Raw genomic sequence first — 71,695 nt, 5'->3', positions numbered from 1 at the left:
CAGGATACTAATTTAAGGATAAAGGCTCTTGGGACCTGTACTTCATAGTCTGATTTTAAAATATTGAACAGAAACATTTTAGTTTAAAATTGTCTTCTTTCATGTCAAAACTTCCCACAGTGTTTTCTATACCTTCCAGCTGGCTCTACCAGAATTGTTTCATTCTTTCCCAGTAGAGACATATATTATGGAAAGCAATTTGTAATGGTGTATGTTCAATACAAAGTATAATGTGAGATAAATTCTTGGTGCTTTGTGGAAGACTAAATATCTGAAAACAAGCACTCCCCAAGAACATTCCTGCAGAGGTTCTCCCTCCCAGGCTGACACTTTCGAGGGTCCTCTCACACTTGCCCCCAGTCACCACAGTGCTCAAAAGCCATCACCTCTCTGAGTGATATTTCTCTTTGGTCTATAAAATCATCATTCAGAATACAAAATAATTTTTCAGAATATGTCTGGGTCATTATATATTACATGGGATGTAGAAAAATGGTTTCATTCCAGATGACCTCTTATAAGCTTATAAAGCATTAGGATTTGTCATCTTGAAAAGAGCTTTTTTTCCCATTTTATAAAAAAACATAAAGCATGTAGTTTTGTTATTAGCTGAGAGTACTATGCAATTCTCCATTAAAGCAACTGTTTAAAATTTATTTTCCAGAGAAATACAATTTACACTAGCATTTTACCATTATTAATTAATAATAATAAATAATAATTCCAAAGTAGAAAATGAAGTATTATTCAGCAATGTTTAAAGGAATGTTGTACATTATAGACATACAGTATTTAAAAAATAAGGAAAGAGTCCTTCACTATTTTGGTTTTTGTGTTTGCAGCTGTAGACTACACATTCAAATATAGGTGAAACAAATTGCAAAACATCCTTGGTGACAAGATAACAGGGTAAGATTTTCACCACAGAAACAAATTTTTCAAATGCTCTCAGACCCAGTTTAATCTTTGTTCATGAGACAATGAGGAGGAGGTAGAGGGCGTAAACTCTAGTGTACCATTTCTGTTTTATGTAGCTACATTCAGCTTTAGCAGGCTGAATGTAGCTACATAAAAACATTTATTTCAATCAGCATGAATCTTGGCAGTTGTATTTAGTATATGTGGCTCAGAATAATTTGTTTAAAGGCAAAAATCTTGAAGTGCACTGCAGCCACACTGTACTGTGACCTGATTACCTCAAGAACAGAAGGTTGCTCAGACCTTTAAAGACATAGCCACAGAAAACTTATTTCATCAGCATGCTTAGGGGAAGCTGATGACTCAGTACTTGGCTTTCAACAGCTTTCATCTTGCACACCTCTGTGGGCAAATCCTTCACTCTCCCTGTTTAACCAAGCTAGTCTGTATTACCTGCACACAACAACATTGCTGCTGGGTGTCTCAGTCACAGGTTTTCAGAGTTCTGTTGCAACTTGTGTGTAAACAGCTTAAGGTCTGCTGCAACACAAAGTCTCCAGGGCACTTAGCCAGTCACCCTCTTTATGCTTACACACTGCTCAGACTAATGTCAGTAACGGAATAAACACAACTGATACCTTTTGATCAGACACCTTATTTTTCAAAGGCTAAGAAATTAGCTTCTGTGTGTCTGACAAGTGGGAAGTTCTTGCCTTCACATTTACAACCTGGCAAAGAAAGTAAAACAGATCAAGTGTCTTGTCAAGGACGCACCAGAAGAGAGTGAGGTAGCTGGGAAGAGCTATTTTCTGCTATTGAGTCCATGTGCTTTAACCCCAGGATCAGACAAATGAATGCAGGCAGAAGCCTGACCTGAAAATAGCAGACTTTCAGTTAAGTTCACTAATGAGGATTTTAATTAGTTGAGTAAGTTAGCATCAATACAATCAGTAAACCAAGCCCCATGACCTGGCAGCCTACTTCTTTCTGAAGGAAACTGAACAAGTGGATATCAGGCCTTTCTCAGGCACTTTTTACCATTTATTAGCACAAGTCCAGCTTCATTACTTAGTATTTTAATTCATTTTAAATAACATGGCTCTTCCAAGAGTGTAAATCCATTCTGAATGCTCTCATCTGGACTGGGATGGCCACCCATTTCCAACAAGGGCAGGTATGGCTCTGTAGCTCACTTGTGGGGACATGCTAGCCCCATGTCTCCTTCTTCCCTGGCAGTTGGGCTTTTCCCCTCCCACCTCTCCAGGCTATCATTACTTCTCTTTCATCTGGTCCCAGGAGTGGCCCTCCTTGGGTTGCATAGGGAACTTTCCACTCTGTGCCAGTGGTTGTAGGAGAGCTCCCTCCACAGTATTGCAGGACATGGCTGCTCCTTAGGTAAAAACAGCTAAAATAATTTTTTCAGCAGATTTCACTCCTCACTCTGATTCTTATTTTTTTAGCACATTACCCATTGTGAAAAGCTCGACATAGTCTATACTCTCACAGCTTGGAATTAATCTAGACAATGTGTCCATAATATGTCTACGTTCTGTGATAGAACAGGGTCTCTATCCTTTTAAAGCAGCATGATCACCAGTGGAAACAACTTTCTTCATCAAGGTGATTTCTTATGTCCATGGTGTGAATTGATGCTTACAACAACAGTCAGGAATGCTTTTTAGCTGAAGGTTTGTGAATATGCAACAACACAGTGAATTTTCAATTTGCAAATAGCTTAAGAAGACTGCCTGCATTATAAACAATAGGCTTGCAACAATCACAAGTGCAATGCTTTGTGCAAACCCTGAACTTCCACATCCCACAGAGCTTATAAACAGGACTGGGTGAAAGGGGAGAGGAAGGTTGAAATACAGATGGATAGAGAATGATGCCATAGCTGACAGGCATCAGGGCAAGGAGGAATTAGGAAACCAGGACAGGAATAGTAGGACAAACAGGTAGCTTCCTTACAAGTTCCCTAAGAAGGGAGAATAGCTGCACAGAAAAGGAAATGTGGAAGGGGAAGCATAGCACTGCTTTGCTGGGCTCTGCTGGATGAGTTGCAGAATGTCTCTGTTATCATTGCACTGGGAAAGCTGCCCTAGCCTGTGAATAGATCACATAAGACAGCCACAGGGCAGAGTTAGTGCTGGAACCAAGAACTATTTCACCAGCAGGATTAAGTGGCTTGCTCAATAGCAGTGGCAGAAATGCATTTCTACATTTTATTTATATCTCTCTTTTATAGAAACAGTACATATTGGTACTACATATCTGTAGTAGTATAGTTCTCATTCATCTTTTATCATTTTATATATTTTATGTATTGCATTTTAATTTTATGAAAATGGAGCAGTCTGCCAAGGGAGGTGGTGGAGTCACCATCCCTGGAGTTATTTAAAAGATGGAAGACATTGTTCTTAGGGACAGGGTTCAATGGTAATGCTGGATTAACAGTTGGACTTGATGATCTTGATGATGTTTTCCAGCATAAATGATTCTATGATTCTCTCATTCTAAGGAAGAAAAGCCCCATCTGAATCAAATCTGTGCAGAACTAAATAAGAGAAACTTGATGCTGGAAACAATGTGTTGGCAAGGGCAATAGAATGCCTTTGCAGCTGTCTATTCCATTGGCAAATCTGCATCTCCTAAGATTAAATAGAGACAGAAATGTAAAACACCCTCAGGAATAAGAATGCAAAGCAAAATTTTCAGGCTAGGTTTGATAAAGAAAAAAACTTTGAGTTAAATCAGATATGTCAATGAAGTTACCGATACAAAGCCAATAACATTTTAAAACCTTTTAGCTGGTATCTAAGTGCTATTGTGAATGAAATGGTAATGCACAAGAGGTACACCAAGCAAAGACAAAACCAAAAAATGTTGTAAATTAAATCCTTGTGTCTTGGTTTTACATACTATGAGGTGGCAAGAGAATAATATAAATTTGTATTGATTTCTGCCATTTATAGCAGATGAAAATGGGCTCCTATTTTTACCCAGCATCAGTGATGTGCTGGTAATTAAAAAATATCACAACTTAAACTAATTTTCTAGTTCAGTCACTTTTCTTCACCCTTTTACCCAAGTTCAGAGTGAATGAAAGGAAAAAAAATCTTAAATGCTCACCAATTAAAACTGTAGCCAAATTGTGTGAAGATTACTTGATTAATTTTTCATGTCTGACACTTTTTACAGGAACATGAGTTTTATGAAAAAGGAGTGGCACTTTAAAAATGGTGTTTGTCAACCAGCCCATTTTGACTGTTTCAGAGCCTTTCAATTTTCATCCTTTCCTTACTAGACCAAACTCAGATCAATTTGTTTTGATTTTTTCCTGCTTTGCAGGGCATTCCTATAAAATCTTTAACTCAGATCTTGCACAACTCTCTTCATTAAAATGGAAGACTTCAAGGAAGCTAAGTTATGGAAGAAGGCCTGTACCATCCATCACTCATCTTTTTAGTGAAAAGCAACAGCAAGTCAGAACTGCTTTTGAAAAGATATTAGGTCAAGTTTTCAGGTAGCATAGCTCGTTTTGACCCTACAAACATTGGTTTGATTTTTGGTCCATTTCTAATGTGCTCAGAAGTATTTTTTTAATTTCAAATTCCAGTCTAATTCTTACCATACCCAGATAGTACTCAGCAGATTGTCTTTTTAATAGTTAATGATATTATATGAGAGCAATAAGCACTTGAAAAGCAAACATATTATTTTTTTGTATCCTGTTTATTCCTTAAATGTAACTGTCTTAGCTTCCTTGAGTGCAAAGATATAATGAAAGCTAAAAGGGAAGTAGCAGGTACCAATTATAATAATCAGTCTGCATGGGTACCAAATCTTCGATTATAATTTACAGGTTAAGTGATCACACCACAGAAAATCTGGGAACATAAAAAAGAATTTTTTCAAACTTAATTAGGACAAGTAATTAAGCACATCTTGAGGGGGAGGAGGGGAAAAAGGAGGCAATGAGAAGAAATTGCTGTCCTTAATACTTCTGTACAAAGTAAAATCATTCTCATGTGAATTCTAGTTATGGCAGTGAAACGGCAAGGAAAGGAAGAGTAGATGAAAAGCAAGGGAAAGAAAACAAGAAGAAGTAAACTGTTGGCATATGAAAGGAGAAAGGAAAAAACAGGCATATGGCATTCTAAAATTGTTGTGGGCTTTCTGCTGGCATAGCTGTTGCAGAAAGGTTGATGTTATCCTTCCACACCAGTTGCTGATTTCTTCCCTTGTTCCAAATCAGCTCTCTGCATTCTGCGATTGTTAATTGCATTTCTGCTTTTAACTGTTCTGTATTTGTGGTTAAACCTGAACTCGAATCTTTTGATGGTATAGTACTTTCTCTTTTTAAAACCAAAAAGTAACCAATAAAAGAGCAAACCTTCCTGAACAAATGCCCTTTCCATGCCCCATTATTGCAGTGGAAGGTTTGAAATGCAGCTAAAGAATAATCAGTGAAACTAAAAGGCCTGACAGAAAAGAATTCAGCACTGCTCTATTAGATCTCAGGAGTTTTTTAGGTTAATTAATTTGAGAGCCTGAATACTAGCTCTGTCCTCCCTTGTTCCCCACAGGCACTGCCCAGCCATGCTGGCTCTCACAGAGCAGCAGAAGCATATAACTCACACCACCTAAAGGCTGACAGCCTCCAGTCTATCAATGCAGGATTTATTAGGACTTTATTAGGATTATTTATATCCTGGTAGATGTTAGAGTGTGAATATTCCTGTTCTGGCTGAAGGATGCTGAGTGTCTGTTCCCTTTGTGCAGAAAGCTACTTGTAGCCCTCTTCACGTCCTCAGCAATGCTATTGCTCTGTCTACCTGGCTGTCATCTTCAGTTCTGCTCAAGCCATTGTCATTTATCCCCAGGTCTCCCTGGCATCACAGGACTGTTCTGATGCCTGTGCTCAGCCAGAGCACAGCATTTCTCTGACAGTGCCCTACAGTGCACTTAGGGGTGAGAAATATATATTGTGGCTCTACTTCACACAGAAATCATTCCTGGCTGATTATTTCCTAGTGCCCATGTTTGTGTTACAGCCTATTTTGTTCTACCAAAGCAGTGTCGTAGAGCCACAGAGCAGCTGAAAATCAGCATGGCTTGAGCCCAGGGTGTTGAAGCCATGAAGATGATTCACTGTCAAAATCTTTTGCCCTATGTCCTGTTTCCAGGGAACTGATTTTGCAAAAGCACCCTGCTTTGAACCATTAGCAGAAATTGATTGCCTGTTCTGTATTCAGGAAACTGCACTATGCCACCCTGGCCTGTGCTGATACATCTTCCCAGCCACACGGGAGGCTGAGCTGTCAGTCCCCATCCTTTCTCTAACCTGGAACTTAATAATTTATTGCCATAGATGTCAACAGAACAAAAAAAATTACGCTGCAGGAGCTCAGCGCACCCTCTGCTCCACTCAGCAATTTAGCCATAATGAAGAATCATAGACTCAGACTCAAAGAATCATAGAATAATTTGGGTTAGAAAGGACCTTTTAAGAGTCCTACCGCCCTGCCATGGTCAGGGATATCTTCAACTGGATTAGAGCCCCCTGCAAGCTGCTCTTGAATGTTTCCAGGATGAGGCTTTCTTTGAGCTTCTTTTTCTGTCAGACACACCTGCAGCAACCCTTTTATTTCCCTTTGCATCCTTTGCTAAGTTCAGCTTGAGCTGCATCTTGGCCTTCCTGACCCCACCCATACAAAGCTGGCAAGCATCCCCTACCCTTTCCATCTCTTTACCATCTGGATTTGTAGCTAGCAGTACAACTAATGCAGGTATTCTGCCTGAGAGTAAAGTAAGCAAAACGAAGAAAAGAATATGAAATCTGCATACCCTTCCGCTTTTGCTACTTTTTGCTGCCTACCTCTTACAGATATCTTGCCCACTTTGTGCCCATTGTTTACTTGCAGATATTACTAGGAGGAGCTGATTAAGAGTACCTTCATGTGTTGAGAGAATTACTGGCAGCAGATGGATATCATAAGCTGAGATGGAAGGCAAGGATGGCTTGGTATTCCACTAAGTGAGCAGAGCTAGGGGGTTGCTCTAGAAGGCAGTTAAAGTGGAAGTGAATTCAACAGAGTGATATGGAAAAATAACAAATATAGAACAAAGGCCATAGCTGCCCATGTACTGACATCATATTAGCAGTAAGTCAACAGGCATCTGATATCAATATTGTATTTTCCAAAGAGTGTCTTTATAAATATTTCTTCACTACCAAATAGCAGAGAGACTTGGATATTTCACAAGTTTTATCTGACAAAAAGATAGAGAAGAGAAATGGGAGTATAAGGATGGAAAACTACTTACACATTCAAGCAGAACATTTTTTTTCATTTCCATAAAATAGCTAAATTATTATCTATTAGCTATGAGTAGTTCATTTATTATTTATGCTTAATGTGGAAATTCTGAAAAGGCTGTCCTCGATCCTTTTCATTCATGCTGTTACATATTGGAAACAGCCAGAATGAAAACAATCTGTCTGCTGCTACAGACACCAAGGCAATCCTGTAAAGAAAGAGGAATGTTTGAATTTTCATTGGACCTGCAGCAAGTTGTTATACATGCATATCATTCAGAATATGTAGGTGACGCTTTACACTGGAGTTAAGCCTGTACATATCAGGACTTTTGCTGGGGGCAGGAATATACACATAGCTCTGGTTCTACTGTTCCGAGCAGAAGATCTGCAAACAGCAGGCTCTTTTTCCTCAGAGCACTAGGCAGAGGAGTTCTCCCTCTTGTGGAGTCAAATGTGACTCCACTGGCAATTTAAATTCTGCTTCCAAGATGACCCAGTCTCAGAGACAGACAGGACCTAAGTCCTAAGATAGCAAGAGAAAGATGGATATAATTTGCATGATTCCTCATATGATGGCACAGTATGGGCAAGAGGAAGGTCTAATCAGAAATAAGGTGATATCACTATGAAGACTGTATTTTGACCCAAACACACACTGTGCATTGCAATAGTTCTGAAATTCTTTTGCACATCAGGCATCTGGTTCAGCAGCTTGTCCTTTAAGTTATGACCATTACTATCAAATTTGCCTTTCTACTGTTTCTAAATGACTCTTTGCACTTCTACATAGAGGAAGGATTTATTACAGTTTTAAAGCAGTGTATGTTCTTTTCTTTCCCCTCCCCCCCGGTCTCTGCATGTAGGTAGAATGTTCTCAAACATCATCAAGCAGGTTTTCTTCCAGTGTAAACTCTTTTTGCCCTCCCTCCCTCCAGCAGGCGTGGCTAGTAAGAGCTTGAGATAAGAGATGTGGGACTTCAGGTGGCTCTTCAAAATGCTGTTCATTATATACAAGATGTTAAACCAGTCCAGGGTCATGGGTGACAGAGCCTGTGTCTGCAGCTGTCAGCTCCAGCTGTAGACAAGCCTGAAGACCCTTTAGTTTTGGCTGCAATGCATTATATACTTTTATTTGCTGAGCATCTCATACATAAGAACCAATCAATATCTTGACTATTACCTATAGCCTATCATAGCTACTATCATTACCATATTATGGTTAATACTATCCAATCACATGAGTTAGTATGTTACAGTTTAAGCTTAAAGTTGTTTTTCAGTTTTTCTTGCAGTGGAAAATTCTTAGACCTGTTTTCTGTTTGCCTCATCAACATGTCTTGTTTGCCTGTGGTATCTTTCTGCTTGGTAAAAACATCCTTTTGTTTGTGGTCAGCTTATCCTTTGCTCTAAGTCATAAAATCTCTTTCCAACTCGACATAACCTTTGCTTTCTTAGTTAGCCAGTAAGACTGGCTCAGCAGTTGTCAATTTAGACATCTATTGTTCTTCTATATCAAAACTTGCTTCCAGATCTATTCTGTTCTCAGATTCTACATTGAGAGATCTTTCTGCCAAGCATACATATCTGTTAAACTTTCTTGTCAAACTTTCATCCTTCCCAACATCTTCCCTGTTCTGATGAACAACAAAGATGCTAGAAACTGTCTTATTCATCATTCTCTGCACACATTGAAGTGCAGAGGGCACCACTACTATAATCACAATTATTACCACTAAAACAATCAAGCCTACTTTATGAAGTTCCTTCAGCCAAGGTGCAAAGCTCCAACCATCAAACAGTCTAGCCAAGATGTTTCATCTGTTGGAAGTTGGTTAGCTAAATCTCTTAAGTTTTGCAGCTGTTTATGAATAGAAGTAGAATGATCAGACAAGTTCATACAACACAATCCTTCAAAATCTTCACAGCCATGCCCATGTGCTAGTAAAAGAAAGTCAAGAGCAGCTCTGTTTTGTAAAGTGGCATATCTGACTGCCTCCTCATCTGTCAGCAAATCACTAATCATAGCAGGGTGGCATTTACTTCTTTACTGAGCCAACACCCTAATTTGTTTAACTGTTTCAGTGCAATTGAGGAACTTAGCTGAGGCAAAAAAATGCTTCTAATGACCGATTTTCCAGAGTTCCAAGGGTGAAAATCACTGTTGCAATTGCCTTTATAATGAAGCCCCAAGGAAGGTCTTATTTTTCTATTTTTCTTTTTGATTGCTTTTTTGACACTGGGAGCAATTATTTTAAAGTTGTCCCAGGGCACAAGGGCCACCATCTAGTCTTGAAGGAATACCTTGCCAAGCTCTGTCTCCACAGATGAGCCAAATTCCTTTAGGAAATCAAACTGGAAGTTTGTTAAAACAATCTGTGTGAGGTTCATCATATGAAAGAAGCTTAGTTTGATGACACCAAGAAGCCATATTACTATAAACAGTTTGGTAAGGAGTAAATTTAAATGAGGGCCATTTTTCCACAAAATGAAAAAAGTAACAAGTGTCCATAGTTAATAAACCTAAAAATTCTAATTCTTGAAGGTCAGATTCATCAACTTTATAATTATCAATATAAGTTTGGTGTCTTGGGCTGGGAGTTTGGGAAATGTGATGATTGTCATATGGCCAATATTTATCAAAAGTGACATTATCAAAAGTTTCTGGGAAAGGCACTCCATCCAAACAAGTTGAAAAAGATTTATCAGGGGATTGTGTTGGATAAGCAGATGGTGTTGGAGCCTGTGGACTTGGCTAAAGAAACCCAAACATTCGTCTTTGGCTGAGTAACAGGTAAAGCTTCACTGTAAAAAAAAAAAAACAAAAAGATAAAAGCTGCATGCACCCCCACAAATAATAATACAACTCCATTGTTTTCTTGAACTGTTTCTGGCAGACAATTTCCTCTGGGTGATTCTGCAGGTTCACGTTTGGGTGCTGGTTTCTTGGCTTCCACTCGCAGGGTCACTGGCTGATGTGGAAGAATCCACAGGCTTTGATGGGTGGTATGGCTTCATGCTTTTTGCTGGTAGCCACTTGAGTCCTGTATCTGCAGAAATACATGTAAAACCCTTGTCCCATGTTATAAGATCATATGGTCCTTCTATTTGTCCCGATTCTAGATTTTTAGTTAAACCTGGGGCGTACTCTTTAAGTTTTGCTTTTCTGTTGTTCATGAAATGTCTGTAAATGGGAAGATCAGGCTCTTCTGCAGAGCTATTCAAAAAGTTATAAACATACAAAGCCTTATTCAATCTCCTTTGAGGTGTATCCTGGGCTCCCCACCCCCTTTCTGTTGATCTAAAATGTGTTTTAGACTTTGATGTGTTCTTTCTACCATTCCCTGGCTTGTGGCAGAGTAGGGAATACCAAATGTATGGTGAACACCCCAGTCATTTAAAAATGTGGCCAATTCTTGTGAAGCATATGAAGGACCATTATCAGTTCTGATTTCTTGAGGGACACCTAATGAGGAAAATGCTTGTGAAAAATGCTGGCATTTTTACATGCTTAACTGTTTCTCCCATGTGTACAGAAGCGAAAACTGCGTTTGAGAATGTGTCAATAGAGACATGGATATTTTAAATTTCCCAAAAGAAGAGGACTTTGTGACATCTGTTTGTCACTTTTGCAAACTTTCCAACCCTCTCAGGTTGGTGGCTCCTGTAGAAAGGATAGGTTGGACTAGCTGGCTGTCAGGGCAAGCCCTTACACTGGCTTGTGCTTGCTCTAGGGAGATGTGAAAATCTCATCTGAGCGCCTGTGCATTTTGGTAAAAAAAGGCATGACTCAACAATGTTAGGCAAGGTAGCTGCGGGAAGCACCCAAGTGCAGTCTTTACTGTCTCGTGCAGTTCCCTCATCACATGCTGCTGATGCCAATACATCAGCTCATGCATTCCCTTCTGCCATAAATCCTGGGAGACCAGAGTGAGCTCTAATGTGAGAAACAAAATAAGGATTAGTTCTGAGTAACAAAATTTGATAAAGACAGGTGAGCCAAAGACACAATCTGTCATTACAAACATCTTTTAAAACAGACCCTTCAATTCTCTTAACAATGTTAGCGACATATGCTGAATCAGTGACTAGGTTAAAAAGCTCTGGAAAGAGCTGAAATCCTCTTACCACTGCTACCAATTCAACAATCTGAGGAAGACCTTTGACTTTTTGAACATCTTGTTCCCAGGATTTAGTATTTTTATTTTGCCATGTAACTACTGCCTTGTGTGTTTGTCCTGACCCATCAGTGAAGAGCTTCTAAAGGTTCTTCCCTGATAAGGGGTTTCTCTTTGTAGCATAATTTAGCTTTGATCAATTTGTGTGCTGGATAATGTCTGGAGAAAGCACCTGGAAAATCTAACAAGGTGTACAGTAAGTCTTCTGACTTTTGCATGGCCCAATCAAAATAAGATTTAATTATAGGTAAATAGATGATTGTAAATTCACAACCTGCAATAGGAAGAAGCCTTGCTCTGCCTTTGATGATGATGATTTGAGAAATCATCTCTAAAGATTTAAAGATTGTCTTTGGTGACCTGTAAGCAAGAAAAACCTGTTCAGTTATCAACAAAGGATCATTTTGAGAGGAGTCCCATTGAAAGATGAGGCCATACAGTCTCAGCGTTTCTCCTAAAACTGCAAGTAAAAAAGGTTTATCTGGAACATAGTGATGTGCTTGTCTATTTTGCAGAGCATCAATAATTTTCTCTAAAGCCTTGCAAGCTTCAGGTGTAAGAGATCTGGGGGATGATTTGTTGGGCCCTTCAGTGCTTCTTGCTGGCAGCTGCGACCTGGTTAAAAGATCTCCTCCAGTCATGGGGGAAGCCCTGGGAATATTTGGAAACCAATCTGGTTGTTTTTTTGGGGTTTATTTGTGTTGGATTTAAGGGATCCCCCTCATCCTCTGAGGCAGAGTAGCTTTTAGTTTGGTCTGCCTCTCTTACTGCAGCCACAGTTGCTGTTTTCTTCTCCCTCTTCTTCCTCTTCCCTCTCGCGGCTGGAGAGATGGCAAGGAGGAAGCAGCAGGAAGAGTTCAAGTGGAATGGTGGGGGGGAAAGGGCACTGCAGTGGGGGTTTCCCAGCAAAGATTTCTACAAGCACGTGGCAAGTGGGCACTAAATCTGGGGCTGTTTTGTCATGGTGAGAAATAGCATTGAATAATTTGACCCAGCAGGGAGTCCCAAAAGTCTCTGGTAAAGACAACCATAGAATTGGCATTTGGGAAGTTGATCGCAGTCCATGGTAGAAGATTTTTAAGCTCTTGTAATTTACTTGGACTGGATTTAATTAAGGATTTTAAATGCTGATACACATCTCTCTGACTGGCAGACACATTCTGCCCCATTGATTCCCCAGTGCTCACCTGCTGTCCTCCTTGCAGCAGGTGCTGTACGTTGAACTCCAATCCAGGAACTGTCCAGCAGCAATGCCTGTCCGGGCCCCAGTCACTTTCCTTTCAGGTGCCTGTTCCTTCTTCTGAGCACTTCCTTCTGGGTTCACCAGGAGGTCTCTTACTGCTAAAAGCCTGAGTTTGCCTACTAAAATGTGGGCACCGTTAGTAAGAGCCTGAGATGAGAGATGCAGGACTCCAAGCGGCTCTTCAAAATGCTGTTTATTGTATACAAGATTTTAAAGCAGTCTTGGATTGTGGGTGACAGAGCCAAGCCTACAGCTGTAAGCTCCAGCTGTAGACAAGCCTGAAGACCCTTTAGTGTTGGTTACAATGCATTAAATATTTTTCTTTGCTGAGCATCTTAATACATGACCAATCAATGCCTTTACTATTACCTATAGCCTATCATAACTACTATCATTACCATATTATGGTCAATACTATCCAATCACATCAGTTAATATGTTACAGTTTAAGCTTAAAGTTGTTTTTCAGTTTTCTTGCAGCGGAAAATTCTTAGACCTTTTTTCTACTTGCCACATCAGCATGCTTGTTTGCCTGTGGTATCTTTCTGCTTTTCCTAAGACCTATTTCTGCTTGGTAAAAACATCTTTTTGTTTGTGGTCAACATATCCTTTGGTCTAGTTATAAAACCCCCTTCCAACTCAATTTAACCTTTGCTTTCTTAGTCGTCCAGTAACAACTTGCTCAGCAGTTGTCAATTTAGACATCTATTGTTCTTCTATATCAAAACTTGCTTCCATCTCTATTTCATTCTCAGATTCTACATTCAAAGAGCTTTCTGCCAAGCATACATATCTGTGAAACCTTCTTGTCAAACTTTCATCCTTTCCAACAAAGTGCTTTATAGTTTCAACATGTTACATGATAACTCACTATTAACAAACAGAATTTTAAAAAGAAATCCTGGAAAACAGACTGTTTTATAAAACCATCACAACTTAACTGACATCAAACTGATGCACAGTACAGTGGTTAGTGCTCTAGTATGAGTGAACATACGGGGAGAACTTCAGATGATAATCGTTCCAGGTAGGAGATGTCAAGGCACAATTCTCAGTGTTGAGGCAGCTCTATTTAGTCTTAGCTGCTGTGGGTTCCACATCTATGTCCAGGTCTGACAGAGCACAGTAGAAGAGCATCTGAACATACTTCGTTGTTGTAGCTGTACTGGCAAAAATGTGTGACAGAAATTCAAATATATCTTAGACATACATCTGGATTTTGAGGATTTGAAAACACTACACAGATATTAGAAAAATCTTGAAACACTTTAATCAATAGAATTTAGCATAAGTTATAAATAGCTAAAGGCGAAAGAAGCCAATAATGAAACTGAAATTTTTGTTGAATCAGATTTCATCAACAATTTCATTGAACTGATACCTGAATTCAAAGTATAATAAATAAAAATATTAAATATTTGCTTTTCAAGACTGCATGAATTTGAGGACTGGCAACTACCCTTCAAGCCAATAATTAATTATTTCATTGTATCTGAAAATCTGTGGATTCCTCTGATTTAGATTGTTCCATTCCTTGGATGGAAAGTGAAGCAAAGATGTTCTGGTATTTCTGCCTTCCCGGGTATTAAAAAGATTAGGTTTAGTATTCACAATCCTACATGGCTTTTATTGAGCCAAGATAGTTATGGCACCTACGTATTGGACTGTTTTGTACAGGTAAGCATGGTTTTGTTTTCATTACCATGTGATAAAGCAGACAATCTCAGACGTGCCATGTATCAAAGCATAGCAAAACTTCATATAAATAAGGATTTTAGGAAAAATTATTCTTTCCTTCTTCTGACCAAGTTTTTGACATGGTGACTGGGACATGATGTTGCTTACCAGAGAGCCAAAGCAGACATTTAGGTCGTTTTTCAGCTGGCAGATAGACTCCCAAATAATATGCAGGAATGCCTGAGAGGGCAATACCAATGCCAATAAGGGAATTGATTGTGTCACTGTAGAGAGGCACTACAATCAGGAATAGGGAACACAAACAATATACTATAGGGAAGAAGAGGCTAAGCTGTGAAGACAAAAAAAAAAAAATACAGCATTTGTTAAAAGATGCAACACTCTATTGTAAAAATTCAGGCTTTGAAGATTAAAGTTAGACATGCCAATAATAAAAATATGTACTGAATCTTTTTGACTGCTCACAGTCAGCATAATTCATTAACTTCAGTGTATACACTGCTGAGAGCCTCTTATTTGGTACACATCTGAGCATTTATTTTATTTTTTTCAGGCCTGCATAAACTCAGTTCCTTTACAATTAGTAAAATATCAACCTTTGAAAGAAGTTCTTAAAGTAATGGGTAGCTTTCTCTCCAACTTCAACTCAGAATTGTTGCGTGTAGTTTTGGTTGGGAACTACCTCTCTAGACCTTCAATTACCATCTTGATGTTGTAGAACTAATGGACTGATTTACAACCCTTTTTTGTGGGCACTTAACAAATATCATATGACAAGCAAGGAAAGTTGGGCCACGAAGCTGATAAGAAGACTGGAGCACCTTCCCTCTGACAACAGGCTGAGAAAGTTGGGGCAGTTCAGCCAAGAGAAGAAAAGGTTGCATGGACACCTCACAGCAACCCTCCAGTGTCTCAAGGGGGCCTACAGGGAAGCTGGAGAGGGATTCCTCGTCAAGAACTGTAGTGATAGGATAAGGAATAATGGGTACAAACTGAAAGAGGAGAAATTTAGGTTAGGTATTAGGAAGAAATTCTCCACTGTGAAAGTGGTGAGATGCTGGAACAGGTTACCCAGGGAGGTTGTGGATACCCAAACTCTGGCAGTAGTTCAAGGCTAGGTTGGATAAATCCTTGAGCAACCTGGTCTGGTGGAAATTGTCCCTGCCTGTGGCAGGGATGGTTAGGACTAGGTGATCTTTAAGGTCCCTTCCAAACCTTGACATTTTATGATTTTATGATTTTATGAAAGTTTCAACAACCTCTTTATGAATTTATTTTTCATTAATTTTTTTACTGTCTCTAGTAGTGAGCCTTCTCAAAGGTCCAGGAGTTGACATTTGAATTCCAGCTGAAATTGGTGAGAGTTTAGTGGTATGAGTATTATTTTTAACCTTATAAAGGGTAAAAATGTAAGCTGATGAAAACCAACTGCTACATTTCAGAAAAGGAAATGGTGTGTGTGGAGTTGTGGTGTTGACTAAGCTGGCAAATGCTGACAGGAATTAAACAGTCTTTGTGTAAAATCTGACTGTAATCCTTAGTAGAGTCAGAGGCAAAATTGCCAATAAGGCAAGATTTAATCTTTATCTTCCACATATTTTGTGGGAAAGTTTGGAAATTGAGTGTGAACATGCTTCTGGAAAATTTGGTCTGCTGTGGAAATTTTGGAAGGTTTCTAGCAGGAGGTGCTTAGAATATTTTATGCCTTTGTTTGAACTTTTTAAAAATTAATCAGGACATGACACTTAAATGGAAAAAAAATGTGTTTGTAAAAATGATGCAGGAGCTTAGGAAGAGAGATTGACAAAGAAGAAATATTTGGGGGGTGTTAATTTGTAATTCTCTTGATTTTTACTGCATCACTGCAGAACCAAAATGCAGGTCACAGAGCCAACGAACAGGAGCCAGTGCATGGTTTTGTGTGCCTGCTGTGTGTTTCCATCCTTGCTTCCTGGACAATCACTGGATTAAAACTAGAAACAGGCTTTAGGCACACTTTGTTTCTGTGCAGTCTCCCTTGTCTAACTGATAGTCAAATGCTCTTCTAAGTCAATCATTAAACTTGCATTTTACTGTCTATGACCACTACACAGTGGGAGGGGAGCATTCAAAATATATTTGATAATTTAAGCTAACTTCTGTGTGGGCAGAATTGTGGACATTTATGGGCTTTGGAAGGATTTTACTGTGTTTGTCAAATCATATAGGTTTGATCATAGTGTTAACCTCTCTGGAGCCTCCATCACCAGCTTACTGCTGAGGTCTGCTATTCTTCCAGGATGGGCTAAAAACCCCAGACATTTATTTATTCCTTATTTGTTTTGAAACAAAAATTATTGTAAGTCTGAATGAAAGAAGAATAAATGGTGTATATAATTTCAATCTCACAGCAAAACTACCAGAACAGATGTTCTTGTGGACTCTAATGGGTTTTGCTCCTTCATCTTGTATTTTGAAAGAATTTCTATGCCTAATAAATATAATATTAACTGGTACTATTATGGTTGTGATATTAAAGTTAATATAAACACATGCATTAGCTGGCTTTTAGAGCTTTCTTCCTGACTTTTTTACTTACTTTAACAGGTCGTGGTCTTTGTGGCTGAGTATATCTCAGATATATTAATCCTGCAATAGATAGACCCACAAAGAGCCAGTAGTTGAAGCAGTAGTAATTAATAAGGAGGAAAACATCTTCCACAAGGAGATAAAGCAAAGTCATTAAGCCCTAGAGAAAATAAAAACAAAGACTTTTTAATATGAAAATAAAGACAGAGCAAAATGATAAAGTGACCTGTTTCCAACCTATTTGTAGGAGCTTAGGACTTAAATCCACTCATAAATTGAGACCATTAGAGTAAATTCTGTGCCCTGCAGGTGTGCCATACGGCCTGCACAGAAAGACCTAAACCACCAGGAATTCAATGTCTATTTTAACAGATGAGCAGAGAAACTTCCACTTTCCACATGAAAAATGTGAATGGTGGTATACTGGGAGAGCATAAATCAACTTGCTAGTGCAAACAGAGTCCCTGTGAGAAGAGTCTCCATTATGAGATTATAACTTTTAGTAAATTATTGGATGTCAAGCAGGATGAGTATGATAATCTATTCATAAATGATATGTATCACAGGGTAATGGCAGACACCAAATAAAATGCATGCAGAAATACATGGATTATTTATGAAAATAATTTCCAGTAATTCCATAACTTATGGTTCCCCAATTTTGTGTCTCAAGATTTCATTTGTATAGTGACAGCAGAAAAAAAGTCAACAGGGCTATAGGCATCCAAAGGTAGAAATTTAATTTAAAGAGCTTTGTCACTGCTAGTTGTAGAACATCAGCTTACGGCAGGGTCAAAGAGATGTTCCTGCCAGATTCTCCTCCAGTGGCACTTTAACAGCTCACATTAAAGACATAAACAGCTCTTGTCTATATCATTGCATCTTTAGCCATTCTCTGTTTTCTCAGCAATGCTCTTGTACTTCTCACTAATATTATTTGGAGAGCATATGAACAAATCAAACCATTCTCTTTGCACTGAAAAAACCCTCTATCAGACAAAATAACACCACTCCCACCCCCCCAGTGAGGTTTTGAAGTTGTAGGCATATGCAGAGGATGTCTCCATGGCAGGAGAAGTCTGTGGGAAGTCCAGGGCAGAGCGGAGATGCTTTACCCGAGGTGCAAACCCCGACTGCCCAGCCAGGCACGAGGCTGGGGTGTCACTTACGTTGAACAGGAGAGCAGGGACTGGTGTGAAGCACTTCACGTGAATCAAGCTCAGACTGACAGGGAGGTGTCCTTCCCTGGCTCCAACATAGAAGAGCCTAAAAAAAAGACTAAGAGACTCAGCCATAGGAATAGCTTTTTGCTTCCTGACAAAATAAAGAAATAATTATTTTATTACTCTGTTGTAAGTGCTGCTCTCTTCTTAAGTGGCTTTAGTTTATCAAATGGTGCTAATCATGAGAAGACATCTGATTGTGACAATACCTCCATCATAAATGTATGACTTGACATGGCAAAAATTGCCCAACAGTAGTAAAGAATGCAGATTATTCATTCCTTTTCAATTATTTAAGATAAATCTTCTATTTCATACCGAGATGCTGCAATAATTGATGAGTTTAAGCCACTATAGCAAGACATGGCCACTGCTATAGGAATTATCCACTTGGCATGACTGAGGGTTTCACCTGCAAATGTCTGTAACAGAAAAAAAATAATGGTGAGGCCCACTATGTTAGGCATATGGATAATTCTGAGAAACTCTCATGAAAACACATTATCCCAAATGTAGTGTCATAGCCCATGCTTTTTGATGACACCCAATAATGACTTAGGAAATTAGAATTTGGAAAAACTGATCAGCATCAAAATAAAATTGGCAGATACATTAGAAATATTAAAAAAAAAAATCTAAGCCTAGATTAATTCAGTGATGGAAAAGAGGATGATGTATTGGCTTTAAAGTATTCTGAGAAATCCCAGCTGTAGTAATCCATGAATTATCATTTTATTTCTGTATAAAATATTAATAAGGTTTTAAAAAACATTTCAGTGCACACTTCTTCACTGAAAATATTGCTGTGGTTGTGCAGCATTAAGCATTTCATACTTTACATTAGAATGATAACAAAAAAAAATGGTTCTCCAACCACCCAGACTTTCTATAGCTCCTTGGTCCTGATCCTGGCCAAAGCATCTTTCCAATGATGTAGTGTTAAGAGCAGGATTTAAAGAGTATAAAGGACAATTTGTCAAGAGCATTTTTGTTGGATATATTCTTGATATGCACCTTCTAATATACTGGTATAATTACATGAAAAAAATGTTTTAAGCAGCCTTCAGCATGACAGTATTTCAGCTGTTTGCCAAGCATGGTACCGGAAATTTTCTTGTAGTGTCTTTTGTTTGGGCTATGTTCCACAACTTACCACAGCCACTGCATCACTTGTGAGGAGAGCTGACATGTCCAACACTACATAGTAAGCTATATTAGTCAATAAGTAAATAATAGCTACAATAGGCATTGAAATTGCAATAGAAAGAGGTAGGTTCCTGCAAAAGGAAAATGGAAAAATTATTCCATGTTATTTAAATGAGAAATAATTAAATAGAAGATTGTTCCCAGAACGGATACCTCCATCATGTCTTGTAATCCATCATTTTGAATCATGGGGTTACAAAACAACATGCAGCCATAAAAAGCTTAGTTTGTTGCTTGTGTGTCTGTCACAAGCTTAAAAAAAAAAAACCTTAAAACACTCATACATGTAAATTTAATACACTGTCTGTTATATGCAGCAATCTAAGAGAGCTCTGAAACAATGATATTTAAGTGCAGACTTAGGTGTTTCCTTGGCTGTGGCATTTTTTTCCTGACTCATAACCTATGCATGTCCCAAGACAAGAGGGACTATATCAGCTTGAGTGGCTGACTCGAGCCAACTCCCACAGGGCTGACATCCCTACAGAAGGGAGGAGATTATATTTTCCCATAAACAATGGGAATGCTGAAATCACATCATAAAAGCCATAAATCTGACACAGTCTTACTCTACTGTTGGCAAAAAATGTCTTGGAAAAATAATTCTGCCTAACTGAAAAGATGCAGGGAATTTTAGAGGGCTAGATACACCTTTGCTTTTCCTTGCTTCCAGCAGGGATTTGTTCTTCTTCTTTACAAATTGTAGCCTGAAGTGGAAGATGTAAAATACACATATACAGGTAGATGACTCATTAGTGTGATATAACTGATAAATGAGCACAATAATCAGAAAGAGTTCTCCTACTTACTCCTTCATTTGAAGAGAAGAGAAAACAATTTGACTAATCAGAAACAACTACAGAGCTGCTTGTCCTGCCATCACCTGTCAGTAGTTCAAAGGAAAAGCCTGTGCTCACCTCTCAGGATTCTGCATTTCCTCGGTGACATAGTTGAGCGTGTCCCATCCTGAGTAGGAGAAGAGGGCAGAGTAGAGAGCCAGGGCAATCATCCCTGGGTTTGTTGCTGAGCCCTCAAACGGAGCTCTCAGGTTTTCGGTTTCCCCTGTACAAATGGCAGGTGCCAATTGCCTGTTACATTTCAAGGATTGCAACTTAGAAGGGCACTACACCTGAAGTGCCAGCTAGCCGAAAGGAAATAACACCCCACTGCACCCAGGTTCCATTACTGTATCTAAAACTGCACAACTTACATTTTTAATTAACAAACAGGAGAGTTTCAGCCAGATGTTCAGACAGCTACACTTGCACAGGAAGAAAACAGAACATTTTCACCTTTGTTATTTGGATGTGACTTTTGTAATTCTACCAGAACTCACAGAGTCCTCTCCTGACATTACTGCTGACCCTACCGAAGGAGGGAGCCATACCAAGGGCATGCAGTACGGTGCCAGCCAGGATGAGGCACTTGGCAAACCCAGTTTCAGTTCCTGAATCTGTCTCCCATTTCTTCCTAACCGCTGTGCTTTATTTTCCCCAGATGAATTAGTGGCCACTAGAGGGGGACCTCCTTTAGTTTTCAGTGGCACACTCTGACCGGCAAGGGTGTTCCCCAAAACTAAGAGATGAGATTAAAAATCTTTCCTTTCAAAATTCTGCTTTAGTTAAGCTCCATCGATTGAGATGACAACCCTCAGAATGCTGCACAATAGGCCAAATGTCAGTGAAACTGCACAAGCCTTCACTGCCATGCTGGAAAGGGGAAGAAAGGCCTTACTGAGACTGCAGAAGGAAAAGTCTACTATCTAATGAAAATGGAAGTGGGTTAAGTATTAAGAGAAGACAGAAACGTGCTAAAACCTCAATTAGAAAAGAAAGTCATGTCTTTTTTGTAAAAGGAAAGCACTGATTCAACTAAGGAGTTTATGGATCCTACAAAAGCAATTCAGCCATCAAAGAGCAGGAGACTGAACCGAAGAAGAGAAGCTATGAGATGTACACATACTTTGGAGAACAAAATGGTTGGAAGGTAAAAGAAAGAAAAATCACAAATGTTCAAGAAAAGTTGTTATTTACAGTCCTTTAACACAAGAAGGGTATCCAAGCACATCAGAAAGAATATGGCAGAAGCTAAAACATCATAACTGTCCTTTTCATTAAAACAGCTGCTGAGTTTAAAAGGGTCATTGACCTGATCACAGCTTCCTCCAGAAATCTACATCATTCCTCCTCCCAGTCCTTCCCGTATTTAACTGCTGGGTTCTGCTTAAACAAAGCAGAGATGAGACCTTTACTACCAGTAAAAGCTCTCAGCATTTTGTGTGCTTCACCATAATGTTCCCTCTATGCTTCCACCCTCCCTGAGCTCGCAGAGCAATGCAGAGGAAACAAAATGGGCAGGATGTGGGACCAGAGGGAGCAGCCCCTGGATCCAGCAGCACACCAGTGAGCAGGAGGGGAGGCAATTTTGAAGGAGGCAATTTCAAAGCAGGGGCAGTGCTGCTACAGAGGTGACATCACAGCATGACACTTTTGCAAAACTGCAGCAGTTTTATGAGGGGAACTACTCCTTCATGCAACTGTGACCCTTAAGCAATGCTTCTTCTCTGAATCTTCACATCTCTGCCCTTAGGGCTGGGTTTGGTTGTCCAGCTTCCTTTAGACTTCAATCAGCTGGTGACAGCTGACATGCAGAGATAATGTCTAAACAAGAAAGCTTTCCTAAAGTCTAATGTAGCTTTACAGGGTAACAGCTGATGCAACTGCAGCCAAGGAAAGGAGGAGGCCAGCAAACATAGAAAAGAAAGCATGCTTGTTAGGTTTTATCAGCTAATTTAGCAGGAGAAAAAGATAATTCCTAAACTGAAGAGGGAAAACCACCTTTATTTCAATGGAATAAAGATAAAGGCTATGCAATTTAAGAATTTCAAAGAAAATGAAAATGTAAAAACTTAAGTAATTTAAGCATCAGAGCTAGAACTAGAGGAGAATTCACTGTACCAGAGGCCAAAATTAATAAAATCAAATCTATTGCTACATGCAAAGCTCTGAGGTAGCACCAGAATGAACTTCTCTCCAGCTTTGCAGTGTGCTCAGTTTAGTCCAGTTATTGCTGATAGGAGGTGGCTCATCTGCCCTGTGATGCCTTACAGTAACACCATGCCACAGTGATTCACAGAACTGCACTGTTCCAGCCTCCTCCTCTGCTCCTAGGAGCAAACATGCCCTCCCACAAATCCCACCTATGATTTACCCTCTCTGGTCCTCTTCTGGGCAGGCTGCTGTGGCTGGGGGTGGTGCCAGTGAGGTGAGGTGGGGGGAGAATGGTGGTGGGGGAACTGTGAGGAGCAATGCAATTTTTGTTTCCCTGTCCTGTTACAGGACAGGTAGTAATGCATGAGTCAGACCCCAAGGCTGACTTTAACTGGTCAGCAGTAAAGTGATGTTAATTCAGCTGCTATTTGCTATTCAGACCAAGCAGCACAGGACTTGGTCTGAATAATTAACCCCCTATTGCTTAACAAACCATAAAATACATCTGATCTTCCTAGGGCAGATTTTTTTTTCCAGAATAAACAACACTTAATATGTAAGTGTTAAAGATCTCCTTACATGGATTTTGAAATCATCACATAGAATTTAGGCAAATGAAAATGATTCTTACCTTTGCCAATTTTGTAAAGGCCAACAGATATGACCAAGATAAGAGCCATGACTTTGGCATATGTGAAAATATCTTGTACACGGGTACCCCACTTTACATTAACACAGTTAATAAATGTTAAGGAACCTGCAGAGAAAAAGAATATGCATGACAAGAGCACTGGATGTTTAACATCACTTAAGTCATATTTCAAACCCATCTAGCCAGACACTACTACTTTTTCAAGGAGTAAAACTGAATCAAATTTCACTATCTCAGGATCACCCAGATTTAGTAAAATGAAATACCTGGTTTAAAATTTACACAATGGTTTTCTGTTTTTGTGACAGTGGGTAAGACAAAACACATCAATTTTTGAACTTTAGGAATAGCTCCTTCTCCTTTTAAATAATATTTAAATTTTATTGAACTCAACAAGAGCTATTTACATGCAAATGATAGTATTTCTTTATATCCTGTATATCAAAAATGTCTTCCTGCCGAGTTAAGCTCTAGTTTTGGTACAGAATAAGGAGAGTTTCTGCACAAACACACTTTGCATGCTGTGAGAAGATACTGAATTGAGCCGGGCCGGCGTGCTAGTAATCTGTGCTCATGGCTTAGAAGTTGTGTCATTCATATTTTGGCCCTGAGTCTGAAGATTGCATAGCACTTACAGAATCCTCTTAAGTCCCAGTTTTGACAGAGCCTAACAAAAATACCAAACTAGTTGGTTGCAGAGAGAGGGTGGGATCAAACAATTTTCCTTTCCTCCTTTTGCCATATTCTCTGCAGTCAGGCTTGTCCCTTGGCTGGCAGCAGGTCCAGTCAGGGGCTGAGCCATGTGCCCGTCTGCTCTCACTCTAGCACACACACAGGGCAAACAGGCAACTTCTCCCTCTTGCAATCCCATGATTCAAAACAGAGATAGATGAGGAAAGGTAATGGCGTGCATTGGTACCAGGTATGAAGCCCAGCTGCTGGAGAAGAGAGCAGAACAAATGTGGCATGGTCACCTAGAGTGCTCTCAAGCATGGATAAAGTGGGCTTTTCTTATCTAGAAGTCTTGCTGGTTTTTGCTTCTGTTTCCTTGACCTGCCTATAATCCATACTTCAGTTTTGAAAGGAAGAAAAAAGGTTTTGTAATACTCAAAATGAAAATAATTTAGAAATCATTCTATATAATAAGGGCACCAGCATGCAACCAGACATGCTCAAAGAAATTCTTGCCTTCATTTTCATAAATTAATCTGTGCATGTGACAGTGTCCTATCAGCCAGTTAGGCCAGTGAACCATAGATATACATTTACCTTTAATCATCAGTCACAATTTCTCTCTGCCAAATTGTTGTAATTCTCCTCTCCCCTATAGTAATATTAGCCCAAAACACAATACATCTGAATAAAAGATTATTAGTTCCTAAGAACATGTTTTTGATAGGTAATAATTATTTTCACAGAATACAAAGAAATAGAAATTTAGAAAAACCTTCTCTGACCACGTACAATTAGAGTTCTTAACTTCTAGCAATCACTACTTACATATACAGGCAGCTGCAATCAACCTGACTGCATCATAGGGCGGCTCACAGTGGGGGAAAATTGGCTGGACAATATAGTTAGCAAATGTGATTGCTATCACTGCCTGAGTTGTTGGTTCGATAATTAGCAAGGAAGACCAGAGTCTGATGAAGGCCACAAAGGCCCCAAATGCCTCCAGAATATAGGCATAGCTGCCTCCAGATTTTATGATGGATGTTCCCAGTTCAACGTAACACAAAGCTCCAAACAGGGAAAAAATCCCACCAAGTGCCCAGATGATCAGTGAGAGTCCATAGGAAGCGCTATACATTAAAACACCTCGGGGTGATACAAATATGCCAGAGCCAATCATGTTCCCTACAATTAAAGAAACTCCATTTAGTAATGTGATTTCTTTTTTCATCTGCATTTTTTCACTTGTCTCTGCCATATTGTCCATTTCAGCTTTTGCATTCTCAGTTCTGGACTTTTTATTGCAGCATTTTTGCCAAGGGCTTGGCATCTTCAAATCCCGTTACCTGAAAGCAAGAGGAGAGAACATCTTTTGTAGTGCATGTGGCATCAGAGACATGGGTAAGATCATTAACATACAAGGCATAAATGATACAAAGAACAACTATTTTGCCTGATTTTATCTTGCAGTTCAGGAACAGCACACTAGTGAATTTTCTTAACTTTCACAGTTACATACTTTTTCAATGCATAAATATGAGGCCACTGTTTTTGGTTATAGATTCTGAAGCTTTTGTTAACTCTCAGTTCACTATTATTATTTGTCTTGAATTGTAATTCTTTGTTACATTATTGAAAATATTTTAAGGAAGAAGGAGACACTGTATCCCTGGAAACACATTCTAATGCAGCTGGAGTATCTTCTACAAGAATACCTCTTCCTAAAATTTGTTCTTATCCCAGAAAGAATTTTAATTTCATTACTATTTATTTCATCAAATAACATTCACTTGAAACTGTTCTGCTGGGGAACACCAGAGAAAAGACAGAAAAAGAGCCTCAAAACCTCTAATCTCACAAAATAAATGTTAATAGTGAGGGTAACAAAAAACTTCTACTGCTGCTAGTGATGAGATCACTGCTACAGTGAATAATGCAGCTTGGTTAGCTATTAACCTCACTTAACTCAGGAGAAGCCACTAACATGCACAGAGACTGAGTCTGGAACACTCTGTCCCTGGAACACTTCTGTGTAAGAGTCCAACAAAACATGCCTGTAAAAGCATCTCCCTCTGGTGCTCTCAGGACAAGATCCAAGTGTGCTGGGAGCTGGGAAGCACGACCTGACTGCACAGCTCCATGGGTCAGTCTGCCTTGTGCACACCTGCACAGCTCTGGGGCTGAGGTCCCTGGGGATGAGGAACCCAGGACTGCAGTGACTGCTTCAGTTCTTGGGTCCTGCTGGTGTATAAGGCCAATAAGCCAATGGCTAATTTTTGGTATCTGTCTCAAAAGATAATTGTTTCTCCTTCCCTTCTCCCCCTCCACACACACTCTGAAGCACTTCTGAAGATAATTTCCTCAAAATCCTATGATCTAGTTCCAAGTTCCCTGAGTAGAAAAAAGCTCATCCATGCAACACTGGCAAAACAAAACCCATTTGATTACAAATGTTTCCACATTACATTTACACATTATACGTGATTCATAAATTTGTGTTGCTAAAACGTGGGTCAGTGGCCAGTTTAAAACAATCTGCCCTCCCCAAACTTCCTGAAAGATTTGCTTTCCTTTGTAAAGTATGGCTGGTTTAGCAACCCTGAATACATTATAATTCTATGCGTTCCTTCCCAGCTTTTTTGATGCAACTCACTTTCCTAATTGATCGAATAGTGAACAAGGCCTGATGAGTACTAAAAATTAAAAGATGCCAAACTTTCTTTAAAGATAAAATGCTTTTCTCATCCCAATGGCACTTTCTCTTACCACAGGAACACTGTGGGATCACTGGAATAAATTTAAATATTAACTCTTGCCAAAAGTGTCCAAGCATGACTGCAGTCTCCCTTTTGTCTTTTTGGCCTCCTCCTCACACACACAAGTGACTCCTGTTGCTTGTCACATCATCCCTCTATGAATAAAAAACACCATCCTGTTTTGCAAGGAGAAATTTCATGCATCCAATACACCCTTCATGTATCTTCCTTTAAATTCCTGATGAGCTTCACCTGTTTCCTTCTGTGTGACAGAAAGGAGGAAAAAGTCACCTTCCCAACCCCAAAATACAGGCCAATAGTTCAGAACCTCCTGCCTCCATTTCTCTTCTTGATGGCAACATGAAATATCATCAGAAACCCCTCCCAAAATGGCAGCTGTTTGTAGAGTTCATCATGATAGTAGCATTCTAAAAATCTGGACATAATTCTGTAATAATAGTCCTTTTCTAGCATAGCTGGTTTAAAATGGTTGTATGTTTCTTATGCTTGATGTATGATTTTTAAATATTTTTTTTTCAGATTCTTAACTGTGAGCTCTGGCTGTGAACTGAAATGCACAACTATTTCAGTCAGCAGAGCTCAAAGGGTGTGGGAATGTAAAATGCAGTTGTTATCCAGGTGATGTAAATGTGGAGCTATGCAAGCAGGGATCAAACCCAGGGGGTATCACTTTTCCTGAAATAAAGTCTCACTGATAAGTAAGATGCAGTCATTTTCCTGTAAAAAAGAATCCATCAAGTAATTGGTAGGTATGGGTAACTTGTGTACATGGTATCAAACCTGAACTTGGATGTCTAGTACAGATAGCCTGCTAGCTAAAGGAAATTTGATCGTTTAAACTGGCAATGCTACTGAAGCCTAGTAGCACTTTTACAATCTGCAGCTTTCCTGAGAGCACTAAGGTAAAGTTTAAATCATATTCTTAGGAAACACAATGTTTTGCATATTCTTCTCTTATCTCTTGTGCTTCCAAAAGATTATTTCTGATTTCTAAAAATGTGTAACCAGAGCTGTGTAGGAAAGTATTTTTTCCATAAATAAGTGACTGCTGATGAAACCATTATGAAAGAAAAATAATTAGAGGAAACAGTTCAAAATTCAGTACTTTGAGACATGCCACATTAGCAAAACTTTTACCCAGACCCTCAAATAAGTCCACAAATAGGTATGGCCTGAGAATCAAAGGGTAAGAGATTCAGTTTCTGTAACCAAGATGTGCAACTTCACTGTAATTAATTTATATCATCTGAAAGTAGAAATTTTTGAACAAAATTTTTTAAACAGCTTCTGCCTGTCCTTCTCCACCAAGGCAACAGTAGTATTTCTAGCAGCTTTGACAGTGCACTGATTTCATTCAGTACCATCACAATGTTGGAGCAGTTACTGATTTCTTTATTCAGGACTATGTCTTTCTGAAATAAATAAGATTCACTGAGTCGTGACTGATGCTTGCTTTCAGCAAAGTTTTAATGCTATTAAGAAAATTAGTGGGATAAAGGAAATAGTCTCCTGGACAGATCTCCCTGTATAATAGCATAAGAATAATTTTTTTGCCATATAAAGTATTTACTGCTTTTACATTCCAGTCAATGATGAAAACTATTTGAGGATATACCCAGTGTCTGTTGTCTAACTCTTTACCTCATTTTTAGCTTCTGCTATTTTTTTCCTACTGAATTTGGTCAATAGTCCTGTCCTACTTTTGTCATTATCACTTCATCCTTATGCCACCATGTCCCCTTTCTGGGATCATCACTGTTGCTTCTGCCTCGAACTGGTGTTCCAAGAAGCTTCAGCTGAGAAGCTTCCATGTTCAAGGATGTTTCAATAGCTCTTCTCCATCATTTGGACATTTAGGTCACATTTTGAGGGTGCACATAATCCAAGTGAGAGACAGCAAAAGCTGCTAACTGAGAGAGCTTATTGGGGACAGCCATCAGAGCTGTAATAAGGTGATTTCTCACAGAGGTGGCCATCTCCAGTTGTAAAAATCTTGTATTATAATAGATGACAAATATTTAAGATTAACTTCTAGCACTCAGAGTGGCTTCCTGAGATCAGAAAGTTTTAATTTATGCAGTAATTAAAAAGCTGAGGTTCTTCGCATTCTGCTTTAACATGGTTGGGTGTTGTGATGATAAAACTTTATAGCAGCAAAATTATCAGTACAGGCATTTTAGTAACCCTTGAGTATGAAGTCTGAAGAGCAAAACATAAAAGCTTCCTGATGCTAAGGAAGGTCCTTGCTGTCTTGATCCCATGGAGTGGGACAAGCAGAAGGAGCTATTGGTTTCTGGAATCAATGTGCCAATGTGCCTCAGAGGCCACAGCAGGCTGAATGACACAGCTGCCAGCACTTGCCTCTGCCTTGTCTCAGCAAGTGAGCTCTGCTACACAACTTCAGAACCCTATTTTCATTCAGATCTTAGTGCCTTTTCCTTAGGCACTCTCTCAATAAATGGAGGCAAATTTTCCTCTCAGGGAAAGCACAACGCCTTGAGAGCCCAGGCAGACATAACAGCCCTAAATCCTTCGCAGCTTCATGTTTATCTCACAGCTCTATATGCAAAGAGCAACAGAAAGGACCTTGGAAACCAAGACACCTGAGAAATTAAAGAAAACAGTAACACCACATACAGGTAATTCTCCAAAGCTCATTTCTTACTTAAGCCGCTGCCAAAAGTCATACACAAAAGTGAAGGAAGAAGGGAAAAGTTGATGAAAACTTCTAGTAGTTGAAAACTAGAGCTGAAATCAAACACAGTTCTTCCATAAATTACTGTAGGGCTGGTTTGGTAGGGCAGGATTTTCTCAGACATTTCCCATTCTTCAGGGGTCTACATTTCATGAGTGATTGCTTCCTTCTTAAGGAGGTAATTCACCTTTGCCAAATGATTCAAGAAGGCTTGGCCAGGGAAGTGCTTATGTACTTCCACAGGAACCCACAGACTTGTGAAATCTTATAAACATCTTCCAGAGGGACTGAGGTGCCTCTGTTAGAGCATTTAGCAATTCTCATCTTTTAATTCAAGAAATATTACTAAATCAATAAGGTCTCAGAGATCAATTATTGCTGCCTTCAGCAGATTCCCTTGGAAGCTGAGGGCATTTAGAAAGTTAGCTCCTATGTCCACAATATGACAGTGCCACCAATCAACCAGGCAAAGTCAAACCAGCTAAGAAAACTGATAAACTCCCAATATTTTCTAGTTTCAGTCAGAATCTTAGTGAGATTAAAATTTAAAATTAAAATCTAGCACATTTTTATTATGTGTGTATTAGAAATCAATGTGCATGTAGAAAACCATTCTAAAAGTCATGAGCAATCTCTTATTTTTTCCAACTACATTCTGGGCAATTTTCTCCTGCCTGTAGAAGATTGGCCAAAAGTTAAAAAACCCCAAACATATACATTTATATTAATAGCTATTGGAACATGAAATCAGATGAGCAAGCAGTTTCCAACATGACCAAAAATGTGTAGTTCAAACTTCAAAACACTACTACTGAGTATGAGCATCAGCAGGTCTCAAAGGGAGTATTCATAACAGATTGTACTGTTGGACATTTCCCAATGAGGAAAGCAAACAAAACAAGATTATGCAGTATGAGGAAACAGCATAAAATAAAATACTCTCAGAAATTATAATACTGAAACCTCAAACAACAGCAACAAAAAATCCACTTTGATCTCATCTGAAGCAAACATTTCTCACTCAGTAGTAAACAAGCATATTTCCTTTTGGTTTTCAAATTCTATGTTTATAAAAACATGTAATGAATTATTGCTTCGCATTCTCCAAATGCATTACTAGGGTCATAGACTGCCTTTCCCACAGAAGGGACTTGCTCCACCCCCAGCACTACATTCCCACTCCAAAGCAAATCACAGAGGAGATTTGAGAGAAAATCTACTGTAGCACAAATCTAGGGAAAGTATTAAAAAGAGAAGCTAGCAGCTTACCAGAGGGTAGGTGACATGCTTGCTTCCTAGCAGAATGGCTGGTGGAATAGAACAGTGCCTCTCTAAGGCTGCTGCTCTAAATAAACACCTCTGTTTTACCAGGGTGGGTAAGTTAGCACCCATATGAATAGCCTCTTCTCTCACTCTCCCTTTAGCCTTGCCTTACCTGCTATTTTTATTACAGTAGCATGAATATTAAAATCAATGAGAGCTTTCAAGAAAGATCTCAGACTCTTCTGGAATGTGGTTTCCCCAAACAGCCTCAACTGAGGTCATTCGTAGGCAGAGGCAGGCAACTGCTGCTCTTTATTCATAAGAAAGTTGTGATAGAAGTAAAACAAATGGAAAGTTTTGGGGGGGAATCCTTCATCCACATGTCATGAAACCATCAATAACTAATGCAATCTAATTCCTTGTTGCCGACTTAGAAAGCCACAATGGAATTTTTAGTAACACTACACAAAGTTGTTTATTCTGGTGTCATAACTTGCTAAATCAGAAAGTCTTTCAGAGGGGTAGACTGGCAAAAAGTTATAAACTGAAATTCATAGCTATTATTTAATTTCAAACAACTAAGTGTTTTTCTGGTTTTTTTTCCAAATTTTCTTCTAAGTTTAATCTACGCATTGTTAAATATTAATCTTATTTTCAGAATTTTAGATCTGTGTCTTTTATAATAATTTATGACATGATGCATGAGACAGAAAACAGGCTGATCTGGTGTTAAGATCTTAGCTTAATTAAATAAGCTTAAAAAAAAAAAAAAACCTAGGATAAAAATAAGCAAAGAAAGAAATTATTTACCCAGTGTATTCAGTTAGTCTTCTGAAGTAATAGGTTGTCCTGTGATGTCCTGTAGCAAAGCCAGTATGGTATACAGCATTACTATCTACTGAAACAAGTAAACATCCACAAAATAATGTCTTCTTGGCAGAGCAAGAAGTTAATAAATGCAAGATTTAACCTGGGATTTTGTTTTCCGTGAAGAATGATGTACTCACGTGCCAAAGGGCATCTGGAAGGAGCTGATCCAGCAGGTCAAGAGTCTTGTCACTAGAGCTGAGGCACCAGATAACAGCACTTCATCAGACTGGACCACTAATCCACACAGGAAAGTAAAATATTTGAATCCAAGCACAGATATTCCTCCAACACACCTGAGCAGCCCAACTAGAAAACAAGCAGGAGCACAGAATAGTGTTGCATGTTCCATTCTGTAAACCACAGTGACCAAAAGGACTAATAAAAACACAAATCTTTCTTTTATAAGCCAGTGCTTCTCCTGCTTCTTCATTTTAAAGTAACATCTTGTATAAACATGCTTCTCGTCGTAGACTGAGACAGCTATACAGTTAATGTTTACACAGAAATGGCTGAGTTTTTTTAAAACCCTCTTCAAAGCAGGTGTAGGACATATTCTTTGAATAAACAGTTTTCAAGTTGTTTTATCTATGAAGGATGAGAGCTCTCTGAGTCTGCCTGCCTGAAAAGATTGCACAATTCCAGCTGCCTGCAAGCTTGTGGTTACGTACATTATAACGTAGCAAGAAGGATTTTGGCAATGGGATTGTTTTGCAGGGATGTTGTTCCTTGTTGGACAAACAGAGGCTGAGCCCCATGTTCCTTTATTAGGGCTTCGTCATCTTAAAATTCTTTTTCTTCTGCCAAAGCAATGTTCACAAACTATAGTCTAAAGCCCAGAATGTATATTTTCAAGAATGTGTAATTACTTTCACTCTGAAATTTGAGCTTGAGTTTGTCCTGTTTCTGATTTGGGGCACCAAACTAGTTTTCTGATTAGGTGTACTGAGGGACTTTGCTATCAGACCACCTTTATACTGTCCATTTATCCTGCTCCTGAGCCAGCCTCAACCCTTTGTTTCAAGCCTGTAGAAGCTGCATGTTCAAACATGAAACAGAGTCTTTTCTTCATTAATGTCTCCCATATTTCTATTGGTCTGACCCTCATGGTTACACACTACTGGACATTTGCCATAGATTTACAGGAACAGCACATAAATCAACATTGAGCAATCATAAAGCATGCACTGTGCACAGAAAGGATTTTTCCTGAACATTTATTCTGTAAATACAAAATCTAGTTCCTTTGCCAAGGAAGATTACATTTAATCTTGCATTTTAAGTTAGCAAAATGGATAATGTAAAGAAGTGAATGCGAATGCCTTTGTAACAAGTTTTTCCTACTCATTTTTACAGTATTTCAGGACTTGATAAGAATGTTTGCAGTGAAGCTTCTCCTGTACCAACTTATTGTTCACAGTAATTCTTCTGCGTGTCTTAGTTACGTATAAACACACATTTCTTCATTGAAAAGCAAAGTAAGTCATGCTTGCCTGAATAAACCTGTGGCATTTTCTGGTTTCTTGCCCACACTTCCATTACTGCTCAGAAAAGCTTTTCATACTCTGCACTGGAAACAAGGCTACTTCAATTATTTCCAGAGCCCTCTTCATTCATACCATTGCTCAGCTGCAGCAAACAGCTCAGTGATGCCCCTGCCAAGTCCTCTGCTTCCTCCTGTTCCATAACTCTGCCCTCTGTGCCTCTACAGCACAGACCCCTACAGTCCTCATCCACAACGGATGCACTTACACTGAACCCTGATTGAAAGCACACTGCCAAACACCCTCCACCATCAGCTGCAAGACTCTGAATGACAAACAAAGGCCAAGTGTCATCTTGGTAAAATCAGATCTTTACTTTGCCACGAAGTTGATGCAGGAGAGAATGTAGCTCGCAGACCAACAAACTTCTTCCAACCATGTTAACTTCAGGTACGGGAGCAGAACACAAGGAGCAGCCACTACTAAGTGATAAGGTGCTAAAATACCATACAAAATCTAATGCAAACAAACACCAAATAAAATGTGTAGTCCTATGTTTCTGTTTTCCCCCATGTACATATCAAAAGACATTCCTATGTGAACATTTTGAAAGGCTTTCAGTGAGCTGTTACAACTCAGAGAAAAGCTTTTACTGTCAGCCTGAAACATCAGCAGCATTTCCCCTTGGAGTGAAAAAGCAGGAAAATCTGTTAGTAATTGCAATGAATAAATGTACAAAATACTGTTAAACCAACTGTAAAACAACAGAAGTGTCAGACTGTGGCTCATACTGACTCTCACATTTGTCACCTCCATAAACCCTTCACTCTGTGTGGCCAAGCACACAACCTCCCCCTCTCTTCCCCCATGCTGACACCAAGTCATTCCCCTTATGCCCTTGTCTGTGTCTCTCAAGCCCCAGCTGTGGCTGCCTCCTCCTCCCTTTCACTCAAAGAAATCTGTGAGTGCCTTACATGTTGGAGAGGGCTGGTTGATGTTGCCCAGAGTGGTAGTGTCTGATGCCCTGGAAACATTCAAGGTCACACTGGCCAGGGCTCTGAGCCACCTGATCCAGTTGAAGATATCCCTGACCGTGGCAGAAGGGCTGGACAAGCTGACCCTTAGTGGTCCCTTCTAACCAGAACTATTCCATGATTGTACTCCACCATGGAGAGAGGCTCAGGGTCCAAGGAAAGAGGAGGGAGATTGGCCTGAGTTTTTATACTGAATAGCCTCAGAGTTTCCTTGGAGGGCTGGGCTTTGGCTGGAATGCTCATGGCCTTACAGATGTGGGCATATTCAGAGCTGGGGGTAGAAAATTACTTTTTCTGCAGCTGTGCCACCACCTCACAGCGATGGCACACAAAGAGGAGCAGCTCATAGTGATTGCAGCAGTGTGACAGCACCATTCCTGAATGTGACTCCATAGGGCCACATTTAATTGTAATTAAGAGAAACCAAACTAGTTCAGTACTGACAGGCAGGAATCAGCAGGGAGACTTTGAAAGCTGCAGGATGCTCTTTTCCCTCACATAGCTGTCTTACAGTGGGTCCTCAGGAAAGTTCCCAATACATGAAGAATTCTGGACATACATTGAAGAAATGTTACTTTGCCACCTTGCAAGACACAAACCTTATTTTAAGCACCAATAATAATGAACAATGTAGCTAAAAATGTGATGTGCAGTGAAACACACAGTTCTGGCACCAGCTTTTCTCAGACTTCTCCCTGCTAAATATCATTAGGTCTGCTCTAGGAAGAGCACAGCCATTCATTGCACCATAGTCCTGGTTTCAGCTATCTAACTTTAATTTTACAGCTTCCAGAGGGAAGCAGGATAAAAGGCAAATACCCACTTTATGTCAAAAACTGTCTTCATTAAAAACAATTTTAATCTTCTCCTATCCAATAAACTATACATTGTATTCTTGTGATTCAGTTCACAAAATCATAAAGATACTGAAAAAAGTAAGCTGTTGGCAACCAGTGTTAACCACACTGAAACTTGAGTAATTGAAATGGGGCAGATCTCTCATCTCCATAGGTTTTGAAAAAGCCATCACTTAGGACTTTTCATTTATCTGCTCCTTTTTATATGGTATATTTCACCATTCTTGTATGTGGAGTTTGGATTTTCCTAAATTTTAGACAGCCTGAGCAGAAATTGTAATTATTTATTAGTGCCTGTGAAAATAATCTGCCTGTGCTGTGTTCTGACAAATTAAAACAAGTAATTTTTTTACTAGTTTTGAAGTCATCTAGATAAAGTCACTAAGGTCTTGTGGAATGAACTGAAAAAAATAAACCACATACCTTTTCCTCTCAGGTGGCCCCATTTGTGCCTCAACATGTTACCATCCTTCAGCCAAAAAGGACAGCAGAGATGTGATCTGGAGAAGGTTAAGGCAGGTGATAGCAGAATTACTGCACATTACTTCCAACATTGCAAAGCAGGATATGATTGATCTCTGTACAGACCCAGCTACTTATGTAGTTCATTATGCAAATACCAAAAATAAAATTGAGTTCAAAGTTTGATCTAGCAACATAACATGAGAAGTATTTATGGCAGATAACAAAGGTAAGGGGTGGTAAGATGGCAGGTGACAAAGGCAAGGCAGATGACCAAGGAAATGTTAAACAGGTATTAAGTAGGATGCCCTTATGTAAGTTCTTCCTAGATCTCATCCTACTATGATTTCAAGAATGGCTAAGTGGTTATAACCACACAATGCAAAATGCTATAGCTGCAGCCTTTCTCCTATATCACTTCTGAACACAACAAAAATGACAAGCACAACATCCTCCTTCCCCCCTCTTTGGACTAAAATTCTTCCTATATTATGGTCTGAGAAACTTGCTCTGGCAACAAAACGGGGGGGAAAAAAAACCAAACCAAAACAATAAAAAAAATCCTGCAAAAATGCAATATAAACTTCCTTCCACCTACCACTCCTCTCCAGTATGCACACCAGCATGGCTTAAGGAAGGAAGTTTATTATACACACAGCAGAACAGCCCTGGAAAAGAGCATCTAGATTTTTCTTCCCTCCTCTGTGAGAAAAAGCACAAGGAACGAGAAAAACAAACATGCCACGTTAAGATCAGATGTCTCAATCCTGTGAGATGAAAGGAAAGGATGTGTATAAACAGCAAATATGTAAAATTATGAACCTTTAATGTTTTTCTTTGTTGTGTATAAACAAAATACTTTTACAAAATCAGTCAGCAACTGTCAAGCATTTGGTTTTATGACTGCACTCCAAATTATTAATTGGTCACTGACCAAATGCAGGCTAGAAGAACTCAGGGTCAAAAGCACAGTAAAGACAAAGCTGCACATAAATAAAATACTATATAGAAACAAGAATCATGTTGTAAGAAATATTCACATGGTTTCACAAAGAAAGAATAAATTTAAAAATGCAGTCTTTGAGAATTAGATACAATATCTGGATAAGGCTGAAGTCCTAGCTGTTTGTTATCTTTCAACTTCTGTACTATAATTCTGGCAAATTCCTCTCCTTGGCTGTCTGAAGTATCAAGCAATTGTCGCACTTTTGATGTCCTTGTAGGTTTGGTGCTTATAAGTTCATAATCTTCTTTCATGAGTAAAAATCTTGATAGAAGAGCATCCAGTGATTGATTCAAACATGCTTCAGTCATCTGATCAATAATTTCTTCTCTTTTACTTTGGATCCACTGATGAGCTACATTCTTTTGTATGGTTTCCAATACAAAATCTGAGATTGGAAAGGATTAGAAAAAAGGAAGGGATTGTAACTGTCAACAGATATTGCCACAGAACAAAGAATAAGCTGAAAAAAACCTGTTAAAATGTTCCAATTGGACAAATTTAATGGTTAGAGTATTTATTCTATCTGAATTACAGAATAATTTGGGTTAGAAGGGACCCTCAAGGAGGTGATCTGATGTAATGGCCTGCTCAAAGCTGGGCCAACTTCAAGGATAACTCAGGTTGCTCAGGGCCTTGTCCAGCTGAATTTTGAGCATCTCCAAGTGTTGGTACTTCTGCAGCCTCCATGGGCAACCTGTTCCAGTGTTCAACCCGACCTGGTACTAAAAAGAGACAGGTGGTAAATTCACTTTCCAGGGGGATTTTTATTGAAGATTACTGAAAACATCCCTGTAGTTTCCTGGTATTTTTCTCAAGGTGGTTTCACACAGTGAAGGGGTGTTGATTCTCATATTTCCACAAGCAGGATGATGCAATAGATCTTTAAAAAGTTGCATATTATTGTGCAGCCCCTCAAAAAATATATCTGAATAATTAATCATTAAAATTTATTTTTGTTAACTTTTGTGTTAACTTTTATTTGACACAAAAATACAATGTAGTGGGCTCCTAACTAACACAGAGGATCACTACAGGTGACATGCTGACACTGTTGCTGCTTCTCTCAGCCCCATCATTACTAAATGGAAGACTGGAAAGCCTAAAAAGTGAGAAGTGACAGACAACAAGGTGACTAAATCGGAGCTAAATTTTCCTCCTGTTCTGCTGGACTGTAGCACTGCAACAGCAGTAGGAAACAGTAAAAATACTATGAGCAAAGGGAATGGGATAAAGAAGACCCATAGTAGCAGGAATCTGATCAGGAGGAGAGAAAAAGCTAGTAGCTACAGGTACCTGTACTTGGCCACATTTTACACTGTTTTTGCTTACTTTGTAATGTAAGTCTACAAGGACAGAACTACTTAATTTTGCATTCTTAACTTGCAGATGCTTTGTTTTCATTTGCATGTGAATAACAGTTCCATTTCCATTTCATACAGATAAACATTCAATGTTAGAACACTTATTGTGGGTCTTGGAGTCAAACAGTGTTTGCTGTACCTGAAGGAATCGGCGATGACCGCAGCACAAGGGATGAAGAACTTGAGGCATCTGAAATACTCCTGGCAGATGAGACACCAGCACTGTATGGATGCACAAGGAGTTTGGCACTTTGAGTTACAGACAGATTTTCATCCATGCTCTGGCTGCTAAGAGAGTGTAGGCATCCAGAATTTCCATCTTAGACAGAAAAAAAAAAGGAGAAGAAAAAGAACAAGCTGTATTACTTCTGTGTACAAATAAAATACACCCATCAGAGACTATTTAGAGCAATTTCACATAAGAAGTCATAAACCAACTACTTTTACTTGATATACAACAAATTAGTCCTTATACTCAAATTCTGAGTACATTTATGTCCCTCATATTTTACCAGGGTCTGACTTTATTTTAAAGTAAAGTTTGGGGTCTTGCTTTATTTTAAAGAAATATTGGGAGTATAAATCTGGTAGATATGAACTTCAACAAAAAAGCTCTGAGAGAAAATTTCTGTAGAAACTAGAAGAGCAAAATAAATCCTTTGAGTATTTGGAAAGGTCACTAAAAGTCAGGCGGAAAGCAGACTAATTTATTTTTATGAAGTTTGGCAGTGTAAGAAAGATGAAAATATTAACATAAAGATTCAGATGGGGGGAAAGGACATGAAGAGCAGTGGGAGAAGTTAACATTCAGTGGGAGGCCAATGGAAGCTTTTTGTAGTTCATCAAAACAGGATATGACTTCATGTAAACTTTTGCAAAGAAAAGTAAAAAGGATTTCCATCGGGGGGGAAGTTGAACAGTTTTTAGCTTTAGAATTTTTTTATAGTAGAAATGGTGACAGGTATGAAAGCAGCAGTAGGAATAACACAAGGAAGAGATAACAAACAGATTTTGAGAAACAAACTACAGGACACGTGCCTAACTCTGCAAATAGCTTCAATTAGACTTTCACGGTGTCACTTGATAAAGACTCAATAACTAAGATGTTAACTAAGAACCAGAGATGCAAGAATTCAGATGAGCATCTAAAGATGCAGTGAGGTAGCCCCATGGACAATTTGAGATTACCTGTCCAATGGGGAAATCTGAAGTTGTATTCCCAGCTCTTTCTTGACCTGTAGAAGAATATGTCTGTAAGTACACAGAGCGGGAATAGGAAAATGAGGAAGAAACTTCATTCCCAGTATTTTAAAATGGTGGACTAGAACTCACAGTAACTAGTATTTTATTTCATGAACACGGCAGAAAGTTGGGCAGAGCTATGTACTGTGAAGCAGCAGATATTACCTACTGCATGAAAAAGGGGAGTAGGAGACAACAACCACTGTGAGTGAAAGATCATTTCAGGAAAGTATTCCAAGCAGCTGTGCTGGGATAGATTGTTACACATTTTTAGATACACAAATTTAATTTCATAACATAAAGACAAAACTACTGGGATTGTACTGGTATGAGAGAATGAGACCAGTGAACAGGGCATAAGAAAATGCAATCATAAAATCACACAATCGTTTCTGTGGGAAAGACCCTGAGATCATCGAGTCCAGCACTGCCAAGTCCACCACTGCCCCATGTCCTGAATGCCATCCGAAAGGATCTCTACACATCCTTTAAATACCTCCAGGCTGGTGAGTCAACTGCTTCCCTGGGAAGCCTGTTTCAATGCTTGACAACTCTTTCCATGAAGGAATTTTTTCAAGCATCCAATCTAAACCTCCCCTGGCACAACTCAGGGCCATTTCCTCTTATCCTATGGCTTGCTGCTGTTGCTTGTTAGTTAAGGGGCCCCCACCAGGCCATAATCTCCTCTCAGGTAGTTGCAGAGAGCAAAGGAGCAAAATTTCCTCTCTTAGCCTCCTTTTCTCCATGCTAAACAACCCCACTTCCCTCAAAAAAAAAAAAAAAAAATTATATTGAGAGTTATTCAGATGTTATTCAGAAAAAAACCAGATTGACTCAAGTTACTCAAAAAGAACCTAGGTGACCTAGAAGAATTAAGTAACAGAAATAGAAAAAAGAAGGAAAAATATGAGATCTAGACTTTCTGTTTCAAGCTGGGGCTAATGATTAGAAGTGAGATGAGGAATAAAAACAACCCCTAAGTAGATTATTCTGTAATGAAGGTTCTTGTGAGAAAGGAAAAATAAAATTCTAAGGTACAGTAAGTAAGGGGGATTTTGTAGACAAAAAAAATTTGTCATGTCTCTCATAATACCACGAAGCCTTAGTTCATCGACTTAAGTCAGAACATGCACCAGGAGGACTAGTTAGGCTACTATGAGAATAAAGAAGTTTATTTTACAAAGGGATTTCAAAAGAGTGCATTCTGTTCATCTAGCAAAACAAAGCATATTAAAGGATTACTCTCTGTATCAGAAATGAAATGGGAAGAGGGAAAAGAGCTGTTTAAGGAAATACCCAAGAAAAGCTCACTAGGGAAGGGAAAAAAAAAAGTAAAGATAGAAAGAAAGGCGAAAGGCAAGAAGACAAGTCTTAACTCTGAAGATGTAATTTTCTGAAAAAGTATTCTGATTGTACTGATGGAAAAAACAAGAATCCATAGTCATTAACTCAGCTAGACTCTGTGGTCATTAACTTCTGCCTTTGTGCTATGCCAAACTCCTCTCTTGCTAACAGCTACCTGGAATAGAATTTTCACCTGAAACAATTGCAAGTGAGTTTGAAAAGCAAAATGAATGTCAGTCTTGCTTTCCACTACAACAGTACCTGATGCAGCTATTAGCAAAATAATAAACTCTTCTGCAGTAGAGTTTTGTAGGCACTATTTTCACAAAGCTTTATAGTATCTATACATAAACACAATAAAGTCTAAGCAATTACTCTATAAAACAACCACCAGCTGACCAATCAGATTAATTGCACCAATAAATTTTCAATGATTCCCTCCACAGGCAGACACAACAATTCATAACAGGAACCAGCAGCAAGAAAAGGTAATGATAAATATCAGCCTATGTGATTACCCTTACAGTCCATGCTCAAGCTCAAACTAATACTCTGTGTTCTAAAATTCTTCACAACATACTTATTAAGCTAGGTAAATATGAGTTATTCTTCATATTGATGTTTTTATGCTGTATAGATAAATGCTTCAGTTGAGGTACAGCCAAAGTACCCTGCGCTTGCTTTCTGCCATTTCCCCTCAGTAACTGGAAGTCCTTAAGCCTTCTGTGATTTATTCACCCAAGTTCCTCCTCTATTTATGCTTTTCTAGTACACTGAGTAGAAGTTCAAAAACGTGTATGTGTTCAAACAGAAGCTGAAACAGGAACTGCCTGTGCTCTCTTACGTCTACCAGAGTGTCTCTAGTTTTGCAGCACCTCAGACTACTTTTTTATGTCTTTTTTTTAGCAGTGAAGTCAATAGTCTTGTCTGCTTTCATACTCCTGGTCCCTGCAATAGGAGAGGACACTCTATTCCTTTGAAATATATTTGCATTCTGTCAAGGGAAGAAACTTAAATGCAGTTTTAGTTTCACAATGTGTTGCTATTCCACTTGGGTTCCATTGTATGTTTCTGGCTTCTGATGTCAGCAAAACCTCAAAATTGAGTTTCCTCAGGGAATTTTGCCAAGTTTTATTCATAATAGGGGACATCTACAAAAGGTTTGTGCAGATACTTTTGCAAAGAAGTCTATTAAACACATTTTTACTTATTGAATAAAAAAATTATCAGGACACTTGCACTGGAAACTTTGAGCTTACTCACCTTCTAGAATGTGTAGCCTTTTTTTATATTCAGAAGCAGTTCAAACAAAAAAACTCCACAAAAAAACCAAAAACAAACAAAGAAACAAAAAAACCTAGTTAACTAAACTGCAAGAGTCTGAAGGGACAAGAAAATGTTAGCTCTGCACTCACAACTCTGAATAGGAAAACTGACCCTGTGAGCTGTAAAGACTTCTCAGGCGACAGGAACATAAAATCAGAGTTTAAAAACTCTTTTATTACCCAGAGCACAAAGTTTCCAAAAGACATTTTTTTTCTGACATCGAGAGACCCAACTGTCTACTATACAAATGCAGTGTCACTGTGTGAATGTAAAGCTGATATAGCAACTTAAATTTACACAAAGTCAAGAGTCCCTCACCTGATGAGAGGATATTACAGTGGGGAAGAGACTTGAATTTTGATGTATCTGGAGAGATGCTCCGAAGGGGAAGTGCATCACACTCTATGGAGCTAGAGTAGGTTGGCTGAAAGAAATCCAGGTGTATATTGAACAGGTACATTAAACCAATATGAAGTTGCAATGTTTTTACAGAGAACCTTCCCATCACCATGTTTTCCCTGCTATCTAAATGCTCAATAGACAGCAGAATTAAAATATGGTAAATTGGAAGAAAGAATGTAATCCCAATACTTATAGATTTTCAAAGATGACAGCAATTTTGTATACAAGTTTAACTACTACTAAGAACCAAAAGCAGCAACATTAAGAATCAAAATAAAAAAGCAAATCTATGTGACCCTATATGACAAGCAAGCTCTGTAGAGGTGTAGGGGAGCAGCAAACGATCTCTTACTATTGGCAGGCATTGTGTGCTGCACTCCTCCTTGAGGGGATGACAGACTCACTGAGTGGAAAGAGATCCACAAGGATCATCAAGTCCAACTGGTGGCCCTACACAGGAGCACCCCAAGAATCATTTGCCCAAGAGCATTGTGTAAACACTTCTTAAATTCTGCTGGGCTTGGTGCTGTGATCAATTCCCTAGGGAGCCAGTTCCAGTACCTGATTGCCCTCTAGGTGAAACCTTTTCCAGATATCCAACCTAAACCTTCCCTTCATGACAGCTTCATGCCATATTTAGAGCTTTCCCATATTTAGATGCCCTTCTAATTTCTGCATACTCACCCTTTTCTATCTTCACATATATGGCTTTGCATTTGTTACACCCTGGCTCAAGTAATGCATTTTATGCCTTTCCTGACTGCACAGGAAATAAAGTGCAGAACAGCTCCCCTTACCAAGTTAAACTTCTTTTACTCTCTCAGGATGCTGACATACCAAATGCAACACACAAAGTATTTACCTTTTCAGGATTCAGAGGTATATTTAGAGGTATCTGCTCCACATCTGCTTTCTTTCCACTCTTATAAATACTTTGTGATTCATACAGTGACTGGAAGAGAAATATTTACCTGTATTAAATTTCTGCTACAAAACAAGATGACAATCCCGCACAAATGCATGTTTCAACCAGATACAAGATTAGACAAAGGAAATTGAGGAGAAATGACAGAGGAGATTACACTTCTTTTAGCAAGTGAAAGTTACCAACTTACTTGACCAACTCATGACTGTGACAAAAGCCACTTACCTTTGACCTCTTTAACAGAAGTACTGCTTCCAGCATAGCTATTTCATCAAATGTTCGCAGAACTGGCTCCAGGTCTATTAAACATTCTGAACAAAGGAAGAGTACTTGGTGAATGGTTTGAAGGGGAAATCAAGTTGTCACTGTCCTAAAGTGTCTTTCTTACATTTACAAAAATAAATTTTCTATTGACACGTATCAAACCACTTATGCTGCTAAAACAGAAGCTGCTTGCTTCTCTTAGAACAGTTCACACCACCAAAAGAAATGTGTACCAAAAGAGATCCAGGACAATGCTGGACCAAGATAATGCAAGTCTCATACTCATGGAATGGAGAGATTGGACAGTTTGCTGTGTTTTAATGTAGCCCCATCAAGCCTGATTAGCTGAATAGGACCCAAACACCATAAGACCTCAGCATGGGCTGCTGTCTTCTCACTCCAGAAGAGCTGTTAAAGATTTATACTGGAAAAATAAACAAACCCACCCCCAACACAGGAATATGCAGAGCACATGCCTAAGGCATGAGGCAGGGCCAGAGAAGATGGGATAGTCAAAGCACGGACCTATCACATCCAGTGAAACCAAATGACACTGGCCTCAGTGTGTCTCTCTTCCTATGCTATGGTAATTGCTTAAGTTCCCCATCAGTGAGCTGCACTTCCCCTAATTTTGCAATAGTTTTGCAACTTCTTTCTTTTTATGATAGTAAAAGCAATGCATGTTTTTTTTTTTTTTTAAAGACCATCTAACTACACACATGGCACTAAAAAGAGAATCCAAGTTAGCTCATACTAAAGTACATATGCCAGATAATTTTCCCTTCAGTGTGACCACACACTTAAATTACTTTTTTTTTTTTGTTAATTGGGATAGGAAAACAAGAATGCATATGGAAAAGTCATTATGTGTCTATTTTTTTTTTTTTTTTTTTTGATTTTAGAAAATATTGTATTTAGATACATTTCCTTGCTTGGAAAAAAAATCCAGTTCTTTCTTGATAAAGGAGATGCAACAAATAAGGTGTCAGTGAAAGATTTACACTGAGATGCAAATACAAGCTGAAGTCACTACAACTTATCTGATGTGCAATTTGTTGGTGTTGGTTTGGTGCTCATAAATCCCACAGTACTCGTTTTATTCTTCACTTCTCCCACCTCCTCTTAAAAAAACCCCAAATTATCTTCAACAATAAACAAAAACTTCGAAACACAAGTAGTTAAACAAAACATGCTGCTTTTTTACAGGTAAATTAAGAGATGGAAAATGTGCAAGACTCCAACAACCAACCTGGTTTTATGGCACACACACAATTCCATTCATAAAAGTTTGTTTACAGACACAAAGGAAGCAGCCAAGCACTTTATGATAAGCAGCAAGACCAAGCACATAGATCTCCCAACATCTTTAACATTTCCCTTTCAAGACTATAGCCTTGGTCTGTAAGTACCATGTTCAACAGAAATCTGGCAAGGTAAACTCACTTAAGAATGATGGTCTTTCATCTGGGTTTTGTGCCCATCCACTTTCCATCAGTCTTATGATAAGCACTCGATGAGGAATGTCCATTGATAGACTTCCCTCACTCAAGTCTAGTCGCTGTCCTTGTGACACGCTGTACATTATCTGCAAGGGGTTTATAACTTCTGTCAAAACAGACATTGTGAAGTCATTAGAAATATATGCAATATAAAGAGCTTACTGTACAGGAGGAGTAATTCCATTTGCACAGAATTTAAATAATCAAAATAAGGTTACATTTCTTGATTAAAGAAAAGGTATTCTTAATTTAAGACACAACACTGTAATTAAAAAAGAAAAATATACTAAAAATATAGTCTAATTTGAAAAGTATTTCAAAGTGCTCTTCAATAAGCTTAAAAGTTGAATTATTAAAAAGTAACCCCTATAATTAAGTCCCCAGGTTTCATGTTTAACCTCTAGGTAAGGCATGAAAAATAAATTAAAGGAGGACACGGTCTTACCTTCAAATGGCTGTTTCCTTGACATCACTTCCCACATGATAACAGCATAGCTGTTTACATTATAAAAAGTACAGAAGATGTTATTTTAGACTACAGACACTTAACAACACAATATGCTCAGCTTTACATTGTATTTAAAACATTTTGGTAAAATGGTCCTGCAAGCACACATGGGACTGACTATAGCTAATTAAAATGTTGACATGAATATATGAAAACCAGGAGGTGAACTCATCTTGAACTAAATAATTCTATTAAGTACAGACAAGATCCATGGCATATAAACTCCTATTCCAAATCTCTATGAACTTGGATCTGCTAATACGTTATGAATTATGTACATGGAGTTTAAATCTCAGCACACAAATTAAAGTGAGCCCCAGAGAGCCAACTGCTCTGTCCTAACTGCAGTATTCTGGCATCTTCCTGGTATGGACCGACATTCCCAAGGGAAGCTGGATATTAGCAGGGAGGACGGCTTTGATCCACAGCTCTATCCCAACATAGTGTCACAGAGACCAGGTAAGATACAAACTTGCCCTTGGGATGCCCACTCCAGCTTCCTCCCTCCCCATATATGCTTTCAACATCTGCAATCATCTCCATAGGGAGAGATGTTACTTACACACAGCATTCACTTTCCAAAACAGACTCTTGGGAAGGCTACTCTGAACTAATGCCAGGAGATTGAACACACATGTGCTTCCTCAGTGACCTTCTTTTCTATTCACACCAACATGAATGGCAAGTGGTTCAGTGAGCACAAACTTGCCCCACCTTTAGTAAACTAGTCACTCTCTTCAGCCACCAGGATATATTAGAAAGAGGTAACTTTAAACAACTTTGTAATTTAAGTAAGGTTAGCTGATTTCATTTGAAAGCAACATTGAATTCTCAGTACTCTGCAACTTTTCCTTACATACTCTACAATATCTGACTGAAGCTCTATTCCATGAAAAGATCCTAGTATTAATCACGGCACTGTATTCAAGTATCTGGTTCTGGATTTAGAAAGGACAATCCAGGCTTAAGCTTTAGTGCTTCCATAACTTCAGAATACATGCAAGGTGCTGACAAGTGTGTATTTCCATGTTTTCAGTCCAAGTCTTTACAAGCATTGTGGCAGTGACATTCCAGAAAATAATCACCATGATCAACTGCTGTTAAGGCTTGCTCCCCACCACCCTTGGTATGAATGTACTGAGCTTCCTTCCTACATCGCTAAGAAGTAGCAAATTTTGCATAGTTACACTAACTGCCTTAAAGCACTGTACCATTCAACAGCTACCAAGTAAGAATTCAAAAAAATGAAGTAAAAACAAATAACTGGTGCTTAAAATCAAATATGAACTGATTTTTCCTATTTAGTCTGTTTACATTTTAACATTCTTCAGTGATAAAATTTACTCATATAGCTTTTAATAAAAGCAGTCCTCCCTGTTAGAAAAGTCTTCTTTTGATGCATTAGTGTCAAATCCATGCAATTGGTATAGCAAATCATCCCTTTTGTAGAAGTTAAGCTGCTTGACTGTTGTTTAAATAATTTGTTTCTTTAAGAAAGATCCCTCCTCACAAATTAGCTTCAGTATCTCAACAACACTCAGCTGTGATCAATTAATTTGACATCCAGAAAATATACAGCTATTTAAAATTATCTTTCATTCAGTTTGGAATCTCTCTACAGTTAAAGATTATTTTCTCAGTTCTTCAACACTGCAGCATTCCCCTTTACACTATTCTTGTTTTCCTTTCTTATTTCTGCTTTGTAGCATCTCCTTCTGATCTTGAGCATGGAACCTCCTGTGCGGCCTTTCTGGCGGTCCTTCACTGTCTCTGTACTTTCATGTCTTCCTAACTTGAACATCTCTCTTTCCAATGTTGTCTCAGTCTCTCCTCTTTCTTCTCACATAATCTTTTTCCTTCCTAACTTATCTGGTTTTTCTGCCTTTCTCCTCTTTGGCTGTTATTCCTCTGAAAATATTTTTTTTTCTAAGAAACATTTGTTTTCTTCCTCTCCACCCATTCATTAAGCTGCCAGTCACCATTTCTTTCCCCTCAATGCACCTTATTTTCTTTTCCATGTTTTCCTTATCCATGTCTTCTCATCAATGGGTAAAGCAAGCAGGTGTGTTGTCATCTGTAGTCTTTGGACAGGGCTGTCAAAAAACCTCATGTGCTTCTGAGGGTTAATGATAATTAAGGGAAAGAGTGTTTTCCCTGGAAGTCGGTAGGACCCTCTGAGACTGAGTCATTTCTCACCAAGCTATAACCATGTAAGAGACCAGTGAAGGTAAAGGTGGCAGACTGCACCAGAACGATGTGACAATGCGACTTTGTCACCGTGATTGGCAAGTTCATGCCTTCTCAATCTTCCTTTACACATGGTAATTCCTCCCAAAATTCTTCAAGTAATCTCAGAAGTCTCTAAGCCATTTTAGACCAGCCAATTGTAACTCCAATATCCTCAGAGAGATTTCCTTTTGTTCTATGGGTCACCACCACTCTATTTACTATTCTACTACTTGTACTCAGGAGTGCCAACACAAAGCTACCACAACTTTCATAAAGTAAATTATTCCTTAACAAGATTACTGTAACTAGTTTCTCCAACCCCACTATCCTGTTTTTATCTACCTCCTTTCCAAAAATACATTTTCTTCTTTCCTCCAAGTACATTCTGAAAATTATGTTATTTAATTACACAAATTATTGTTATCTGTGCAGTATGTGCATTGACTTGATGCTGTCAATGGCTTTTTTCTTTCTCTGCATTGTCTGCTTGTGTACACTCATTTACAGAAACCAGTCCCCTACCTATTTCTGTAGTCTCAGCTTAATTTTGGAGCATTACACTTGTCACAGCACAAAAGTCATTAAATCCAGCTATCACTCAATTCTTTAATTCCCAATTCATTTAGCCTATATAGCTATTATATTATCATTGAAAAGAATAAAATTGCTGAGAATATGCTAAAACCTAAGTTCAGTAAATCATATCTGAGCTCAGATTTCAAGCCCCACTAGACAACAACAGGAGTTACCTGTAGATATCATGTTTCACACTTGCCCGGGTTTTCTGACTGGGGTTGTAATCCTCAGGTGGCATGTAGATAATTGTCCCTCCTTCCGGCAAGGAGGACTCACTCCGGGACTGGGACATGGATATGACACGCCATTTGGACATGCCAAAATCTGCAATCTGCAAAGGTCAAATCAGTTGTTCTGAGAAGAAAAACCGGTTTTATCTGCTGACAGGTGCTAGAAATTCCTGATATACACCCAGAAAAGGGGTCACCCAAAGCTCTTAGCCTTAACACAAAAAGTAAGTGGTTCTCCTAGCAACAGGAAACATCAACTCCAGGTCATAAAGAATTCCCAGGTCGTGACCCATGCTACACCTATAGCACTGCCCTATCCTGTTCTTTTAAGGAAGGATTCATGTACACTACGGATGAGGAACCTGTAATAGATAGCTGTGCCATATGAAGAAAGTCACTTTCTTGTGCTAAAAAAAGCAAATGAAAAAATTATTGATTACTTGTAACTCCCTGGTTGTGAAGAAAGAACAAGTTTAGTATAAATTGTAGTAGTTGTACATAACTCAGCTTGCCAATATACAAAGGCAGTTCTTCTTACAGAACAATTTCAGGGCACTTTACCTCACTCCCAAAACTACGATGTATTAATCCTGAATTAATAAATTTGATATTCTGAAATTCTGCGCTGCAAAAAGTTGCTGAATATTCTCTTTACTGTGCACTCTGGGGCCTTGCTCCTTTCTATAGGATACAGTGCATCTAATGAAGAAGTAACTGACTTCCCTTTACATCCTCAGATACCCACCAGCCAGGGCACCAGATGTCAGATTAGGTTATGGATACGGAGAGAGACATTTAGCAGAATGCATCTGCCAGCTGAGCTGCAGTGTCGGGCATACACGGGAGATAAGCAGTCAGCTACCAGCTCTGCACTTGTCCAGCATCATTTGCACAATAGCAAAAACATTTTCAACAAAGATGCCTGTGCAAGCAGTAAGTCAATTAAGATAACAGAAACAAGCTTTCTGAAGAGCATACATCAAAATCCACAATGAAAAGTAACCTTTCTTCTCTACAATTCACTCTCAACAAGCCTTCCTCATTGTAATTGGTCTTAAGTCTTGCTCATTCAGAGACAGTCAGAAGCACCTTGTAAATGCTGTTACTTTTATACATATGCAGTATCTCTTCTGTTTGGCATGCATGATAAACCTTGTTTGCATTTCCTGTCACTGTACTAGTTTAGAGAATCTTGCTTCACTTAAAACCCCAAGGACACTCCTTACAGGAGGTAGGGCAGGTATGCAAGAGTTAACCTCTTCCCTTCAAGTGCCTCAGCAAAGGAACTGTTCAGATATGATCAGGCAGAACACCAGGCCACACCAAAGCTGTTAGGGATCAAAAAGAGAGCGGATAAAAAAATGAGTTGGACTAGCTCCCTGATCAGGTTTATCAGGAAGCTCGAGAGATGGCAATACCAGCACAATTGAGTGGGAGGAAGTATGACCTGCTGAGGGTGTGAGCAGAGACAAAGCCATGTGAGGCACTTTGCTGCCAAGAAAAATTTCTGTGCAGTGGAGAAAGAAGAAACCAGCAGTGGATCTTTGCTCAAAGGAGTCACAAGGAGAGTCAACTTACAGTAGCAACTGAAACATTCACTTTTCAATAAATTTAGTGCAAAATATGTCTTATTTCCATTAACTTGAGTAACATATTCTATCAACTGCAAAACCAGATCTTTTTAAAATAACAACAAACAATAAAACAGGCTCTTGCAATTATGGAAGTACCTAAACATTTTGTCAGAAGTACTTTCAGTCTCTTTTTCGCATCATGGCAGTGATATTTTTACAGGAAGAATTAAAGTTTTTAACTACTGATACTTCTGCATGTATGTTTGCTTATTCTAAGGAGCTTCAGAAAAGCCACCTTCCAACATAGTAAGATTTTGAAGTTTTGCTTTACATGTTCTGTTACTACCCCAACAGAACAGAAATGTCCACATTGCATGATAACTATCAAATAGAGCATTAACATTTGAACTTGACCTACTGCCTATCAGAAGTAACTTGTCAGAGCATCTCAGGCAGGAGCACTTTTTGTTTTCTTCTCAGAAAGGGCCAGATGTAGCTAGCCTTGGAAGGCTGACAAACAAGAGTGTCACCACTATTGAGTATCAGCTACTGCTATAGCAGAAACAGCCTAACTTCTATCTTCCTGGTCTTTTCAGATAAAATCCACAACCAAGTAATACAGAGTTTCCAAAAGAAAAGAAAAACTCCAAAATTCTGTCTGCAAGGATAGAAGAAAAAATCCACCAAACAATTATACCCTCTCTGTATGGCCACAACCTCCCCCTTCCTCCTCTACAATAATGAAAACACTTTCACTCATTCTGGATGCTGAAGAACATAGAATTAAATAACCCTACCTTGACATGAAACTCATCATCCAGCAAAATGTTCTGGGTTTTTAAGTCATGGTGCAGCAACGGAGGATTCATGTTGTGCAAATAGTTTACTCCCAAGGCAATCTCATAAAGAATGCGGAATCTCAGGCACCAGGGAATGTTGGGATATTCATCTTTCTGCCAAGATAAAACCACAAAACCAGAATATAATCCTCTGTTCTAACAGCACACACAAAGACTTATTTTATAAAAAGAAGAAAGTGACTTGGGCAAACAGTAATCTTTTAAAACATACATTACACAAACTCCTTAAAAAATTGTAATGGTGCATTAAGACTCATTAGCTGTTAAAAGAAACATTCTCAAAAAATAATAATTATGCAGTGCTATGTTTCCATTCCCTAGCATTCCCATAGTAGTTCATGACTGCTATACAATTTTGAACATTTACTACGCTACTCATTCATATGGAAATATGAATTACAGATGAACTTCTGCATGAAACTTGTAACCCACAATTTATGAGTCCAACACAAAGAATGGCAAAAATCATATCAGCAATTGACAATGGGGAAAAAAAATGTATTGAAAAAAAAAATGTATTGAAACTATGCAAAAAATACTACCATTATAAATAATAATACAGCAAGAAAAATGCAGTAGAATTCAACCAAAGTCTTAGATGTTATATTGACATTAATGCCTTTATGAAAAACACAGTTGAGCTCTGAAGGGCATGAGATGTGTATTGATTAAAGGTAGAGAAGAGGCTTTAGTGCTATTGACAAAAAACTGCAGTAGCAACACTGTTCAGGCCAAACTAATGGGAGCAACTGAGAGTTCAGCACAGGAGAAGTTACTCAAAGAATAAGATCTGGAAGAAATAATCACACCTGTTTATATTAGCAATATTTAGCTTCATAAAATGAAAGTCAGAATCTTCATTTTTTAAAAAAATACTCAAACTCATGAAAAAAAAATTTAATATTTGTATTGGCAGTAATTCAGAAACCCAGACTGAAGCAAGCATAAGTATTTCAGAATCTAATAGAGAACAACAGAGATTTTTAAAGTGACTGTATGTAATAATTCAACATAAAAACTCATTATAGGTCACAACATTAAAGGAAAAAGTTTAATAAAACTTAAGTCAGCTCAGTTTAGTTGTGTTTTTGAGATACAGAAGGTCTATCTGAGCATCAAAACTACTAGGAACACTGACTGTCTTCTAGCATGAAATATTATAAATAAAATACTTTACTAATTAAGTATGAAAATTGCAATCTACTTGAAACAGCCAGGTATCATATTTAAAGACCATAAGTACACTTACCCCATGCAATAGCTGGTTTAATGACCCATTGGTCATGTATTCTGTTACTATCCCCAGAAATTCAGGCTCGTTGCAGATTCCCAAAATTGGCAGAATATAACTAAACCTGGCTTTGTGTAATATCTCTGCTTCTTTTAGAAGGTGGTTTCTATCGCTTAAAGAAAACAAGCAAACAAATAAAATAAATTACCATACCAGTACTATGAAACTCCAAGCAAATGCTGGATTCACTATATTCTCTGTGAAATATGTCCCTGTATGCAGTACCACCATCTTGTCACCACTTCATTTCTACCATGCTGCTTTGAAAATAAGATAGTGTAAGACAAATCCGAATCTGCAAATGCAGACCAGACAGCTTCCCTGGTTTTGCTGTACCACACAAATATATTTCCATCACACATTTCATTCATGTTTCCAGTAATTAAGAATAAAGTCAGAACTTCCAGCTTCCACCATTTCTTGTAACCATAATGGTAACAACCAGCCGCATTTCTCCCACTTTACTGAGCACCTTCAAACCCCAACTTTTCACTCAAGCCTAATATTTATTTCCTAGAGAGTGGAGATTTTAATACACATGTTTCTCCAACCATTTAAATCTAGTCAACTCTAATATAATAGAGTCTAATAGAGTCTGTACACTAATATAATAGGGGCTAAAGGAATGCACTTTTGACTTCTGAAGGAAAGTAAGTTCTTTTCTGAAGGAAAATGAACAATTAACTATGCTTTGTTTTCACACAAATTGTTCCCTCAAAAAGCTCCTGCTTGAACTGCTCTCTGGAAAAAACATCCCCTAGATGCACAGGAAGCAGGAATAGACCAGCCTCATGATGGGTGCATGCCTGAATTTGACTGTGTGGAACCACACAGTGAAATTCAGGCATGAATTCAGTTTACCTCAAAATTCCTCATAAATGTTTACCAGGTTCGAATTTCAGTTTACCTCAAAACTCCTCATAAATATGGATTTGCTGCATCTTTACAAATTCAGGCCTTGCAGCATGTGGATTTGAGAGGGTCAACTTTTATTTAAGATTGAGTATGATTCCACCCCTGAAAATAGAAACCATTTGGTATGCCTTATATCTCAAATAGTCTTGAAAAAAATGGGTTTGTTGTCAATGAGGATAGTTAGACCACAAAGCACAATACAGTGAAAAAAGCACTTAGATCTTAGTGGAGACTGGTACAGGTACAAGTATGTGACTAGAATATTGAAATACAGGACATTTACAGCACATTTATCCTTTGGATGTGAGCCAGTCTGACTCAGAAGCAATAGGGCTTTGCTGGGGCCAGGGCTATGCCCACCACGATTTGTTCAGCAGAGCACTGTGCTATGTGCACAGCACAGCTCCAGGGTGAGAGCTGGCTCAGGGCCCACCTCAAAGCACACAGGGCAGTCTGGATCCATCAAGGTGGCTTTAGCACTCACAAAGACAAGGCTCTCAGGATATATGGGGAAAAGAGGAAGCCTTGTGAACTCAAGTCTACAGCTCATAGCAGCAAGAAATTCTGAATTTAGACAGATATGAAATTAAGGTCCTTTTATCTAGGTGATGGAAAAAGACTTATTAGGAAACTCTGGGAAATGACAGAAGTAAAAAGACAGCCTTTGAGACAAGCATGGGATTGAAGAGACAACTCTACACCTTTCTCCCTCTCTCCAGAAATGACTAGGTTAGAGAAAGTTTGGGGTTTTCCCAGACAGTAAGGTACATTAGCATGGGATTCAGCTGTGGCTGGGAAATGAATTGCAACATACTGCAGTCTATTCCTGTGCCTGTCAGTCACTTCACCTTTGTCTGCTCCATGCCAAAAGGCACTGAGTAATGCCTAAATGAGCACATTCCCACAACAGCTTCCCACCCTGCTTTGCTCTTTGGCTGGTCACATACCATATTCTGGGATGCACAGCACATGATTCCCACTTGGGGAATTAATGGCATCCCTTTTCCTGACAACACTTACAGGCTGGCATTCTGTACTGTACCACCAACAAAGCACTTGCTGCTGAGACTTGGGTATAATGGATTTTTTTATAGCTTTGAGTCTTCTGACAGCATTTCTGGGCCTTGCCTGACATATGGTGATGCTTTATCAAGGCTGACCTAGAACAGAGTTAAAAGAATAAAGCAGGTATTTATTAAAAGGCCTCACTGGACACACCTTGGGCAGTACAAGAGTCCAGCCAAGGCTACACCCAAGTTGAGCCCAAAATGGTCACAAAATGGACAACCAGTCACGAGGTATCTCACTTTTATTAGTTCTGGTCCATTAGCATACTGGAGTTAATTGTCCAGTTATAGCTTTAGGTTACGAAGTCTGATCCTTCTTTTCTCTCTTTAGTCCATGCTGGGCCTGAAATTTGGGTGGTTGTCCTTGGTTCCAAGCTAGACAAAAAGAATTGTTTTGTCTAGCTTCTCTGTGAAGAGAGCTTACTAACCCTTAATATGAAGCTCAGAACTATATCCTAAAGCAGTACAGAATCTGAGAAATATAAAAGCTAAAACCTAAGGCATCATGGTAGGTGACTGAATTATTATTATCATTACTATGATTATGATGATGATGATGATTATTATTATGTTGGTTACCTCACTTGCCCTTCTAATCATAATTTCACAGGTTAGATGTCCCACTATTCCTAGCTGTGTTCTGAGGATAAATGCCGTATTTCCAGTTGGGGAAAAAAAAAATCCCCGAACATGTCATTAAAAAAAATCCCAAAACTAAAAATCCCCCACAACACCCATCCGTCCCCTCCCTCCCCTACCTCATCAGAAAACACAACATAACTGAGATTCCCCTTCTGGTAAGATTTCAGAGATAAAGCCTGTGTATACACAAACCTGGGCAGTAAGAGGTGAAAGAGCTTAAAACAACTTGTCTTGTATTCGAGTATATTGAGTCACAAGACTAGAAGTCTTTCTGGGGGAAGCTATCCAGCCTAAAGGCCTAATACTAGATCAAAGAAACCTGAGGCAGAAGCTTGAAGACAGCAAGATAAGACTCAGAGGCAGGTTTACAGTCAGGTAGGCTTCAGACAGCCTAAGAGGCAAATTTGCATTGATTCGTTAACAAATTGTAACTATGGGGATTGAATAAGACAGTGAGGAATGAAAAAGTATAACTTGCTGTCTCCTTACATGGAGTGACAGCTCCTGTAATAAATATGCTGCCACTTGGGTACCTGGAAAATGGGGAACCTGACTGTTGCATGGAAAATACCAGTTTTACAGGGGGGTCTACAAGCAATTATTTTAAATCAGCTTCTCTCAGTACTGTGAGATCTGTGGGAAAATAATAACTTTGCGTGGTCTCAGAGAAGGTTCTTCTAGAAGCAGTCTCTAGTGGATAGAACAGCATACTTCCGACATTCCTCTCTCCATGTAAACACCAAATCTACAGTAATCACTGTACTTTAATATCCTGCAGCTACCTCAGCAAAATGGTTAGCAAACAACAGACCCAGCAAGAAACCAAACTGTGTCAAGCCCACCATGAGGAGGGCTCGAGGTGCGCAGCGCAGAAGGAAAAAAACTCCAAAAGAAACAACTTAGTGTCTCAGAGACCGAGACCGAAACCAGCCCTTTACAATAATCGAAAGAGAGGAAGCGTCGGGGCCGGTCCGTGCTTTCTCCTGGCCCAAGCTGAATCATCCTCGTGGGATCCCCTCTCCCCGTGGAAGCAAGGCTGCCTACCGAAACACTAGGATCTGATCCATAGACCTCAGAAACCTACGCCGGCACCTTCGGCCGGCACCCTGACCCTTTCTGGGGGCTGGCTCAGGGAGAGCCAGGCTCGGCTGGGCCCTTGTCCCGGCGATGCCGCACGCCGGCGGCCCCCTGCCCACCCCGTTACCTGTCTAGCAGCGGCCCCTGCAGGCATTTGAGGGCCACCGGGACCCTCCAGTCGGCGTGGCGGGCGGCGGACACGGTCCCGTAAGCGCCCCGGCTGATAAAACGCAAGTCCGGGAGTTTGCTGGAGGGGATGGAGGGGAGGCCGTAGCTGAGGGCGCCCGCCCGGCCCCCAGCACCATCCCCGCCGCTCATGCTCGCACTGCGCCGGGCTCGGCGCGGCCCGGAGCGCCGCTCCTCTGGCCCCACTCCCTCGCTCCCCCCCGCAGCTCCCTGCCCCGCCTGCTCTCCTGGCCAGCGCTTCTCTCCTCCTTCTACCCCACAGACGAGCCACTTCCTCACGGAAAAAGCGTCCCACGGCTCGCGGGTCGGGGAAGGCGGAGCAGCCGGGATGGGAGGAGCGAGCTGGGGGAGTGCGGGGCCCTGAGAGCCGTGCCGGGGCAGCGGCCTCGCCCATGGGCAACGCAGGAGCGCTGTGGCGGCCGCGTCCCTCGGGCTGTGCCTGGAGCATCCCCCATCCCGTCCCAGGAGCGGCCCCTGCGCTGCACAGGAGGAGGCATCCCCCTCGAGTTCTGCGCTCGAAGAATGGTGCAGGACGCCAGAGCCGAGGGCAGATCACCGCAGTGGATTGTTCGCTGCACAGAATCATAGAATGATGCGGGTTGGAAGGGACCTTAAAAATCAAGTCCAACTCCTCTGTCAGGACAGGACACACCTTCCACTAGACCAGGTTGCTCAGAGCCCCATCCGGTGTATACTCATTGCTCAAGTGAAGTGGGAAAATCTTTGTTTCATGCACTCGCTCATCTCCTCTGCGCTTGTCCTGGGAAGGTTTTACAGGATAGCGGCATTTCAAAAAGATCGTTTCGAAATTTCCAGTAAGTGCGAGTCACCCTTGCCCGTGCTCATAGCGATCTGCCTATGCTGATATCAGATGTATTTATGAGAGCTTTATGTGAAGGAAGTTTTCTAAAGCCTGTTCACCAAACCAAGTCTCAGAGACTAAAAGAGTAATTTAACTTAAAGTTAGAGATTTTTAGCTTTCCACAAGGAGTGACTTCCACAGGATGAAATAAAGGTAAATAGAGCAACTCACTTGCCTTTCCAATCGTGTGGATCGTGGGCTAAGCGCCTGTGGCTTTTCACCTCTTTTCTCCCACTCATGGATATGGACCAGAGAATGAGGGAAAAGACCTAAGTTTTCAAGCTACAATATGTTCAGTATTTCACAGCATTCATTTTAAGATATGGCAACAACTCTTCAGCTCTGTCTAGGTCGTAGCACTTTAGCTTTATGACTTTTCCAATTGTCTTGTATTTTGGATGACTTGTATCCTCCAAATGCTTCAGCATTATGAATGTATGAGCAATTATGTAAAGCAAGCAGTGACTTACTCTACTTTCAGTTTTTAGTTACTTACTCTACTCTACTTTCAGTTTTCACTTAGACTGTGTCCTTTAGGCACACTAGGTGGTTTCCCAAAATTGTAATCTGGAGGCAATGTTTACAAGTTCTTCCTGGAGGCAATATGCAAGTTTTGGGTATCTGTTTATGCATATCCCTCTCTGTATTAACCATGTACCATAGTACCATTAGTCATACAATTTTAAATTTGGTGTATAAGGAAGATTTTGTTTCCAAAATAAAGTGATATGCAAAGGACAATTACCATGAGCTTGCTTTATAAAACCACTGTGTAAATACATACTTTACACTCTTTGCCATTAAAATGTCACTATACTGAAGATTTATTTGTGCAGCCTGTTACTGTGTGCTGTGTTGATTTAATGTATGTTTATAGTGTTAAGTACACTGACTTGAACCCCAGGAAAATTATTGTAATTCGAAAGTGTATGTGGAGGCAGCACTGTTGGAGCAGTGCCATGCTTCTCTTGTCATGCTTGTTCCAGGTACAGTGTTCCTGGAGCTGCAGTCCTTGTGACACCCCAAACCCTCACCCCAACCCTATTGGCAGCTTGGGGGTGAGGCTGAATTCCTAAGGTAGATTAAACTTTTGATAAAAGTAAAATTTTTGTTAAATATTGTTTCTAAATGATAGAAACAGTATTTATAGCATGAGGCAGATAAATAGCTTCAAATTTACTTCTTTGAAATTTTAACTAGTGATTTTCCCCACACAGTCCTTTTCATTTTGAAGTGTTGGATCGGACTTGTCACTTCACATGGAAATTTTCTGAAGGTCCCCACTGATAATGAGGTAAGCAAAGTCCACAGCAAAGAGGATACTTCTTCTATGTGTGGTATTCATAGTGGTTTGATTAGTGTTGTTGTGACTGTAATTTACTTGAATTTAAACTGGAAAAAAAATGGTTCTGAAAGTGTGAAAGCTATGATGGTGAGCTTAGTCTTCCTTCAGCTTGCGAAATCTAGGAGGGCAGCTAGCTACTATGTGATCAGTACATCATGATGCTGACTTGTAAAACACTTTCCATTCCTTTTATCTCTGTAAAAGATCAAGTAAAATAACTGAAATTAAACACACTTTCCAGACTGAGGTGCTATTTACTTTTTGACATTCTTCCCTGTGGGCAGCATAGTCTGGAAAGAGCTTTTACATTTCTACTGCAAACAGGTATTCACACTGATGTTGAGAAAAGGGTACAAAAATACATATCTTTTCCTGTGCATCTCCACCTGAAAACCAGGCCTCTCATACATAGATATACGTGCACCCTTTTATAGTCATGTATGTGTTTAGAAAAAAATCACACTACCTGCTTGTCTTTACTAGTATAAAGACTTTCTTTTTTCAGTTTGTTTCAGTCTTGTCCCTCCACCAAAAAATTTTAGTGCCTTCATTTTTATAGATATTAAGCACCAAATCTAGTTGTGGTTTTTTTGCAGTTCACCAGATTCACTGTGTTTCCACAATGGCAGGAATCTCTTTGTTGTTAAGACAAGATGTTCAGATTGAAAGAAGCTATGGCTGCATGATGATGATTTTATCATATTTTTGCTGTTGGACTTAAACATGGCAGGCCCTGTTACCTACTAAATATTCTGAAAAATTTGGGGAAATGGCACTTTTTTTCCTTAGCGCTTGATAGTCTCTGATTCTTAGTTGTGTCTTTGGAGCTGCGTAAAAGACCCTGTTTTAGGAAATGAGTTTTCATTCAGTAATCACAATGCCTTTGTCCCTGCTTCGTATTTTGTGGATTTTTCAAGCTTTTACATAAAAAATATAAGGGATATTTTGTTATAACAGCCTTTTTAAAAGGAATATTTTGCCTGAATATTTTGTACTATTCACTTTGCAGGAATGAAGGACTTTGGTAGTAACCTCTTCAATTGTGTTTGGTCTTACTGAAGCAAGTATTTTTTTTTTTTTTAAATGCATCAGGTGCTTAGATCCTGGCTGAGATCCTGTTTTGCCTGCTGTCACGCTGGCAATGTACTGATACACTTGCTCAGATCTATTGGTAATGAGTGCTACAACCATGGAAACCAACAGCCCTTGAAATCCTCCGTGTATTCTCCTGCCAGCCTCAACCAACCCTTCTTTGTTAGCATGTGCCACACTCTAGGTGGGCTGTTCCTGAGCATCTGAGCTCTTTTGGAAGTTGTTACCTATGGTTTTAGATGTCTGTTGATTTATATAAAGACAGCTGCATGAAAATACTTGTATCCAGGTATTACAACATGTTGACACTACCCAGCTGCTGAGAGCTTTTCTAGCAGTTTGGAGGGAGGGAGGGAGGGAGTGCTTGGGGTTTGAGGCTTCTGAGTCACCTGGATTTTTATTTCGACGTTGTGCTACTGTTGGTGCCCATGTGGTGATGACACATCATGAGTGTAACTCCAGGATAAACTCTAGTGCTCTTTTGAAGATAAATGACATTTCTTTTCCGCCCTAGCAGTTTAAAAAAGCCACCCCACACTTGAACAATTTCAATGTTTATTTGCTGTTTTCATTGAGCTTCCTCTTTTCTCCATTTGCTTGAACAACTTTATGAAGGTGCTCCTCTTCCTAGCTCCTGGCTTTGCGTGAACACAGTGAAGCTTTCAGTGTTAAAGTAATGCAGAGGAGGAAGGAAAAGGGGGTGATTTTGAAAGATTCTCCTTAGACACAATAGCACTGTGGTACTCTTCTGTAGCTTTCTTAGCATGTGGATTCTCTGGGGCCAGGTGAAGCCCGGGTCCATCCGAGGTGCTGAGTCCATTTTTTAGCAACAAGGATGACTAGTCTGGGATGACTGTCCTCCATCCAAAACAGAGCCTGCATCAGAAATGCCTGTTAAGAGTAGTTCCTAGCTCTAATTCCTGAACCACAGGGATTATTGGAAGAGCAGTATTTCTCATGAGCCAAAAAGGATTATTCTAATAGAATTCTTACAGAATTATCTCCTGTTGAGAGATGAGTGCCAGGCCTAGGAGTATTCCCTGACACCTCCAACTTTACAAGCATGGGTAGTGTTAGGTATTCAGTGGTCTGCTGCACTCAGGATTAGTCTACGTGCATTTTTTTATGCCGGGTATTTACTGAAATACTTCAGCTTTCCCCTTTCCCCTACTCCTAGGTTTTAACCTTTATTTTAGTTTACAGTCTAAAATGCTTCTCTTCTTGGTGTTTCCCATAAAATTAGTTCAGCTGAGAGAAAGTGAAAAAAATTTCTTTCAGCAGTGAATTAGAGCAAGTTTTTTTTCCCTTTTTTTTTTTCCTCTTTCAAAATTTAAACTATCACACCAGTACAGCAGATTTGATGCAAAGCCAACAGGTCAGGAGAGGAGATTCTGCCCCTCCGCTCTGCTCTGCTGAGACCCACCTGGAATGCTGCTGCAGCTCTGGGATCCCCAGTACAGGAAAGACATGAACCTGTTGGAGTGAGCCCAGGGGAGGCCAGCAAGATGATTAGAGGGATGGAGCATCTCTTGCACAAGGAAAGGTGAAGGAATTGGGTTTGTTTAGCCTGGGAGAGAGAAGACTTTTTGCTATTTGCAGCCTTCCAATACCTGAAAGGACTGTAAAAGAAAAATGGAGAAAGTCTTTTTACAAGAGCATGTTGTTATAGGAGAAGTAGAATCAAATGGAAAGAGAGTAGGCTTAGATCAGATATCAAAAAAAATTCTTTACTGTGAGGATGGTGAGGCACTGGAACAAGTTGCCCAAAGAAGTTGGATGCCTCGTCCCTGCAAGTGTTCAATTCCAGGCTGGATGGAGTCTGAGTGAGCTGATCTAGTAGAGGTGTCCCTGCCTATGGCAGGGGGTTGGAAGTAGATGATCTTTAGGGTCTCTTTCAACCTAAACCATTCTATGATTCTATGATTCGAGGCACCTCCTGGAGTGTAACAAATCTGCTAGGTCTGTAATTTCAGTTCCCAGAAATACATAATGTGTTGGAGCTCTGTCCTCTAGCTTGAATAGCTACAATTCTTTCCAAATAGCTGTCAAGCCGTCAGTCATGACAGAGTCATAAAGGAGAACAACATTCATTTCTTAACTACAAGAATGCAAGGCAAGGATAATCAAGTGGATACATAGAACCCGGTGGGAAATGTGGCAGTTAGAAATGTTATACATTTACATTTACTTTTTTTGTGGTTTGTGTTGTCACTTAAATAAGGGGAAAATTGGCATGTTTATTTGACAACATCTATGTGCTTTGAAATCAAATTAAAATGCAGCCTATCTGTAAATGAAATGAGGAGTTAAGACTTGTAAGAACTTAGCATACTTAGGAGTGTACAGGACTGCAATTCATAACAGGAAAAATCACCCAAATTTCCAGCTCCAGGTTTGAAAACCTTCCAAGAAAAAAATTTTGCCTAGATTCTTTGATTCTTTTAGTCAAAGCCTCAGTAATTTTTTTAGTAAGTGCAATTACTTCTCATTCATTTAGGAGCAGGTATTTCCTGATAAGTATTATGTTGAAAGTCTCTGACTTTTAGCAACAGTGCTTACGCTTCGAGGAATTTATAGTAAGCCAGAATGAATCAACCCATTAATCATTTTTTCAGGCATGAACACATGGCTTCTATTCCTGTTTGTATAAACAATTAGCTTGTGTCATCTGGGCATAACGTAAGGCATATTTTCGTCACAAGTGTAACAGTTTGCAGTGGGGTAAATTCTAGAAAATAGTCTAAAAGAAAAAGGACAAAAAACCCCAAACCAAACCAGACCAAAAAACCAAAACAGAAATGAAGGTGGAATATTTTCTTGAGCAATATATATGCAAAGCCTGTATTAAGTGAGGGCTCTGTTTACACAGGATGCAACACTCTTAGAGTTCCAATTTGTCTGAATGCCCATAGGTCATTAACATGACCCTTTCACAAGTCTTTATAGAGTGGAGCAGATGAACCTTTTCTGTGACTGTCTTCCATGAACACACTGACACTTGGCCAATATCGGAAATGCCTGTAAAGAGTGAACTGGCCTGGAGTTACCACAGCTCACCTTTGCACAGGGTAAAATAACCCAGAAGAGCTGAGATTGTAGTTGGGCTGGAGCAGAAAGATTGGGTTTGGAATGCATTTGAAGTGATCTGAGGAATGCAGGTGTTTCTCTGGAGTGCAATTCAGAAAACTGGACACATCAACATGATTCAATTTTTGCTGGCAATTGCAAAAATGTAATATTATCATCATGAGAAGAAGATATCCCAACAATCACTCTGATCAGTTAACACTGTTAGTTCTTTGGTGTCCTTTAGGCATCCCAATGGCATCTCCTGAATCTGCTGAATTTAGAAATATGTGAGAAAAGTGAAAAACTTTTCATTATACTCAGACATCAGTGTGAACAGGCTCAGAACTTCCATGGTGAGGCAAAACAGTGCCAGATTCCTTATTTTTCCATTTTGAAATACAGTTTCATGCTTAAGAAAACCTCCTAATAACTTTTCACTAAAATGAAGCTTTAGCACACCACAGCTGCATACATGATGGTCATCTAGTTCTTATGGCTAAATGGAAATCCTGGAAGAAATTTGCTGGAGTTCACTCTGATCATTCTGTGGGTAACAAGGCCCACTGTCTCTTAGAATGCCTTGATATACTTTTATATTAAAAAGAATAATCCCTTCTTGTTAATAAGATGCTTGCACATCTTGTTCCGTTTCCAGTGCAAAGAGCTTGGACTGAAAAATGCAAACTCCTACAAAAGACCTAGACTGGTTCTTAAAACTGTGTATTCATGTGTGGTCATCTGGTAGAACTGCAGACCACTTTTCTACTGTATTCTTTAAAGTATGTTGTTAGTATTACTGTATGTTTCACATGCCACCTTGTGGTCTTCAAGGAAAAAGAAAAATTGTGTATGATTTGGCGAACTGGAAATACATTTCTGTGTAAATATTTTCAAAAAGTGAAAAACTCTAGTATAGATTCATATCTCAGTAAATTTATTGAAGCCAAGTTTTCAAGAGTTTTATAAAGTACCGTTTTAAGAGTATCAAATACAAATTAGTTTAGAATATGACCTTCAAGCTGAAGGCATTTCTATTGTAGTAGTTCTGCTGTATATATAGGCAAATAAAAGAGGAAATATGCAGGATGTAAATCCTTTTCATCTCTAGCATAAAAGCATGGGCAAAGAAACAACTGTGATTTAGTCAGTACTGACTTTTCAGGAACTGTTGTCATGAGAAATTGATTCTAAAAAATCTATCAAGTTGTTATGATTATGGAAGATTTTCACTACCTAAAAAAGAGTTAGATTTTTCAAATTGGAAAACACTGTAGTTTTAAAAGAATTAAGAAGTTTGTTTTCCTGTTGCACCCTTAGTGTCAAAATGGGAAGTTAATCTCATCTATGTTTCAGGTAAATGAGAACTTCTGAGACAAGTTGAGATTGGAAATTTTAGTCTAACCTGTTTCTATAAGGCTGTAAGGGTTTAAAGTTCTTGTAGGAAAATACTCAATATTTTTTTAATTCATTATTTCTTTAGGATTCAAAGGCCTAAGCTTGGGTTAGAAATATTTTTACTTTGAATAACACAAACAACCCAAAAGATATAATCTGTTTTCTTAAATAGTATCCAAATTGATCAAAGATAATTGAAGAGTACAAGGGATAGATGGGAAAGAGGGAGAAAATAACGAGGAGGAGGACAGGTAAGATGAGTTTTGTGCACTTGACATTTAAAAAAAATCTTCCAGTGTCCTGATTATTCATTTATTTTGCAACTGTTAGCTGTCCAATTCTTTTTAATAAGACCATCAGCTTAGACTGTCAGGAAGGAGATAATAGCTTTAGGCTGGCTTATGTAAGATGTTAAACTCACTAAAAACTTCTGTGCTTATGAATGTATATCGTCATATGTTGCACTTCTAAAAGTGTTTGCTTTTTATGTGCTATGTCTGCCTGACAATTAAAACAGAATTATCAGCCTTTTCTGATATCTGTCTCATACTTTTTTGAAAATCATGGTCATTGTACATTTTGGAGTACAAACTGAGATTTTATTTTTATCCTGTTGTAGAGTAGATCCCTGCTTCTGAGCTTTTGAATACCTTTGCATCTGTCTATTTTGGTGTCAGACAAATAATACAGATGATTAATTGCTTTATTGATGGAAATAACTAGGAGACCTAGAAAGACACATATGGGCTGTAATTGGGCTGTGACCTTTCAGAAGTTCTTTTGTGAAATGTTCTGACAGGGAAGGGCTGGCTGGGAGGACCTGATTTTGTGCTATATAAAGTAGTGGTGGGATGACCTTGATTCTTTCCAGGTGCCCATCCAGCTGCTCTATCACTGCACTCCTCAGCAAGGCCCAGTGGAGGAATGTAGAATGAAGAAGAGCTCATATGCTGAGATGAAGGCAGTTTAATAAAGAAAAAGGAAAGGCTGCACAAGGAAGCAAAAGGGAATAAAAAGATCTATTCTCTACTTCTCACGAGCAGGTGATATCCAGCCAGTGTCTGGGAAGTAGGGTTTTGGTATGTGTAGTGGATTCTCTGGAAAATAAACACCTAAATGGCAAATGCCCCTCTTCCTTCTTCTTTCTCTTAGTTTTATTGCTGAGTACAATGTTATTTGGTATGGAAAATCTCCTTGGTCAGCTTGATTCGGCTGTCCTGGCTTTGTCCTCTCCCAGCCTCTTGCCCACCCCCAGCCTACTGGCCTTTAGGGGTGTGGGGGGATGCTGGAGACACAGCCTTGATGCTGTGGGAGCAGTGCTCAGGAGTAGCCAAAACACTTGTGTGTAACACTGACACCTTTCTAGTACAGGTACAAAGCACAGCACTGACAGCTGCGATGGGAAGGCTGACTCCATCCCTGCTGCACTCAACACAATCTCCATGCCTTATTCCATACCATTGGTATCGTGCTTATGTCCCACATAATTTAATACAATTATACATCCTTTGTCCTTTTGTAATTAAATCTCATTACTGAAATCTCTTCTTAGCAACACAGCTTATGCTACATTATTTAAATTATCTTTATACTCAATGTACAGATTTATAACTTCTAATCAAGTATTATCCTGAGTCCCTTATTAACAGATACTTATTATTCTCCCATTCCATGGGCCTCCTCTGCTCCTCCAAATGTTTATAAATACAGGCTATGTTTTGGGCCCAGCTGCCATCCTTTTACATCTTTGTACATTCTTTAGGGGCTTGAAATCATCTCCCTTGCCTCCTGTGCTGGCTGTCTCTGTCAGTGCACTGAGGTGCTCCAGCCCTGCTGCAGGTCTGTGCTGGAATCCTGTCAGTTGCAGAAAGTCTTGTGATACTTCAGCCTCCTGCGTACTCACCGAAGTCTGCTGTGTTTTTCATCTGCTTAAACCCCATTTTAAATATCCATTACTTTAGTACTCAATTAGTTTTCTTACAGAAATGCTGTAGAAATAATTTATTTCCAATGTAGCATATCAGGCAATAATGACTTGGGAACATCAGAACAAGAAAACAACAAGCCAATGAAACAGGGTGTTTTGTTCATACAATATGAATTTAAGAAGGGGGTTGCTTTTCCATATGGGCTGTATTACAATGGTAAAAAGGTTTTTCTTTTCTGAATTATTCTTCAGTTCCTCCAAAATCTCACACCATATGCAGAAGCTTTTACATGTCATACAGACAAAAGACCACTCCCTAGTTGAAATCTGAAGATCAAAGTCGTTGCATTGGACTCTTAGCATGTTCCCTCAGTATAGCTCTAGATACTGATGAGAGCTTCCTGTTGAAGGTGCAGCCTGCAGATGCAGGGCATGATTTGGAAGTGTGTTTGAGCAGAGAATGTGTTACTGAGATGTGCTCTGAATGAGAGCCATGTTTGCACTCAAACCTGTGAAGAGTTCCAGTGATTTCTGAAGTTTGTCCCTGATGGAAGGTGTCTGCCCTCACAGCTAAGGCTACACACAGCCTTAATGTGTGAGCAGCATTTTTAAATGTAGAAATGAAACACACTAATGAAAAAATAGAGAAGTAAAAAGGATGGAGAATTTTTAGTATAAATCCTGTCTCACTGTGGCAATGGGCACTGGGAAGGCAGTGAAGAAAGAATCAACATATTAGGAACGTGATTTAGTGAGCACCAAAACCACAAGTGGTTCATTGAATCACTGTGATCTCTCTCTCCTGCTGCCCAGGAGAGCAAATTGTGAAGTTAAATTGCACGCTGACAATCTGTAATGCATCTGTAGCTGCTGTACAAGCAGTGTGAGCTGACCCTGCTCACACTGCAATGTGTAGACACTCCATTGTCTGCAGCATTGCCACCGCAGCAGGGCTTTGGTACCAATACACAGCAGCGTTTAGCAATGGCCGCTCGATGTCACTGTTGTCATTCAAATCCGCACTTGAAAAGACTTCAGCTGTGTTTTGATACTCGTGAGGATGTGAATGTGGCATTTCAGATGAGCAGCTTGACACATCTTTTCAAACTGCTGTTTAAATAATCAGCTTTATTAAACACACTCGAAGACAGATTTTTCTTCTGTGTGTTCCTCAACTACTTGTAGAATATAAGTATAGAAAATGTTATGATCTACATTTCTTATTTTTCATAGAATCTCTTTAAAATATACACAGGCTAATTTAAGGTGCCATCTGTATTATAAATCTATGGGTAGAAGCTTTTACATGTCAGTATATTTTTAGTGACTATCCTTCATACAAAAGCACATTCCAAGAGATCATTTGGTATTTTAATTTTTAATAGAGATGTTTATTTGATGCAGTTTTAAGTATTCATGTACATTTTGCAGTGCTAGAGAAGAACACATGACTTTTTAGTAGAACAACTGATGATAAAAATATTATCATCTTTGGTAACTATTTGCCATAAATTGCTATTAATGATTGTATCAGAGTTAGAGGACACGAAAAGTATTTTAAAATAATAACTCAGATATTATTTCTCTCTTGGTATATTATCTAATTTGCATTTGAAAGGAAAGTCAAAGTAACTGCTGATCAGCTTTTGCATTAGATGGTCACAATCTGTGTTTCTTAACTTCAGGTCAGCACAGAGAGATTAAGAGGACAAGAAAGAGATTAAAGAGAAGTCTCTTTCAGTGTACTCATGAATTTCAGCCTGGGGAGGAAGTGCCAGAAAGACAGAACCATTTAGGTATGGCTGTCTTAATCCCTGAAGAACTTTACAAAGAGTGAAGAAGTTTCAGACCTACATACATTTCTCTGAATTGGGTATTTCTTTTATGGCCTCTACAGGAAATGCATGAAGTCTTGAAGACTAGACACTTGTTGACACATATTATTCACTCTTAGCATAGCTTGAGCCCCTGGGGACCTTATTTATCCTTATTTAAATGGCTCTATCCTTCCCTTCCCCTTGGTGCCAAAGCTTGTATGAGAGGGTTTGTGCGGCCTTTCCCAAAGAAGCTCTGTCCTGAAGAGGGGGATATTTTTATGCATGTTTCCTGTCTTGATCAGTGGCAGAACAGCTTGGAAGCCACATAGTCTTACAAAGCAAGGATAACCAGCAAAGGAAAGGTGCTAAGTTCTATGGCAGTTTGATGAAACACATCTCTTGAAGGATATCTTGGTAATAAATTTTTAATTGCATTTCTTAAAAAAATTTTATTAAGAGAACATGCTGAACTTTCTAGACATCTGCCAGTGTGCATTTAAGGCAGGTGTTCAAAATATGAATGTGCTGCTCTGACTATTTTTTCTCAGTAACAGAAGTTTTAATACTATTAATAAATAAGGTTTCAAAAATAAGGTTTGAAATTCCTTCCATACCTTTTCTTACCAAAGAGGAAAAGCAGAGTGCAATTTGGAAGCACATGACTTGAGACAGCTCATTTAAATTATTGAAAATAAAATTTAAAAGAACCCAAAACACCTTACCAAAAGCCAATACTTCCCTGCTGAAATGTTCCTGTTCCCTCTGTAGCAGACATAAAAATTCAAGTTAAAGGACAGCAAAACAGGTAAAAACAAAATAATCAGCCTTGGGGGTGGTGAATCTCACATCTTTGTCATTGGTTTATCTTATTTTTTCACAGAGTTTAAAATCTAGAAGGTGTTTCTTAAAGAAGGTATTTTATTGTGCCATACTATGAAAATCTAGCTTTCTAGGGTGAAGAAGATAACTTTTCATAGCTTGTCTTTCCAGATGAGTATTCAGTTTAATTGAGGGACTTGTTCTTTTGGAAAAAAAAAATATTAAAAAATTGTGTAGCCTTATATCTGAAATGTCTTTTTTCTTCATGATTTTGATAAATGCATCATGGAATAAAGATCACAGAGAAGTTTTCAAAATCCTGTGGCCTACCTGTGCTGAAAGACTGTTTTGTGGGACTTAATTATTGAAGGAAGCTGCTCAATCTCCTGCATCAAAAAACACTGTAGGTGAGTGTATTCTAAAAATAAAACTTCACCACCAAAAGTTGACAGCTCATACAATATTTGGCTTGGTGGTAATTTTCTGTCAGTCATTTTTCATGTGCTTGCACTAGACTTTTCATGTGCTTGCAATTGTATCAATTTGATAAAATGTTTTTATTTATTTAAGCTTGGCACCCATTGGAAGTGCTGCCTGCAGCACCACCACCTGAGCCTCGACAGCTGACAGAAGCAATAAAACAGCTAGAGGAGTAGGAAAAGGATTATGTTACATGAACTTGGGCATTACTTAAGGGACATGAGTTGTAGACTTGTCACTGACAGGTGTCTCAGAGCATTTTTGTAGCCCCTTGGCCCAGAGGAGGTCAGTTAATGTTGCTCTGGAATGCTATTCTATCTAGGTGTATTCACAATGTCTCTGTGTGCTTGTGTTTCTTGGTGTTTGTGTGCCCTTTCCAGGAGGTTTGTCTTTGTTTTTAGGACTGTATTGTTCTGATTTTCCAAGGAGCAGGAAATGAGTTTTGCTTTTCTTTCTGTTGACTCCTTGAGGGTCTCAAATGTCTATTGTTTAAGTATTCATTGAAAGCCCTGTGTTCCTTCTAAAAAGTCTTTAAAATATTTCAGTTGGAAATTACTTAGAAGGGTCATCTAGTTCAAGTGTCTGTGACAGCAAATGCCAGCACAGTTTGCACATGGAAAGGCTTGGATATGTAAGCATGTCACAGCACTTGAAAGCAGGGAGATCTCTTTCTTTATAGTTATAACCTGTACCTATATGTTGTTGTAATAAGCCCTAAAGCTCTTTAATTGACCATGAATAGTTTCTTTGAGAACAGGAGTAGAAGCAGCAGTTTGTCAAATAAATTGTCAGATTCTATTTTCAGTTTTATCTGGGCTTTTCTCAGTATAATATCAACCATAAGGGCTGTGTGTGTGGTGGGTTTTTTGAGTGTGTTTTGGATTTTTGTTGGTTTATTTTTGCTTTTTGTTTGTTTGTAGTTTTGGCTCCTATACGCTTTACATTCAATGTACTGAATAAGTCTAAGCAACGGGCTCATTAAAGTCACCTACGGTTTTAAGAATTTTGCTTTTCAGCAAAGTCCCATTCTCTTAAGTACCCACTGACTTTCTTTTTCTTTTCTTGTAAAGTTTGACATGTGAATAACCTAAACAAATATAGATGTGTCTTCATCTAAACAAGTTAGACTCCTTTTATGGTCTCATTAGAGAAATCACCACCTCTGAATCCAGTTATCTCATTCTAACATAGATGCCTAGGACATGTGCTTCAAAAGTGCTATTTCTGCATTTTCCACCTGTAAAGTGGTAAATTCAATCTGTTGTTAAGCAATGCCAATTCAAACAATTTATGGGAGGGATGTTTAGTTTGTGAAATAATTCAACCTGCAATGGACTATAACTGTTGTTTCCATAGCCAGTGCAAACTGCTGCTCTTGCTTTTGGTAAACTAAATTTTTGGAGACTGGGTTCTCTTCCTAATTGTTAATGTAGAAGGGCTTGATAAATTTTGAAATAGCCCACTGACAACCTGCTAGTACTGTTGATTCTTAATGTCCTAGCAGTGCCTGGAAGATCTGTAGCCTGGTTTCCAAAGACACATTTTCCTGTATTGTATTTCCAATGAAATACAGCAGTGGCTTTGCTGTGGCAGCTACTCTATGAAAAAGGGTATTGTGTTGTTCCCTGCTGTTCTGGAAGCAGTTGATTAGCAATTAGAATTGCTGATGTCCTTGACTGATGAATAAGAAAATATTGTTTGAAATTTAAACTTTCCTTTTCTCTGAAGTATGAAAAACCAACTCATTTCTCCGGTTAAATCTTGTGAGACATTTCAACGGTTGCCTGAAATGCTGCTTCCATTTAACAATGCAGGAATGTAGGATGGATGTATCTGTCACTAATCTGAGCCATAGTTTCCATTTTGTCTCAGGATACTTTGTGACAGCTCTACCATTACTGCGCTTTGCCATCAGCAAAGTGCTGAGTAAGCTCATGCTGCACCGGCATTGTTACACACTATTCCACATCTGTCAGGCAGAAGGACATAGCTAAGCTGCTGACAGAATGCTCAGGCAAGCAGCTTTTTACAAGTGAAGCACTCATGATGATTTAGTGAGGAGTTATATTCCTTACTTTGAAACTCCATCTCTGCACATAAAAATCACATTTAAATTATGCCATACTCCTCCAGGCGAACATCGGAATACCCCTTTGGAGCCAATTTTTTAAATGAGATCTCAATATTTTCCTTTATCCTGTATGGCAATAAAGCAGGAGAATTCCCTGAATATTACAGGTTAGTGCTATTGTGAGTTTAAATTATGAATCAACTGTTTTGGAAACAGTGTCTGACCTGATTTTAAAGACATTGTTAATAGAAATAGATGAAAGTTTACTAATGTTGGCAAAAAATTACAATCTGGGGGGACTTCCCTTAATATATAATTTTATTTGGTACCAGATTTTCCAAGAAACCATGAAAGGTTTGATCATGAAAATCAGTTAGACTTTCCTTCACTGCAAAGGAAATGTCTCTATCCATAACAGAGACTCTCTTCCAGTGATTTTATAGCACCAAAAACATTAATGCACTGGCACTAGGCCCTCAGAAGTACTCTCTGAAATGGTTCTTTTGGGAATCATGTCTATGCTAGTTGTATAATAAATTCAGGAGTATTTTTAGGAGCTGCTATCACAAGCAGTTATTGCCATGACAGCATGTTCTTAAGTATTTTTAAAATTTACAGATTTTAAAATTATTAATGATTTCTTATTATCTCTTCAGCAACCAAATGGTCTTATGAGGGTCAAATAAATCTGTACAGAGGCTAAACTGGTATGCAGCGTATGTGTAGAATCTGAAGATGTAAATTTTTCAGTTCAGAAGCTGTGGACTGAAAGCAATCATTCCGTTAGCATGCAAAAGAATTTTAAAATAAAAACTCATGATACTCATGATCGCAGTATTATGATACTCATATATCACAGAACGTGAGTTAGAAGGGACCCACAAGGACCGTCAAATCCAACTCTGAAGTGAATGGCCCATATATAAAATTATGCTTTGGCAAAGTGTATCATGTAACCTAAGATACCTGAAGGCAGAAAACGTTCATGTCACAAAACTAAGTAAATGAAAGACTGGGGAAGATTTTTTTTTTTTCATTTTTTTCCCCCCTAGTTATGTGAAGGGAGGTAGTGGCACTTGTGCAGGGGAAGGCTGGCGTGCTGGGCCCGGCGCTGTGCCGGAGCGCGGGCAGGGCCGGGCCGTGCAGGTGAGCCGGGCGCGCAGCCCAGCCCGGCCCGGCCGCTGC

General features: G+C 39.1%; 2 protein-coding genes and 1 long non-coding RNA gene across 11 annotated transcripts; 1 reads left to right on the top strand and 2 right to left on the bottom strand.

The window, feature by feature from the left end:
* Positions 1 to 12,836: 12,836 nt before the first annotated feature.
* On the bottom strand, positions 12,837 to 31,901 carry LOC132336130 (Y+L amino acid transporter 2-like). Of its 8 annotated transcripts, none has more exons than XM_059863318.1 (11): positions 31,413 to 31,553; positions 31,216 to 31,303; positions 24,499 to 25,016; positions 22,978 to 23,103; positions 20,274 to 20,418; positions 19,304 to 19,427; positions 18,469 to 18,572; positions 18,097 to 18,193; positions 16,938 to 17,087; positions 14,507 to 14,690; positions 12,837 to 13,821 (listed from the first exon to the last, which is right to left on the bottom strand). In XM_059863318.1, the coding sequence occupies exons 3-11, from the start codon at positions 24,998 to 25,000 to the stop codon at positions 13,730 to 13,732; spliced, it is 1,524 nt and encodes a 507-aa protein (XP_059719301.1). In that variant the 5' UTR covers positions 25,001 to 25,016; positions 31,216 to 31,303; positions 31,413 to 31,553; the 3' UTR covers positions 12,837 to 13,729. The 8 variants fall into 8 exon arrangements, with proteins under 8 accessions (XP_059719301.1, XP_059719310.1, XP_059719344.1 ...); XM_059863327.1 differs by having other exon boundaries at positions 31,216 to 31,300; XM_059863361.1 differs by having other exon boundaries at positions 12,837 to 13,826; positions 31,216 to 31,264; positions 31,413 to 31,552.
* On the top strand, positions 30,387 to 31,680 carry LOC132336167 (uncharacterized). The gene is made up of 2 exons (XR_009488808.1): positions 30,387 to 30,518; positions 31,346 to 31,680. It is a non-coding gene; the product is annotated as an uncharacterized LOC132336167 (long non-coding RNA).
* Positions 31,902 to 35,914: 4,013 nt separating the features above from the next.
* On the bottom strand, positions 35,915 to 55,854 carry RIPK2 (receptor interacting serine/threonine kinase 2). Of its 2 annotated transcripts, none has more exons than XM_059863278.1 (11): positions 55,575 to 55,847; positions 51,705 to 51,858; positions 50,393 to 50,548; positions 47,965 to 48,122; positions 44,924 to 44,973; positions 44,423 to 44,584; positions 42,941 to 43,026; positions 42,653 to 42,742; positions 41,707 to 41,812; positions 37,616 to 37,795; positions 35,915 to 36,500 (listed from the first exon to the last, which is right to left on the bottom strand). In XM_059863278.1, the coding sequence occupies exons 1-11, from the start codon at positions 55,763 to 55,765 to the stop codon at positions 36,175 to 36,177; spliced, it is 1,659 nt and encodes a 552-aa protein (XP_059719261.1). In that variant the 5' UTR covers positions 55,766 to 55,847; the 3' UTR covers positions 35,915 to 36,174. The 2 variants fall into 2 exon arrangements, with proteins under 2 accessions (XP_059719261.1, XP_059719269.1); XM_059863286.1 differs by lacking the exon at positions 35,915 to 36,500 and adding an exon at positions 36,590 to 36,837 and having other exon boundaries at positions 55,575 to 55,854.
* Between the last annotated feature and the right edge of the window lie 15,841 nt (positions 55,855 to 71,695).

The sequence above is a fragment of the Haemorhous mexicanus genome, chromosome 1 (assembly GCF_027477595.1).
Source record: "Haemorhous mexicanus isolate bHaeMex1 chromosome 1, bHaeMex1.pri, whole genome shotgun sequence".
In the NCBI taxonomy this organism is placed as follows: domain Eukaryota; kingdom Metazoa; phylum Chordata; class Aves; order Passeriformes; family Fringillidae; genus Haemorhous; species Haemorhous mexicanus.
The sequence above is the reverse complement of the archived record's forward strand: the minus strand, read 5'-3'. Positions and strand labels throughout refer to the sequence as shown.

Excerpts from the sequence above, each read along its gene's own strand:
- RIPK2 (XM_059863278.1), bottom strand. The coding sequence starts at position 55,765 with ATGAGCGGCGGGGATGGTGCTGGGGGCCGGGCGGGCGCCCTCAGCTAC. Across the intron at positions 50,549-51,704 it reads TAAACCAGCTATTGCATGGG|AAAGATGAATATCCCAACAT; the intron begins GTAAGTGTACTT and ends TTATCTTGGCAG. Across the intron at positions 43,027-44,422 it reads TGAAAGACCATCATTCTTAA|AATGTTTAATAGACCTGGAG; the intron begins GTGAGTTTACCT and ends TCCTTTGTTCAG.
- LOC132336130 (XM_059863308.1), bottom strand. The coding sequence starts at position 25,000 with ATGCCAAGCCCTTGGCAAAAATGCTGCAATAAAAAGTCCAGAACTGAG. Across the intron at positions 20,419-22,977 it reads CCTTTACAAAATTGGCAAAG|GGGAAACCGAAAACCTGAGA; the intron begins GTAAGAATCATT and ends CCATTTGTACAG. Across the intron at positions 14,691-16,937 it reads AAAGACCACGACCTGTTAAA|CTTAGCCTCTTCTTCCCTAT; the intron begins GTAAGTAAAAAA and ends TTGTCTTCACAG.